We start from the raw sequence: 68,225 nt of genomic DNA on the forward strand, positions 1-68,225 counted from the left end.
TGGGATTCCTGGTATTGAAGGAAAACAAATTCATGTTAAAACATTGTCTGTAGTCAGATAGCGTACAGAGTGTGTCTTGCAAACGGAGATAGAAGTATGGAGGCAAATTACTTTTACAGTGTCAGGGAACTAACTTAGGAAAAGAAACAGTTTCCTGTTGTATAAGCATAGAAAGCCAGGGAGAATTTTATTTATCTTACACATAGATTGTTCCAGCTTTCCTTTGGTGTTAATCCACTGTGTTTGCAATGGCACAGATTCTTACCAGTCAGCCAAAGAAAACTCAAGACTGTTCCATTATCCTTAACTCTGTGGGCTGAAGAACATCAACTAGTTTGAGATGGCTGCATAGATTGAAGTGGGTTCTTTATTATGATAGTCATTATGAAGGACAGTCATAGATGACCACGTGCAGCTAGAGGTGTCCCATCAGCTAACAGGTATAACTCCAGGTGTACTTGACAGTTCCAGGCTCTTTGAAAGGACCCATAGTACACTGGGGGAGTCGGGGAGGAAATACACTGGGATGGTCTTAACTAAGATTCCCACAGTCCTGGCTTAGAAGAGAAGAACCTGATTCCCTCATAGGATAAGAAGCCAGGAGCCTCTCGTAAGGTGTGGTTACATTTATTATTTCTGTAGGTGTTCCATATCTAGGTTATATCATGAAGAACACTTCCTGATTCTCAAGAATATTTGTATGTCTGTCTTTACAGCACAAGGAATTTTCTTTTCATAGTATTGTCCAAAAAGTGTATCATCATTGATAAAATTAATGTAATACAGTTTAGTACAATCCTCATTTTTTGTATGTCTAAGAAATTTTAACCTTTTATCATTTCATTAGGAATAACTCAAGGTTTCAAATGTCTGTTTGGAACTTAATTTGTAGTATTACTGCAAAGGAAATACCTCTGAACATTGATAAAGGGCTAGTCTGACTGAGGGTTGGAGTGATTCAAATGATTAGGTTGAATGACAGTATTTTATAATCTTGATCAAGTTTGGTCGATTCTTATCAACAAGACTTTCCAAAAGTATTTTTCCAGCAAACATTCCATGAATGTTTATTCATAGTGTCTTACTAATATTCCTAAAAGCTAGTAGTTGATCAGAGTATCATTTTTTTAAAACATTCTGATATTATATTTTTATTGGTTTTAACAAGATTTATAACCTACTCAAAAATGCAATAGAGTGGGCACCATAAAACAAATTTAAAAAAAATTATTCATTTATTTTTGGCTGCGTTGGGTCTTCGTTGCTGCGTGTGGGCTTTCTCTATTTGTGGCGAGCGAGGGCTACTCTTTGCTGTGGTGCACGGGCTTCTCATTGCGGTGGCTTCTCTTGTTGTGGAGCACGGGCTCTAGGTGCGTGGACTTCAGTAGTTGTGGCACATGGGCTCAGTAGGTGTGGCTCACGGGCTCTAGAGCGCAGGCTCAGTAGTTGTTGCACACGGGCTTAGTTGCTCTGCGGCATGTGGGATCTTCCCGGACCAGGCCTCAAACCCGTGTACCCTGCATTAGCAGGTGGATTCTTATCCACTGTGCCACCAGGGAAGTCCCACAAAACAAATTTGTTTGAAAGCACTAGCACCAGCACATGAATAGTCATGACATTCAGTGGCATGTCCCTTGTTTTTTTTTTTAAACATAGATTTTATTTATTTATTTATTTTTTGGCTGTGTTGGGTCTTTGTTGCTGCACGTGGGCTGTCTCTAATTGAGGTGAGTGGGGGCTACTCTTCCTTGTGGTGCGCAGGCTTCTCATTGCGGTGGCTTCTCTTGTTGCGGAGCACAGGCTCTAGGCAGGCGGGCTTCATTAGTTGCGGCAGGTGGGCTCCATAGTTGTGGCTTGCAGGCTCTAGAGCGCAGGCTCAGTAGTTGTGGCCCGCGGGCTTAGTTGCTCTGCAGCACGTGGGATCTTCCTGGACCAGGGGTCGAACCAGTGTCCCCTGCACTGGCAGGCAGATTCTTAACCACTGCACCACCAGGGAAGTCCAGCATGTCCCTTGTTGAAATATAGTTTTTATAATCTGCACTGGTGGATGCTTTACAAACAGGGTAAGCTGCATGTAGAATAAAATGTAGAGATTTTAAAAGTAGAGATTAAAGACATTAGAGATTAAAGATGAGAAGTTATTTTAATGAAACTTTCTTTTGTTGTCAACTTAAAGAATCTCTGCACATGGTGGCACCTTAAAAAAAATCTACAGGGGCTTCCCTGGTGGCGCAGTGGTTGAGAGTCCACCTGCCGATGCAGGGCACACGGGTTCGTGCCCCGGTCCGGGAGGATCCCGCGTGCCGCGGAGCGGCTGGGCCTGTGGGCCATGGCTGCTGAGCCTGCACGTCCGGAGCCTGTGCTCTGCAGCGGGAGAGGCCACAACAGTGAGAGGCCCACATACCGCAAAAAAAAAAAAAAAAAAAAAATCTACAAATAATGGACATATATGATACTCTGAGTATCATTGTTCAAAATCACATTTAAAAGCATCAGTTGAATATATATCCATTATTTGTGGATTTTTTAAGGCGCCACTATGTGTAGAGATTCTTTAAGTTGATTGAACCAGAAATAACTTGGAAGAAGTAAATTATAGAGTCAGGGGGGATTGTCCTTATAACCTAAACAAGTTATTATTTGCAGTGAAGGGAAACATATATACAATGGAATATTACTCAGCCATAAAAAGAAACGAAATTGAGTTATTTGTAGTGAGGTGGATGGACCTAGAGTCTGTCATACAGAGTGAAGTAAGTTAGAAAGAGAAAAACAAATACTGTATGCTAACACATATATATGGAATCTGAAAATTTTTTTAAAAATGGTTCTGAAAAACCTAGAGGCAGGACAGGAATAAAGATGCAGACATAGAAAACGGACTTGAGGACATGGGGAGGGGGAAGGGAAAGCTGGGACGAAGTGAGAGAGTAGCATTGACATATATATACCACCAAATGTAAAATAGATAGCTAGTGGGAAGCAGCCATGTAGCACAGGGAGATCAGCTCGGTGCTTTGTGACCACCTAGAGGGGTGGGATAGGGAGGGTGGGAGGGAGGGAGACACAAGAGGGAGGGGATATGGGGATATATGTATACGTATAGCTGATTCACTTTGTTATACAGCAGAAACTAACACAACATTGTAAAGCAATTATATTCCAATAAAGTTGTTAAAAAAAAAAAATAAGAATACCTACAAAGTCCCTTCCAGGGAGGCTCCAAAGAGGTCTTTCTCAGATTTCTTTTCCAGAATCACCTGCTTTTCGATCATGTAAGGATTGATCATGTAATTGATGAGGAAAGGCAGCCTGCTCCTATTGAAGGTAGCATTGAATGTACTAAACTAGTCTTTTTCAATATTTGCCTAGATCAGATTGTAAAATATTGGAATTTAGTATTGACGGAGCTATTTCCTGTGACATGGGCCTGCCAACGAGCTGATCATACCCATATAGGATGGGACATAATGGGATAGTACTCAGCAATAAAATGAATGAAATACCAACACACACAACATGGCTTAAGTCTCATAGATGTGTGGTGAATGGAAAATCCAGGCATAAAAGAGTATTCAATATATGATGCTAATTTTACAGAGTTCAAGAACCTGAAAAATTAATCACTAAAGAGATCTTAACTAGCCCTTGCCTCTGGTAGGGCTGTAGATTGGCAAAGGGTATGAAAGAATTTTTAGACGTGACAAAATTGCTCTATTTTTTGAAAAGAATGCAGGTTTCCTGAGCGTAAGTAAGCTTGTTTCAACCCCACAGGACTACTCTCTCTCTCATTTTCAAAGAGAGAGAGAGATTCTCTGTGTATTAAACCTGTTGCGTTGTTGTATGTCCAAACACTTCTTTAATTTGTCCTTTTAATTAGATACTATTTTGCCTGTCTCTATGATTGTAGGTTTAAGACCTTTCAGAGAAATTTGATGGCATCACTTCTCTGTTTGCTAAGTATCTGGGGCTGTCAAGGAGAAGTCTGAAGTCAGTAAGATTCTTATTCTTCTTATCAAAACCCCTCAGTTTATCCCCTCTCTCTGGAACCTTGTATGATCTTGTCTTCATCTTTGGTGCTCAGAAAGTTTTTTCTGGCGGTACGTGGGCCTCTCACTGCTGTGGTCTCTCCCGTTGCGGAGCACAGGCTCCGGACGCACAGGCTCAGCGGCCATGGCTCACGGGCCCAGCCGCTCTGCGGCATGTGGGATCTTCCCGGACCGGGACACGAACCCGCGTCCCCTGCATCGGCAGACGGACTCTCAACCACTCCACCACCAGGAGAGCCCTGGTGCTCAGAAATTTGACAGTAATATATCTAATGAGTTCTTTTCACGCTCAGTCTGAAGTAAGTTATTTCAATCTTAAATCATTCCTCACTTTTGGAAAATCTGCTTCTTCTGGTGCTTCTGCCATGTCTTCTTTTTCTTCCTTTTACATTATTTTCATCATTCCATTTGCTCTGTTCTCAGTTTTTGGAAGGCCATTTAGATGGATCCTTAAACTTGTCAATGTTGTTCAGTTCCCTTATATTTTCTTTCATATTTTCCATCCCATTTTCATTCTATGTGATATTCTGAGATATACCGTCTACCAGAACTTCTTAGCTTTCTAATTATCTTTCAACCGTGTCCATTTTGCTACTCAGTCCATCCGTTGAGATTTTTATTCAAAGTTCCAGTATTTAATTTCCGAAATCTCTAGTGGATTCCTTTTTAAGAATGTAACATAAAATATCAACAACTATACTTTTCTAAAGTCTCCTAATTGCTCTATTTCTCTTTCAGCAGGTGTGAATTCATCCACAGGTCAAGTTTGATGCCTTTCTTTCCTTGTCAATTCTTTGGTCATTCCTGGTTTTCTTTTTATCTTTGAGTTTGAGGGTTCCTAGTCACAATTTTAAAAGAGCTACTGCTCCACGTCCCTGGTATTTTGGAGGATGGGCCTGGAACTTTACAAGTTGTGGTGGTAATTTGCCCTCTCTGTGTGAGGCCCACCCCTCTTCCAAGGGTCAGAGCTCTCTGTAGCTTCCAGTCCCCAAAGCCCCTCCCCTACCCCCCACTGCCTTCTCCTCTGGTAACACTCATATTTGCAAAATGCTTAGCAAAAATCAGGATGGAATCAAAGGCCAACAGCCACGCTTGCATAATCTAGCTCTGACCAATAACAGGCCTGAGTTAGGTTTACCCTAGTTTGTTCTTCTGTTGACTGGGGGCCGATCTGCCTTGCATGGTCTTCTAGTGGACATTTCACACATGTATTATAGGTGCCAGTTTCTTACACTTTTATTTCACCATAGTCTTACTCCTTTTCATTCTCCAGCTTATAGGAATTACCCAGCACACCTGGAGCATCAATAAATTCTTTTTTCTCTTCCCTGACTCCTATTGACATTAATTCAATCACTTGATGAGAATTCAGCAAATGATAACTGGGCTCCATCTGCAATCTTGAGCCAATTCTCTAATTTGCATTTATGCAATCCTTTTCATATCTAGTTTTACAAGTGCATGTATTTTTATCTGCATTTTTAAAAAATGGGAAAACAAAATCTACAGTGTTGATGGGATTTGCCCAGTATCATACACTGAGTGGCTGAACCATACTCGTAATTCAGATACATTCCTGACCCCAATCCCATGTTTTTACCCCATTACCCAGGGTACTAGATTTAGGCATATTAAAGCAATATTCTGTAACTATACAACATGTAGCAGTTGTAAAGCACTTTCACATGCATTGTGTTATCTTTTCCTCATGAAAGCCCTTGATATAGCATTATTATTTATCCTAGACAGGAAATCCTGCAATTAAAACAAATAAGAAAGTTACCAAGACAATTGAGCAATGACACTCGGGGTCTGGAGACTTCAAGTCTCTAGACAGGCACGGGCATAAACCTTGGGGTATCCCAGATATTTCTTTGCCACCTACCTCAAACAATAAGGCAATCAACACGTTAAAAGGATATCCAAATAAACCCACCAAAGGCTGGGAAGTCTTGTTTCCCATAAAATATCTTCTCTTCATCTTTAAGGACACTGGATTGCTCCTTTTCATTCCTTTTTTTTTTTCTTTTTTTCTGTTCAGTGGCAGTAATTTCCACTACTCTGTCTTCCGGCTCACTGATCCATTCTTCTACCTCATTTAGTCTACTACGGATTCCTTCCAGTGTATTTTTCATTTCAGTTATTATATTCTTCATCTCTCTTTGGTTGTTCTTTATATTTTCTAACTCTTTGTTAAAATTTTCTACAGTAAGTCCCCTACGTATGAACTTTCAAGTTTCGAACTTTCAAAAGATGCAAACATATGGTCCCATGTCTAATCACGTAAGTTAGGTCACATGTCTGGCGTACATTGTCACGTGTGTGCATCCTCTACAAGTGGCTGTGCTTTTGTGTACTGTACAGGACTGTATAGAGTACAGTAGTACAGTATCTTTTTTCAAGCCCAGGAGGTCTGGAAGCAAGTATAAAAGCAGCGGTGACGTAGCCCGTACTGCTAACAAGCGCCAAGCAATAACAATGGAAACAAAAGTGAAAACAATTGAGAGACTGGAGTGAGGGGAAAAGACACCTCGCCCTCCATCTCCTATTTCTGATGATCCTTCAGCTCTACCATCTCCTCCCTCCTCTCCCTCCTCCAGTCAGTAACTCTTCTCGCCTCTTCCCTCAATGCCAGCCCCTGCATGCCAGCTGTTGTACTGTACTATTGAACTTTTCAAGGTACTTCACTGTAAGATTAAAAATGTTGTCTTTATTTTTGTGTCTGTTTGTTTTTTATGCATTATTTGTGTGAAAAGTATTATAAACCTATTACAGTCCAGTACTATATAGCTGATTGTGTTGGCTGGGTGCCTAGGCTCACTTTGTTGGACTTAACGAACAAATTGGACTTACAAACACACTCTTGGAATGGAACTCGTTCATATGTAGGGGACTTACTATAACGTCTTGCTCTGCGTATCCACTATCCTCCCAAGTTCCTTGACCACCTTTGTGATCACTACTCGGAACTCTTTCTCAGGTAGGTTGCCTGTCCCCACTTCACTTGGTTCTTCTGGGGTTTTACCTTGTTCCTTCACCTGAAACATATTCCTCTGCTGCCTCATTTTCTCTGAGTTGCTATTTGTATGTTTATGTGTGTGGTAGGTTAGTTACATTTCTTGGCCTTGGGGAAGTGGCCCTCTGTAGGGGGCATCCTGTGCCCCAGCAGGTGCACTCCCCTCTCGACATCCAAGCTATGTGCTCTAGGCGTTCCCCCTAAGAACGCTACGTGGGCTTCTCTGTTGGGCTGGGCTAAGTGTGTGGGCAGCCAGGTAGGCCCCTAGCTGGTCGGTTGCCAGGCCCTGCCTTGTGTGGACGTAGCTGGCTGCTATATAGTGGGGTCTGGTCCTGAGGTGACTAGTTGCAGAATCCTAGGGGGTCCCTGGAGCTAGTGCTGGCTCACTGGTGGGCGGAGTCAGGGTCCCAAAGACTCTGGGATTGTTGCCCACCCACTGGCTGGTTAAGTCAGATCTTGGGGTTAGTGCCAGACTACTGGTAGGCATAGCTGGTTCCTAGAGTCTGGCTCTGGAATCCCAGAGCTCATTTAATATTATTGGTGGGGGTGGTTCTTGACTCAGTTGGGTATGGGGTCCAGGGTGTCCTAAAGGTTGCGTTGGCCAGCTAGTGGGCTGGGCCAGGGCCCAGCCAGTGCCAGTGTGGGATCTGGCCTGCAGTGTGGGATTGTAGTTTTCTAGCTTCTTGTGTCTGCCCTCTGGTGGGCGAGGCTGGTCTAGAGGCATGGTCTAGCTTCCTGGTGGGAAGGGCCGGTCCACTGGTGGGCAGAGCTGGGTCTTGGCCCTCTGGTGGGCTAGGTCGTGTCTAGAGGCAAGCCCAGAGGTGGCTGTGGGCTCTTTAGTCTTTAGGCAGCCTGTCTGCAGATGGGGGTGGATGTGTTCCTTGCCTAGTTAGTTGTTTGGCCTGAGGTGTTCCAGCACTGGAGCCTACAGGCTGTTGGGGGGCCAGGTCTTGGAGCTAATGAGGCAAGATGTTAGCTATCAACAACGTCCCGCTATACGCTGCCACCAGGGTGTTTTCCTTTACCAAAGCCTGAATTCCTTCTCCCTGTTTCAGAACCACAAAGCCTCTCTCTCCCTGACGACTACAGGGAATTCTTGGAGGGGAGTATCAACCTGTACTCATACAGAAAGGAAAGTAGTGTGGCAACAGAATTTTCATCGATAGTCTAGGGAATAAGATATATTCTATTATTTCACTAAACCAGTGGTTCTCAAAGCATGGTCCCTGGGCCAGCAGCATCAACATCACCTGGAAACTTGCTAGACATGTGAATTCTGGAACTCTCCCCAAGATCTACTGAATCAGAAAATCTAGGGGTGAGGCCCTGCAACCTGTTTGAACAAGCCTGCTAAGTGATTCTGATGCAGGCTCAACTTTGAGAACCACTAAACTAAATGTCAACCAGAGGTGACTTTGCCTCCAGGGGACATTTACTAATATCTGGAGACATTTTTAGTTGTCATAATTGGGATGGAGGGTGCTAATGACATCTAGTGGGTAGAGGTGGGGGATTCTGCTAAACATTCTACAAATGCACAGGACAGACCTACAGCAAAGAATTGTCCAGTCTAAAATGTCTGTTGCGCCAAAGTCGAGAAACCTGCTCTAAACTGAGCCTTCACTCTCTCAACTGGCGAAGAAATTAAACCTCAGTTGAGTGTGTCTGTGTGTGTGTGTGTGTGTGTGCGCGCGTGTGTGTCTGTGTGTGTGCGCGCGTGCATGTATATTTGTGGGGGTCTTCATCCCCAATTCCGCAGCTTAATTTCAGGCTTAGGTGGACCAGAGGGAATGAGTTCTTAATCCAGGTGATCACCTTCATTCAGATGCTCTGTTTGCTGCCCGGTACTGGTGTTTAGTGCTGTTTCTCTCGAAGGGCTGGGGCAGGAAACTCTCCCACCTAATCTGTCCCAACCAGGAAGAATATCTTTCCACACCAGCAACCAGATTCTCCCATGAGACAATGGTCTGAACCACACAGAATTCTGGCATCTTGAAGTAATATGCCAAGGTCAAGCGGAACAGTAGGCATCCATGCTATAACCCCCACCCCCTCAACTTCCATCTCTTCTCAATAAATCCCCACCTTCCTGGGGCTGGGTGTTCCCACTTTCCTCTCCCCGTTAACTCACATCATGTTTCCTCATCACGAACCACTTAGCTTCAGCTTATACAATCAAACACAAAATCTCTTTATTGTTTGAGGGTTTCAGGTGACTTTAGGAAGCTCAGCTTTTAGGAACAATATTGAATCATTTTCCCCAGAGTGGAAGGGTTGGGGGGGGACAGGCTAACATAAGTTAGTCTTTCTTTTTCTTTTTTCTTTTTTTTTTTTTTGCAATACGTGGGCCTCTCACTGCTGTGGCCTCTCCCGCTGCAGAACACAGGCTCCGGACGCGCAGGCTCAGCGGCCATGGCTCACGGGCCCAGCCACTCCATGGCATGTGGGATCTTCCCGGACTGGGGCACAAACCCGTGTCCCCTGCATCAGCAGGCGGACTCTCAACCACTATGCCACCAGGGAAGCCCTAGTCTTTTTCTTAATAACTCTACCTGCTATATCATGCATAACGTATTTAACATAATATACCATATATATTTGTATATAACATATTGAATATACCTATAAAGCAGCAATCAGAGGAGAGGATAATGTCTACAGACCTAAAGAGTAGACTCCACTTGCTCCTTACTAAGGGAAAAGCCATAGAAAGAGAGGAATAAGTTGTAATGCCCAGGAAGTGTTAGCCCTCCCTGGAAAAACTGGCAAGTGTCTACCAGCCCATGCCCTAAGAGTCCCAGGGGAAGCCATTTGGGGCAACATGTAGCAGATGAAGAAGCATGGCGGAGATACTGGAAGCATGGGGACCAGAAGTATGAAACCACTGCAGGAGGACCGGATGCTGCTTATGCTGAGATATCTAAGGCAAGCCCATCGACGGTGGTGGTCTTGTCGACCATTCACACTGCTGCCCCAGGACCCACACGATGTCCACTCCTTTACCTATGATTACAGTTACAATTGGTTCTTTCCCTCCACCCACCCGTCGGCTCCTCCAGCTGCATCCTCAGGCCCATCCCGTGCTGTCTTGGATTCAGGGCTGCTTCACAGAGGCACACAGTTCCACTGGTTCCAGTCGCAGGGCGCAGGGATATGATTCAGACTGCGACTCATTTTCTGCATAATTTTGTTATTCTTGTCTACATGAGAATACACGGGGAAGCCACGTTTGATCAGAGCCTGGGTCTGGTAATAGATGACGTAGGTGACGAGACCATGGCCCCGGTACTCAGGCAGGGTGCCCCCCATCCGCATCTCTCCTGTCTGGTCCATCAGAGACCAGGACACAGGGGTCCCCTCGGGCCCCAGCAGGCAGAAGGTGGGGAAGGTCCGGATACAGCGCTCGATGAATCTCTGGCTCCACTCATTGCCACCGAAATGCCAGAATTTATTCACCACGGCAGCGTGGGTAGGATCCAACGATGAGAGTTTAAACATCTCTTGGTCACTATGGATGTTCCAAGAGAAAAGCAAAGTCCATGAGTTTAGAGGTTTATATTTGTTCTTACCTCTAGTATCTTGAGAGACAGAGTAGGCAGAGGAAATAGCGAACGCAAAGTCTGGAGTATAAGTGAGCTTGTAATGGCAGAGGGACAGAAAGAAGGCCGATGTTGTCGGACTGAGTGAGCTAGAAGGACAAGACAGGTCAAAGAAGTTGACATAGGCCTGATGTACTCCAGGTGAGAAAAGAAATGGTGGGGTATTTTAAGCAGGGGAGAAACACGGTTTGAATTACGTTTTTAAAAAAGATTCTTCTGGGCGCTTTGAAGAAGATCGATTGTGGGCAGACAGTAAAAGCAGAAAGAGAAGTTGGGAGGCTGCTCTGTCAGTGAGAGGCGTAAGCAGCATAGGGTAGCTTTTATCAAACTCACATGGCCTTGGGTTTGCCATGGCTGAGTGATAAGTTCTTTACATCCAGCAGGGAAGGAGCCAGTTCCCTTATTGCCTCAATCGCCACATAGAGAATGTTTTGTGATTGCTTGACTTTGAAGGATTTAGTGGCTGCAAGACTTTGTATTACTTCATTCAGGCTGGACTGTGAACCTGGATGGGATTATAAGGAGAAATGCAATGATTTATGTCCATTCTAGGGAGAAGCTCTCCAGTGGAGTAGGAAGTGTCTGAGGATTTCTAGTCAGAGAATTTTGGTGATGGGCTCAGTGCTGCTACTGTATGACTGGGCTCATGTAATCAGGATTTGTGCAATTTTCCTTGTTTTGGAAAAGCAAAAGTGTGCCTAGAAATTCATTCAGCCATGGTCATGCCATTAGAGGCAATATCAGGACTGGAACTAAGTTTTCTGGGCTACATAATCATGCAGTTTTTTTGTTTGTTTGTTTGTTTTTTGTGGTACACGGGCCTCTCACTGTTGTGGCCTCTCCCGTTGCGGAGCACAGGCTCCGGACGCGCAGGCTCAGCGGCCACGGCTCACGGGCCCAGCCGCTCCGCGGCATGTGGGATCTTCCCAGATCGGGGCACGAACCCGTGTCCCCTGCATCGGCAGGCGGACTCTCAACCACTGCGCCACCAGGGAAGCCCAATCATGCAGTTCTGATGATCAAAGAAGGTGAGTTATAATAATTATAGTTGCCAGGACTTCCCTGGGGGAGCAGTGGTTGGGAATCCGCCTGCCAGTGCAGGGGACACGGGTTCAATCCCTGGTCTGGGAAGATCCCACATGCTGTGGAGCAACTAGGCCCGTGAGCCACAACTGCTGAGCCTGAGCTCTAGAGCCCGTGTGCCGCAGCTGCTGAGCCCACGAGCTGCAACTACTGGGGCCTGCGCACCTGGAGCCCCTGCTCTGCAATGGGAGAGGCCACCGCGATGGGGGACCTGCGTAACTGCAGCAAAGAGTGGCCCCCACTCACCGCAACAGGAGAAAGCCCACGCACAGCAACGAAGACCCAACGCAGCCAAAAATAAATAAAATTTTTAAAAATAATAATAATTATAGTTGCCAACATCTCTGGAGTACTTACTATGTTCCCAATGCGGTAGATTGTTGCAGTAATGGCCCACAGTTTGCCCACATCTCCTTGTACCCATTCCCTGGAATAGTCCCCTCCTGCACTGCATCTGACCTTGGCCATATGACTTGTGTTACCAATGGGAAAGAGTAAATTTGATGCAGAGAGAGGCTTAAAAATGCTTGCACATTGGAGCTCACCATGTCTTTGTGCTTCTGGTTAACTTGAGGCCAACACCACATGAAAAGGCCTCAGCTAGCCTGCTGAAGACATGTGCTCTTATCATGATGTCACCAGGGCCTAGCCAGCACTGACAGTCAGACCATCATTCAGACTTGTAAGTTAGGCCATCTTAGAGCAACCAGCACACAGTCACCCATCAACTGACTGTAGATGCATAGCTACACCCAGAGGAGACCAGCAGAACAACTGCCTTGCAAAGCCCAGTCCAATTGCTGATTCACAGAATTATGAGGTTTGCTATGCAGTGAAAGTTAACTGAAACATTCAGGTATTGCACTAAGCAATTCCTAGCTAAGATTTCATTTAATCTTTTCAACACTGCTGTGTTTTAGGTACCATCATTTATTTTTTTAGTAAATTCATTCATTTATTTATTTATTTTTGGCTGTTTTGGGTCTTCATTGCGGCGCACGGGCTTTCTCTAGTTGTGGCGTGTGAGGGTTACTCTTTGTTGCGGAGTACGGGCCTTAGAGCACGTGGGCTTCGGTAGTTGTGGCCCACAGGCTCAGTAGTTGTGGCATGCGGGCTCAGTAGTTGTGGCTCACGGGCTTAGCTGCTCCATGGCATGTGGGATCTTCCTGGACCAGGGCTCAAACCCGTGTCCCCTGCATCGGCAGGCGGATGCTTCACCACTGCACCACCCGGGAAGTCCTAGGTACAATTATTACCCTCATTTTTATATATGAAAGTCAGGATCTCAGATAGGACAAGTCCCTGGCTAGGATCACATGGCAAAGTAACAGGCAAATGCCATCCTAGGTAGTCTGACTCTGGAGACCACGCTCATAACCATATAAGTTGCTCTTTATGACCTAGGAGGTGTTCTGTGACATGAGTTGTCATTCCAATTCTGGGAATGAAAGTCCCTGGGGAAAGCTCTGCTCTGATACCCAACCACCCTAAGGCATCCTGGATATGTCCACAAAATATGCCATAAATCCTTAGCTCTCAGGGGATTACATTACAGTCCTCTATATGAAGCCCATTAGGTATAAGCTTTGAGGGTGTTTTTTCCCCCTTTACAGGTATAGCTGCAGCTGAGTAAAAAAACTGACAGCAGGCTGAGGGTCTGGGGCTTGGAGAAAGGAGATACATGTCCTAGGAGAAATTGTTCAGGATGGAGATGTGGTTCAGCACAGATTCCATTCCTTTTATACTTACTTTGGATCTGCAGATGCTGTTTCCAATTGATGACTTCTGGTAAGCTGAGGAATTCCTGACAGTTTTTGAGGTCTTTGGAGTAGATATGGTAAGTATTGGTGTAGTGATCAAGGTCATCTGTCATGTCCTGTTATCATTGAGAAAAGGGGGGCAAAACAAATGTCTTATTTTTCATGATTGTAATACTTTTTTCTAAATTCTACTATACTGTGGTATTTTTAAGTACTAAAATATTGGTATTTGTATTAGTGCTTTAGAATTTTTCTGACTCATTTAAATCATGAGATCAAGATGGGAGATTCAGGTGTTCAAATTATGATGAAAAACTACAGAACAATACTATTCTCTACCCATATATTGTGTTAAAATTTCAACTCAAGCAAAGACACAACTATTTAGAAAGGATTCTTCTATATTTTCATCTTCCTCAACAGGAAGAAGAGAAAAGCAATTGACAAGGAAAAGCTTCTGTTGCAAGAATAAATTTTTCTATATTTCAAACACTTGCAGAATACACAAGCTATGAAGATGACAGTATTAAATTTGGTTATTGACATTTCTGGATTGACATTTCCATCTATACTAAATTAAGACAAAGAAGATGAAAACCAATTAGGAATGCTTTCATAAAATAATTTACAAGAGTTGAACAAATTGTAATTACAGAAAAACAAAGAAACCACTTATTTAGAAAGATCCCCTCAAATTATTAAATAAGAGATGTGATTATGTGGAAGAAGGCACAGGAAAATATTATCTTGAGTGCAGAATTAGAAACCTTTTCAAAAATTGTTGGAATTGTTGCACAAAAATACACTCACAAGTCAGCAATGATACCACTAACACATTTTGTTTCTTAAGATCCCATTTAAGATAAAAGGTCAAATAATTTTATTGCAGTTCAGTTTTTATTATTAATATAAATTTCTTCATTTTATATACTGTTTAATTGCATGGATTTTAAATAACTTATTATTTGTAGGAAAGATATATTTGTATTTTTATAAAGTTATAGTTTTACTGGATGTTTTAAAATAAACTTAGGGTTTTTTGTCTTTGAAATGTATTAACTATTTAGTTTCACTAATTTCTAAATGTTTCCCCAAAATGTATATGGAAATTCTAATATTATAAAAAAATTTTTTATAATCAGCCAACGAACTGTCCTGTTTCATACCTTCCTATCTTTGTCCTTGTTACTTTCTCTGGTTAGACTGTCCTCCTTTCTTTGTCAGCCTAACAAAGATATATTTATCTACAAAACCCAGTTCAGATGAAACATCCACTAAGAAGTATATCTAATCTGATCCTGTAACCTCCATCTCCAAACTCCATAGTTTAATCAGCTTTTGCCTGTGCTATCTCCGTATATTGTACATTTTCTATTTTTGAACATTTTACACTAAGTTGTAATTTATTTACTTACCTGTATTCTCCTCCAGGCTGTGGGGTTCTTAAAGGCAAGGACTTGTTCACTATCACTGCAATTCATTTCTGTAGCCCCAGGGTCTACCACATTGCCGGGCACACGGTAGGCACATAGCAAATACAAACATAGTTGCAAATTCATTCCACATCTGGCACCTTACCTGCTCCTGAGGGCGGATAACCACTGTATTAAAATCAGGCCACCTGTCCACCAGGGCCTTTAGCTTGAAAGGGTTCCCCTGGTTCATGTGGAAGACGGTCCCATAAACCTGCAGTATCCGGACAAAGTGAGAGGGTCAGCTTATTAGGAAGGGATGGCAAAGTGCCTTGTTTGACGAGGACAGGTTTATGTCTATGAAATTGTGAAATTTTACAGCGGTAAAGGGACAAATAAGGCATCTGTGTCTAAAATCTCCACACGCTACTTTCTTTTTTTAACCTCAGATGAGAGCTTTTTCTTCCCATCTAATATAAATCAAACATGTATATGGTAAAATATTGGGACAAATAAAGTTAATGATCATAAGAACACCATTCTTTTTTTTGTAGGATTTAATATTATCTTTTCCCAGTCTTTCTTCTATTCATACTCGTAGAGATACACAATTTTACAAATGTAAAATGATCTGATACATGGTATTTTTCACCACTGAATAAATTGTGGATGTATCTCTATGTTCATTAATACAAAATTTTTCAATTATGTTCTAATGATAGGATTCCATTATATGGTTGTATCATGGTTCATTTGTGCATTTGTCTACTGAGGGTCATTTCAGTTGTTTCCAAATTTTCGTTTTAACAACTAAGTCTTTGCAGAGCATGCTTGCACAGAAATCTTTGCATGGACACCTGATATTTTCTTAGATTATCCATCAGGTAACTGCTGGTTCAAAGGATATGGACATGTGAGCTTATCTGAAATCATTGTTTTCAGCCATGAATGGAGGCTTGATATAGAAATTCCGTATAGTTTGGCAAAATATAGATGTTTCTTTTTACGCCTTTGCATTTGGGGGTGTGTAAAATTGCTTTAGATTAATACATTGTCCATTACAGGATCTGAAAATATGTGTGGCTCTTCCTCTTTCTTATTCCCCGGGCTGAATTAATTAAAACTCTTTTTTTTTTTTTTTTTTCTGCTGAACTCAGAACGTAGTGAGCCAGGCAGCTACTCTACATGGACTCAGCTGGAGTTGACACATGCAATAAATGGTACTTAATTTCCAACACTTAGAAGAACAGATGGACGTTTTGTCAACAAGACTCAAGCAAGTATTGAGTTCTAGGTTATACCTCCATTAAGGGTACCTGGCAAACAGCTATTCTAGATTTCAACTAGGGTAAAAATGTATATCTTTCATATACAACCAATGCTGTTTCTTCATGAAAGTTGTGGAACCAAGAGGGCTGCCTTATCTTACCACAGAGATGCTCCAAGTAAGGACACTTGGGAACCACCAAGAGTTTCCTCAAGATGTTTGGGGTCCACTTAACCCAAGGACCAAAGAGAAATTTAAATCACAAAATTCTATACTACAGAGCATGGAAGAAAAATGTTTAGGTTGAAGAATTTTCAAAAATAGCTACTTACCATAAAAATATCTTAGGCAAGCATTCATAACATGTATAACTGATGTAACCTCTAAGAAAAATTGACTGTCTCTTTGAGAGGTTGCCTGGATCTTAAGGATTATCAAGTGAAAGTAGTTAAATATTAGGCAACAGAGATTAATATTAGTGAGATCCACCAAAGTGGGTGACATTTTAGTATTAAATTAGTTGATTTGAAAGCATTTCGGGCAGTAATTAAAGAACAGGGAGAGTTGTTTCATTAGTCTATTTCTAATAAATGAAAATGAAGCCATATGATCTACAAATAAAATAATGCTAACATTTTTCTCCTTTATACAGAAAGATGGAGTAACATATCTATTGGGGGTGAGGCAGATGAATGCATTTATCTTATCTAAAATGTATGCATCTTATAGGAGTGTCTTATAAAACAGTAGAAATCTAGTTCTCTTTCTACAAAAAACTTTCAGGGAAACAAGTTGTTCTCCAAATACACACACACACACACATTCACACACACACGGTTGTACTTAAATTCCACTGGAATGGGCCCCATCCCTTTGGTTGCTAAAGAAAAACACAGGTGAGGACCCCAGACCATGATTAGAGTTGCTCTTGAACAGTTCTGGATGTGGGCATCTATGTATATGTTCTATTTAATCCTGAGATTTCTGATCAATTGTACTTGGTTAACAGAGGTCCTCAGAGTCAGGCACAAAATAACTTGATATGCCGTAAGTTCGGAGCAATTGGAAAATCTAAGTGAAATAGAAATTGACTTATCATTAATTTTAAAGAAGGCTCATGACGGTTAACCTCTCACCTGGCGAGTGTTCTTTTAGGAGAACAAATTTAAAAATTAACATGTAGTCTCAGCTAACTTTGTAGGAGAACTCTGGGCAAGTTTCCAGTGCTATTATGGAACGTTTCTTGGAAAGGAGCAAGGGAATACTTTTTGAGTCAGTTTGGAGCAAAAAGCAATGCTAAGTCTCAGGCATTCCTACGTCTATACCATAGCACTGCAGCTCACTATTTGTGGGGTATTGGGCGAAGCACTTCACTGAGCCTCCACCTTCACATCAGTGACATGGGCATAACAGCAAATGTCTTGTAGAGAGGTTATGCAAATTAAATGAGAGAAAATATGCACCAGTGCCTGGCACAGAACAGGTGCTCAATAAAGATTAGTCTCTTGGGCTTCCCTGGTGGCGCAGTGGTTGAGAGTCCGCCTGCCGATGCAGGGGACGCGGGTTCGTGCCCCGGTCCGGGAAGATCCCACATGCCGCGGAGCGGCTGGGCCCGTGAGCCATGGCCGCTGAGCCTGCACATCCAGAGCCTGTGCTCCGCGGCGGGAGAGGCCACAACAGTGAGAGGCCCGCGTACCGCAAAAAATAAATAAATAAATAAATATTAGTCTCTCTTTCCCTTCATCACAGGAACTTTCTATTCCTACTCCCCTCAGAATTTTCCATTGGTACCTTTAAGGATGTAGGAAGGCTCTTCCTCAAGGATTTCTCCAGCATCTGCAGCATCTGGGCACCTTGCAATGGGAACATCGTGCAAGACAGCCTGTTCTGGAGAGACAACCAGGAAATAGCCTGGAATGAGAAGAGCAGGAGGAGATTCAGAAACAAAAGCAGCAAGTTCTCTGCTAATTGCCGGAGCCCTCTTCCGTCTCTCTTTATTGGCGTCCTCTTCACTAAAGTCATCAGCCATTCCAAGGAAGGATGAGACTGGCAGAAAGTGCAGAGCCTGCCTTCTGAATTTTTCACCTCACCTTCTTAAAACTTTGATGAATTCTAGTCATTAACTTCACTTTACATTAACAAGCACATTCTAAAGTATATATAACATTTTTTTTGAAATTTAGTTGCTATCAGTGATTTTTCTGACTCTACCAGTAATAAGCTGTGCAACCTTGGAAAGTTACTTAGCTTCTCTGTACCTTGGTTTCTTCAAAGTAGATGGGATAATAGTATTACCTGACTCATAGAATTGTTGTGAAGATTAAATGAGCTAATTCTACCTTGGTTTCTTCAAAGTAGGTGGGATAATAGTATTACCTGACTCATAGAATTGTTGTGAGGATTAAATGAGCTAATACGTTAAAAGAGTAAATAAGTGCTTAAAGAGTATCTTGTCACATAGTAAACACTGAACATATTTTATGTTATTACTACTACCACTCCTCTTCCTTACTGTCTTTTCTTTCCCCTCCTCTTCTCCCCCCCTTCCTTCTCCCCACTTGAGTTAAAGTGCTGTATACTGCATGAATTTTTTTTTTTTTTTTTTTTTTTGCAGTATGCGGGCCTCTCACCGTTGTGGCCTCTCCCGTTGTGGAGCACAGGCTCCAGACGCGCAGGCTCAGCGGCCATGGCTCACGGGCCCAGCTGCTCCAGCGGCATGTGGGATCTTCCCGGACCGGGGCACGAACCCGCGTCCCCTGCATCGGCAGGCGGACTCTCAACCACTGCGCCACTAGGGAAGCCCCCAACTTACTTTTTAAGGAAGGCGCCGAAGAGGTATTCTGAGAAGATGTTGTATTAAAACCCACCATGCCTGAGATGACATGCGCCAGGCCAGAACTGGGTAAATTTGTGCTTTTAGAATAGCAAGGGCACTTCTGTTTTTGGCCAAGGTGGAATACAATAAGTCCCTTATATACGAAATTTCAAGTTTTGAACTTTAAGAGATGCGAACGTGCGTCGCTCATCCAACCTATGGATCAAGGAGTTATAATGACTTTTGTTTTTTAATATTTATTTGTTTATTTATTTATTTATTTGGCTGCGCTGGGTCTTAGTTGCGGCACACGGGATCTTCATTGCGGCATGTGGGATCTAGTTCCCCGACCAGGGATCGAAACTGGGCCCCCTGCATTAGGATGCAGAGTCTTAACCACTGGACCACCTGGGAAGTCTCAATTATAGTGACTTTTAAGAAATATTATTTATTTCACACTTTTCACCTGGCAGTAAAGGCGAGTGATGAATCAGGAACAATCTTGTGACAATTTTGGAAGGATGATAACATCTACAAGGCCATAAAAAACATTGATTTGCTTGTCGTGAGGTTACAGCCGTCACCATGAATGGGGTTGGGAAGAACCTTTACCTGCAGTTTTTGTGCACGACTTTTGTGGATTTGAGAAGGTGGATGAGGAGTCCAAAGAGGTCTCCAGCCACTTAGTGACCCTCAGCGAGAAGCTGGAGCTAGATCTGCAATAAGACGACTTCACTGAACTCCGTGCTGTGCCACATAAGGAGCTGACTGATGAAGACCTGACGGAATTGGAGGCCCAGAGAAAGGACGAAGAGACACAAGAGGAAGAAGAAGTAACTGGAGAACTGAAGAGATTCACGACGTAGGAAACGGCAAGGGGATTTTCTTTATTTGAGGGGGCACTGCTAGTTTTTGAGGCACGGGTCCCGAACGTAGAACGGTACACGAAAGTTGCAGCAGCCGTTCAGAATGCAATCCAGTGCTACCGTGCCATCTGTGATAAGAAAAAAAAGAGCTACTACCCAGACATCACTGGATTGTTTATTCAAGAGAGTAGATAGAATTGAATCCGGAGGATCTTAAGACTGTAAAAAGTATAGCATTCCTGAAGGCCAATCTTATCTTTTATCTAGAGGCAACTCACAAGGAGTACAAGATGCAACATAAAGATGAATGTCAAATCTGTGGGGTGGGACTTCCCTGGTGGCCCAGTGGTTGAGAGTCCACCTGCCAATGCAGGGCACACGGGTTCGTGCCCCGATCTGGGAAGATCCCACATGCCGCGGAGCGGCTGGGCCCGTGAGCCATGGCCGCTGAGCCTGCATGTCCGGAGCCTGTGCTCCGCAACGGAAGAGGCCACAACAGTGAGAGGCCCGTTTACCACAAAAAAAAAAAAAAAAAAAATCTGTGGGGTGAAGTCAGAACAGCCATCGTTAAAACATCTACAAATAATAAATGTTGGAGAGGGTGTGGAGAAAAAAGGGAACCATCCTACACTGTTGGTAAACTGGTGCAGCCACTATGGAAAACAGTATGGAGGTTCCCCAAAAAACTAAAAATAGAGTTGTCATATGATCCAGCAATCCCACTCCTGGGCACATACCCAGACAAAATTGTAATTTGAAAAGATACATGCACCCTTATATTCATAGCAGCACTATTTAAAATAGCCAAAATATGGAAACAACCTAAATGTCCATCGACAGATGAATGGATAAAGAAGATGTGACATATAGATATACATACATATATATGTATATATTATACAAAGGAATATTACTCAGTCATAAAAAAGAATGAAATAATACCATTTGCAGCAACATGGATGGACGTAGAAATTCTCATACTAAGTGAAGTAAGTCAGAAAGAGAAAGACAAATGCCATATGATATCGCCCACGTGTGCAATCTGAAATACGACACAAATGAACATATCTACGAAAGAGAAACAGACTCACAGACACAGAGAACAGATTTGTGGTTGCCAAGGCGGGAGGGGGGTAGTGGAGGGATAGAATGCAAGTTTGGAATTAGCAGATGCAAACTATTATATATAGGATGGATAAACAACAAGGTCTTACTGTATAGCACACAGAACTGTATTCAATATCCTGTGATAAACCATAATGGAAAAGAATATGAAAAGGAATATATATATATTTATAAAACATATATATATATGTATATATGACTGGATCATTTTGCTGTACAGTAGAAATTAACACAACATTGTAAATCAACTATACTTCAACAAAATTAAAATATCTGTGGGGTGTAATATTGCCATATTTCCTGAAAAGTATAGGGTTTGGAACCACCCTCCAAGGATGCACACACAAACCAACAACCAATCATGGTGTCTCATAAATAAGGTAGATTGAAAACAACTGAGACTGTGATTCTCCAGGACATTGGACACAGTCACTGTGAGCTGGCAGAACTGGGCAACAGACAGTGTCCTTGGGAGTGAAATTCAGAACTTTGGACCTAGTTATTCCCAGAAGAAGAAATTAATCCAAAGAAAACAATTCAAAAGAAGAAAAAAGCTCCCAGCAGAATCCAATAAAGCTACACAAAGATAAGCAAGGACTGAACAAAATCCCAGTGTTCAACAATAGGGAAAGGAAATATAAACTATGGTGCGACTCCATGATATTAGCACAATTCCTATACATATGGACACATGGGAAAGGGTTGGAATAAAATGAGAAAATGTAGGGCCTAAAACCGTTCACATACCACATACATAAGCATACATTTATAAGAGGACACAGACAAATAAAAAGATAGATTGTGGTGGTAGCAATATAGGCGAAAGCTTTCAAGTAAGTTTGTTTATTATACGATTTAAATAAACAATAGGTCTGGTCTGTATTCTTGTCCTTACTCAGCTACTCATTTCCTCTCTGACTTTACGCACAGCAACCTTCATGGAGACAAAAAACTGCCTACTTTAAAATATAACCAGGAGGATTCAGCAGGGTGCTGTTCAGAGTGTTTTCACGCATTAAGTGTTCCATTCAGCACCCCTAGTGCCAGAAAATGCCCAGATCTTTCCTCATTCCTGTATTAGTTCAGATCCAAAAACTGCAAGAATTTTTCGTAGTACCTAACGAGTTGCCTTTTACAGAACAGGTGCCGGATACACGTTTCTTACGTTGAAGTTATTCCTTTTCCTTAGGTGTATTTGTCATCGTATTCTGAGCAGAACAAAATACGAGCATTTTGATTTGTCTCATGTTAAGTGGAGAGGATGTCATAAAGCAATGATTATCTTTTTTTTTTTTTTTTTGGCATGAGTTCTCACCTGGAAAGCTGTCTTCACACCGAGCTTTGCAGGAACAAATGAAGGGGAGCGACCTTTAGATCATGAAATTTCCCTCTGGTGTAGACAGTTAAGCAGGTCTTGCAGAGCGCTTTTAGGTACGTTTTCTTCACAAATTGCCGAGCTGAGGCTTGTCATGTGGACCTTGCACTAGGCAAAAAGTTGGGTGTTAGCTCTCGTGAAATCTCTCCCTTGCTCTCTGGGTCTCATGTTGAGGGAGCTGGTTCTGCAAGGTTGGGAGGCTGCCAGTGCGCCATCTGAGCTTCTCATTCTGAACCACCGGGCTGCTCTTTGGCCCGCAGTCCCTGTCATTACTCTGATAACCAAGCTATGTGAAGCCAACGAGCCAGATACTGGAAGGGTCACGCTGTACAGGCAATGCCTTTCTCCTTCCCTTCCCATTCGCAAGTACCTGCAATAAAAGAAAGATATTAGGAAAGATATGGTTCAGGTCTGGTTTGCAGAATCTGACTTTTCTTCCTTCACGTATGCAGTACAGAAAATTGACTAAAGCTCCTAGGACCCTCGCTTTTTTAGGATAATCCGTGTCCTCTCCCCTGCCCGTTCTGAGGCTCCAGTTAAACATCCCCACAATGATTCAACTCGGGCACTTCTTAGTCTCACTTTTTTTTGCGGTACACGGGCCTCTCACTGTCACGGCCTCTCCCGTTGCGGAGCACAGGCTCCAGACGCGCAGGCTCAGCGGCCATGGCTCACGGACCCAGCCGCTCCGCGGCATGTGGGATCTTCCCGGACCGGGGCACGACCCCATGTCCCCTGCATCGGCAGGCGGACTCTCAACCACTGCGCCACCAGGGAAGCCCTTAGTCTCACTTTTATAGAGAAGGAAACTGAGGCTCAGTGTGGCTGAACTGGATAGAATTTAAACCCAGAGCCTTTCACTCCAAAGTGCCCAGTACCCCACATGAACACTTGTTCTACCATTCTCAGAAGAGAAAGGAGGGTTCATAGAAAAGAGAACCCACCCTGTGAAATGACCAGGGAGGGAAGGTTGACACTATCTGGGTTCTCGACCTCATCACTCTTGTCCTTGTTCAGCAGGTTAGTGGAGGGAAGGAGTCACTCTAATCAGAGGAGCAGGGACAGGGTTGCCTAGTGTCCAGAAAGTTGAAAAACCTTGTGTGCTCCTTCAGTCCATAAACCAGCACAGCACAAGTTTACACATGTTCACTTCTGTCCTCCTAGAATGTTAATTTTCCATCTTGTCTCCTGGAGTTGAAGTTGTTATAATTATTCATTACTCTTTCTCCAAGGCTAAAGGCCATTGAAACTGTTCTGTCTCAGAATGGCCATCATCAAAAAGTCTACAAATGATAAATGTTGGAGAGGGTGTGCAGAAAAAGGAACCTTCCTACAACGTTGGTGGGAATGTAAACTGGTACAGCCACTATGGAGAACAGTATGGAGGTTCCTTAAAAAAAACAAAAATAGAGTTACCATATGATCCTACAATCTCACTCCCTGGTATATATCTGGAAAAGACAAAAACTGTAATTTGAAAAGATACATGCACCCCAATGTTCATAGCAGCACTATTTACAGTAGGCAAGACATGGAAGCAACCTAAGTGTCCATCAACAGATGAATGGATGAAGAAGATGTGGTATGTATATACAAACATATACATATACGTATGTATATATAAAATAATATTCATAAAAAAGAATGAAATAATGCCATTTACAGCAACATGGATGGATCTAGAGATTATCATACTAAGTGAAGTAAGCCAGACAGAGAAAGACAAATATCAAATGATATTGCTTATATGTAGAATCTGAAAAAAACAAAGATACAAATGAACTTATTTACAAAACAAAACAAAAATAGACCCAGAGACATAGAAAACAAACTTATGGTTAACGAAGGGGAAAGTGGGTGGGGTGGGGGAGGGGTCAGCCTAGTGGACACCTTGGCCCCAGTAGAGTCCATATCCCACAAAGACTATCTACAACGCAAGAGTAGGGTCCTTCTCTCTCCCACCTGAACCCAGACCCCTGGTCCTCTGTCTCTTTCAGCCCTTGCACTCACTCACTCAGTCAGAAGATTCAAGAGTCTCTATTACCCTTTAACCTTAAACTACTCTCTTAACCTCTCTGGAATGTTTTCCCAGCTGGAAAAAAATAGTGCTGTCATGTCGGGTAACCAAGGGTTTTCTCTGCTCTTCTGTTACTAACCCTCTCCAGTGGGTCCCCAAGAAGGATTCTCCTGCGTGGCATTGCTCCCACCAAGAAAATGAGAACTAGTTCAGCTTAGAAGCAGAGGAAAGCTTTATTCTTCCATCAGGGAATGGAGAGGTGCAAGTTCTGGCTCTAGAGCACACGCTGTCCCTGACAGGTGGTGGGCAGGGCTGCCTTATAGGGTTCTCTCCTTGGCAGGGCGGGTGCGGAGTTCTCTGGGGTCTGGGGCAGGCGTATTGCTCAGGGTTCCAGATGACAGTGTCGGGTGCAGGGTCTGTGCACACGGCCCTCTGCTGCTGCCACCATCTTGAATCTTGGCGTTGTGGGCAGTGCTTCTGCACAAGGCCCTCAGAGCTGAAGCGTCCGTGCAGCCATTTACACCAGGAACTCTGGTCTGAAGCACCGGGTGTGAGGCCTCTGCACGAGGCACCCTGTGAGCAAATGAAACCAGATGAAGCACAAAAGAAAAGAGAAAGGTTAGCCTTTATTTTATTACCCAGGTTCTGTTTGTATTCCCCGGGAACTGGTTTTGATTTTTTTTTTAATTTTTATTTTATATTGGAGCATAGTTGATTAACAATGTTGTGTTAGTTTCAGGTGTGCAGCAAAGAATTTTCACTTATACACATACCCGTATCTACTCTTTTTCAAATTCCTTTCCCATATAGGTTATTACAGAATATTGAGTAGCGTTCCCTGTGCTATACAGTAGGTCCTTGTTGGTTATCTGTTTTAAATATAGCAGAAGGGTGGGAGGGGGCAGGGATAGATTGGGAGTTTAGGATGGACATGTACACACTCCCCGGGAATTTTTAATGGAATTTGCCGTTGACACTTCCTTGACTCTGTGGTTATTACCTTTGCTGTGTTACACAGGATAGCAGACATAAATCTTCTCACACACTTTGGGGTCAGGTACAAGGGAAAAGGTTCAGGAGCACTGGCGTCAGTTTTCGTGGAAGTGTTTCTCTGGGTGCTGGGTTAGGGCTGCCAATGACGACAGAAGCAGCACAGCAGAGGGGCTCAGATGAGTAAGATGGGGCCGAACTAACAGGGTTGAGATCCTGACCGCACCTCTTACCTCTTGTGACCTTGGACTGATTAGTTGATCTTTCCATGTCTCTGTGTCTGTATCTACAATAAGGAGTAAATAATAGTACTCTTATCTAATAGGGGAATTCAGGCAAGTGGGTTTCCCTGTCTCTACTGATCCCTAATGAGTTCCAGGAAATATATGATCTTGTAGTTTATCCAGCCTTTTCTCATCATTAGTGTGGGAACAAAGCTTTCTCCGCTTTCTAAATCCTAGGTAGAAGCAGAAATAAGATCATATCTTTTCTTAATTTAGATATGCATAGTTAAAATTGCTTAGACAATAATAACTTAAGTTCCTGGTACATGGTAAGCACATAGAAATGTTATATTAACTAAATGAAAAATTATCTAATACAATGCAATATGCATCTGCTAATGTGCATAAAAATGTTTAGGGGTTGGGGCTTCCCTGGTGGCGCAGTGGTTGAGAGTCCACCTGCCGATGTAGTGGACGCGGGTTCGTGCCCCGGTCCGGGAGGATCCCACATGCTGCAGAGCGGCTGGGCCCGTGAGCCATGGCCGCTGGGCCTGTGCGTCCGGAGCCTGTGCTCCGCAACGGGAGAGGCCACAACAGTGAGAGGCCCGCGTACCGAAAAAAAAAAAAATTTAGTGGCAATAATTCTTTCCTTAGGGCCCTAGGTCCAGTCATACTCATGAGGCCAGTGGAGTTCATGAATGTCTGATAATTTAGCTAATTCTGGTTCTAATATTCAAAATTCTGAATAAAATAAGGCTAGATCCCCAGTGACATGCGAGATTGTATCAAATTATCTAACAGATGTATAATTGTGTCCCAGAAGGAGAAAAAAGAGAGGAACTAAACATTTTTTAATGGCCCCCAAATTGCAAATTTGGTTTAAAATATCTACCTACACAACCAAGGATCTCAATAAACCCTAAGCATGATAAACACAGAGTAAAACAAGCCTAGAAACATAATAATTAAATTTCTGAAAGGCAAAGATAAAAGGAAAGTCATAAAAGCAGTCAGAGTCAGTAACATGACATAATAGGAAACCCCACACTCCCCAAAGCCTAGGCACGCCAATTTTAAAATAAGACACAGCTCAACTCCCCTTGTGAGAAATCCAGAGACCACTTGAGAGGCTCCTGCACACCAGGTGGGCATGAAACCAGCAGTACTGAAGCCACTAGGGAAATATGTGGTACCTTCTTACCGTACTCCCCCAAGCCCTGCAGCACAGCACTTCACGCTGGGAGGAAGACCCCAACTCCCAGCTTGTCCCAGGGAAGATGAGAGGACTGGACCGGACATGCAATGGTCTGACTTTTCAGGAGCAGCCTGAGGGACTTGTTTTTCCATCTTGCCTGAGTCTGAGTATTGAGTGGAAAGAGCCCCATGTTGGGAACCGCTGAGAACAAAGGTGATGGTTTGAACTAGTGCACGCTCATTGGTAATAGCCCCTCCCCCCCAGCTTAAGGCAGAGTGAGCAAAGGCAAAGCCCCCAAATTCCAGCTTTTCCCAAAAGCAAAAACTAAAACTTGTTCGCAAGGATGTAGAGAAATTCAGCCCCTTGTGCACTGTTGGTAGCAATGTAAAATGGTGCAGACGCTGTGAAAAACAGTATGACAGTTCCTCCAAAAATTAAAACTAGAACTACCATGTGATCTGGCAATTCCACTTGTGGGTATATAGACAAAGGAGTTGAACTCAGGATCTTGAATAGCTATCTGCACACCCATGTTCATTGAAACATTATTTACAGTAGCCAAGATGTGGAAGCCACCTAAGTGTCCATGGACAGACCAATGGATAAAGAAAATGTGGTACATACATAGAATGGAATATTATTCAGCCTTAAAAGAGACGGAAATGCTGCAATATACAACATGAATGAAACTTGAGGACCTTATGCTAAGTGAAATAAGCTAGTTACAGAAGGACAAATAGTGCATGATTCCACTTATATGAGGTACCTAAAGTAATGATACGCATACAAGCAAAAAGTGGAGTGGTAGCTACCAGGAGCTGGGGAGAGGGAAAGATGATGAGTTGCTTATCAATGAGTATAAAGTATCCATTTAAGATGAAAAAGTTCTAGACGTCTGCTGTGCTCATAGAGAACAATACTGTGCTGTACACAGTTAAGATCTCATATTTTTCAACCACAATAAAATACATAAAATTAAAAAGTGGGGGGGACAAAGCAGGCAGAGACATAAAAGACACACGTCCTTCAGGGAATAAGAATTGCAGTTGACTTCTCGTCACTACAAAGTTCGAGTGCACTGGAACAGTATCGCAAAAAGTGCTTCAGGAAAAACAGTGATAAAATTCTACATCCCAGTGAAAATACCCTTCAAAATTTAAATAAAATAAAGCCCTTTTCAGGTAAAAAATAAGCAGCTAATATAATTTATTACTAGAATCTGTGCTGTTTTATGTTGTCAGTATTCAGAAAATTCCAGTGATGCAATGTTGGTTGCAGATGTCATACAGAAGCGCTGTCTTAGACCAACAGAATTTCAGGTCATCTCCCGAAATAAGGAAGGGCTTCTTCCTTGATGTATCAGCTTGGAGAACTCTTATTTTTTTTCTACCACTGGTACATCCTCAGTGTCTTTCTTCTCTGATAATCATACCTATGATTACACTAATTCATTAGAGATGTGAGAATTTTGTTGTTTCATGGCTTTATTGAGATGTGAGAATTTTTTAAAATTCCTGTGTCTTGGAGGAAAAAACTATATATACATAAATATATAGATGCATACCACTAGAGACTAGTACCTAATGCACTATTCTATTCTCAAATTCCTTTTTGAGGAAGACAAAAAATTCATTATCTTAAAAATATATTTGATGACAATGCAACATTTTTTCAGTTTCCTTTCTGAACTCTTTGAAGGGTGGCTTGTACTACAAGAGAAAGTTGAGAGTAAAGTCATCTTCCTGAACATTTTCGAAGCTTTAATTTTCTGAAACCGCACAGCACACTAGTGCATAACATACAATGTTAGTTGGAGGGTTTTCAGTATGTAAAGTCCTTTATTAAATTGTATAAAATGTCCTACAGCTTGGTATGAGAATAATGGCTGATATTAATTGTAAAACTCCTCTTTACACACGAAAGAACATTACATTTGAAGTATCCCTTTCTACCTAGAGTAGTCTTGTCTTGATACAAGTAATTCATATTCATCCTGCAACTTGAAACAAGTTGATAACATGCCAATTTTTTTATCTTGTCAATTTAGAAAAAAAAAGTCATATTCAATATTTACAGATTTAACCTAGTTCACAGAATGTACAAATGTTATGTGTGATAAAATCCCACAAATTCGATCCAATTTTATAGATTTTTCCTGATTTACCTCAAATTCAAAGTATCTCTGCCACATACGTTTTAACAGTTATTGTTAAATAACAATTTTCTTTTTGCATGTGTGTTGTTTCTGGAAAACAAGATGTTAAATTGTCCTGCTATTGTGATATGACAAGCTATAGTACTTAAGTTGTCTTACTCTGCATTCCATGTACATGTTCTAAGTAGAGATAGATATGATGGTGCTGGAAAGAAGAATAATGGCACCAGTAGAGCAGTGGGTTGCATTTATTCCTTATTGATTCCTCATTACTAGCCATATGTATTAGAAGAAAATTGTGAACCAGTAAAATAAACCAGACAGAAACAAATCCTGCATGATATCACTTATACGTGGGATCTTCAAAAACAAAAAGTTGAACTCACAGAATAGAATGGTGGTTGCCGCGGTTGGAATGTGGAGGAAGTAGGAAGGTCTGCTGGACCCAAAGGGAAATTCATGAGTGATTTGGGAGAAGGGACTCTGGTGGTTCTGTTGACCACTCATGCTGCTTCCCCAGAGCCCAAACAACACACACTGCTTTACTGCTGATTACAGTTTATTCTTTCTTTCTGTCCCCCCCACCCCGCCGCCAGCATCTCTTGCCATGTGACCAGCCCACCCAGCACTGTCTCGGGCTCGTGGCTGCTTCACAGAGGCACACAGTTCCACTGGTTCCAATCACAGGGCATGGGGACGTGTTGCAGATTGTGACTAATTTTCTGTACGATTTTGTTGGCTCTGTCTGTATGGTTATATACGGGGAAGCCGAGTTTGTCCAGAGCATGGCTGTGGACAAACAACATATGGGAGACAAGACCCTGGCCCCGGTACTCAGGCAGGGTGGCCCCCATCCGCACCTCTCCTGTCTGGTCCATCAGGGACCAGGACACAGGGGTCCCCTCAGGCCCCAGCAGGCAGAAGGTGGGGAAGGTCCGGATACAGCGCTCGATGAACCGCTGGCTCCTCTCATTGCCACCGAAATGCCAGAATTTATTCACCATGGCAGCGTGGATAGGATCCAGGGATGAGAGTTTAAACATCTCTTGGTTACTATGGAGAAGAAGGAAAAAGAACAGTCCATAAATCACACACACTGTGGAGTATCATATTTGTTTGCCCCCAAATTGTCTTCAGACAATGCAAATGAGAGCACAGGTAAAGGTACAGACTGTGCAACCAGACCGCCGGGATTCATAACCTGGCTAGTTGTGTGATCTCGAGCAGGCAATGTAATGTCTCTCTGCCTCCATTTCTTCTTTATAAAGCAGGGATATTAATAGTACCTTCCAAAAATACTGATATAAGAGCAATTACATCATGAGTACCTAGGACTTGTGCCCGTAAACAATAAGAAGCACATAAAAATTAAGTATCGGTCCTTTCAGCAATGCAGTGACTCTCCCCTTAATATGAGGGAATTGATATCACCCCCATTTAACAGATAAGAAAAATAGTAAACAGAAAATAGGCAAGTGCCCCAAAGCACATGCTAGCAAGCTGTATATAAAGCCAGAGCTTAGAATCACGGAATCTTAGAATGTTGGCGTCAGAGGGTCCTTGGCCACTGTGGGAACTGAATGAAGTCCAGAGAGGGGGAGTGATGTGGTATGCAGGCAGCCCCCGAAGTACAGAACACTGAATCTGAAGGCATCTGCAGGCTGTAAAGAGGCTTCGGGGGGGGGGGTGGTCCTAGAAAGAGCCCACCATGTGGAACTAGGAGATCTAGACTCAAGCCCATTATGCCCTTAACCATCCATGTGACCTGAACAAGCTGTTTCATTATCTGAGCCTATTTTCTGTCAGGAAACTAGGGATAATATCTCCTACCTTGTCTATCTCATGGGGTGGACAGGAGAATCAAATGAGATTATAGACGTGCAGGTGCTTTTCAGGTATCACGTGTGATACAATGTGAATAAAGCTTTTCCAGGTACATTAACACACAGAGGGTCCTAGGATGGGGCATCTCCAGCTCAAATCTCCACCATCAGTGTTCCGTTCTATTCAGTGTTAGACGGGACATCAATGGGGGAAAATATATAATTTGTTTAACTTCTCTTTACTGGAAAACTTTTGCTCTGTGAACTCATTAAATGCGTATTTTTCAAGCATCTGCTACGTGTTCAGTCTGGTATTGAGGATCTATCAGTGAACAACATAAAGAAGGTCGCTGCACTTGTGGAGTTTGAATCGTTGTAGGGGAGAGGGTCAAAGAACAAACAGGTCAGTACATACACAAACAGGCTGATTTCAGATAATGATAAATGCAATAAAGAATAAAAATTGGGTTTTGCAGTTGAAGACTTATGGGAGGCGGTGGTTTTAGACAGGGTTCTCTGAGAAGACCTCTCTGAGGAAATGACATTTGAGAGTATGAATGGCAGAAAGAGGCAAATATATGAAGATCACAGGGAAGGACACTGTAGGCAGACAAAGTGCAAATGCATGTGTGAATGTATGAGATCAAGCTGCAGAAAGATGGCCAGAGCTGCTGGTGGGAGTTAGCTAGAGGGACAGAATGAAGTCCAAAAGGTGATGGGTTCCAGGTCTTACGGGACCTTGAAAGTCCATAAAGGAGTTTGGTTTTATTAAAAGTATGCTGAGGGCTTCCCTGGTGGTGCAGTGGTTGAGAGTCCGCCTGCCGATGCAGGGGACACAGTTTCGTGCCCTGGTCCGGGAAGATCCCACATGCCGCGGAGCGGCTGGGCCCGTGAGCCATGGCCACTGAGCCTGCGTGTCCGGAGCCTGTGCTCCATAACGGGAGAGGCCACAGCAGTGAGAAGCCCGCGTACCACAAAAAAAAAAAAAAAGTATGCTGAGAAACCTCAATGGCTTCTTGGCAGGTGAATGGACATAATCCACATTCCCTACGAAAAGCGATCACCCTGGAAATGGATTCTAGGGAGACAAGAGGGGATATAAGGGGAGAAGTTGGGAGGCTACTCCAATAGTGAAAGATGTGAATAGTGCAGAGCATCTTTTTTCAAACTCACATGGCTTTGGGTCTGCCATATCCAGCAGGTAAGTTCTTTGTCTCCGGCAGGGAAGGAAGAAGTTTCCTCGCTGTCTCAGACATCACATAGAGAATGCATTGTGTTTGCTTGACCTTAACGAATTTAGTGGTTGCAAGATTCCGTATCACCTCATCCAGACTGGACTGTGAACCTAGAGAGGGATAAAGTCAGGAGAGAAGCAATTGTCCACTTAGATGCTTCATGAAGCTTCCCAACAGAAGCTATGCAGGACTTAAAGTCAGACGATGTTGCCTCTGCTGTTGCAAGTGACCATGGCCATGTAGCTACCTAAGCATGTTTTCTCTTCTGCAATACAGAGATAATACTAGAAATCCTGACTACAGTACTGTGAAATCAAGGAGAATTGGTATTTAGAAAACAGTAGGCAACCTTGCATGTTCACATACTACATGCCCAGGTATTGGTCTGATACCACATTTAATCCTTACATTAACCTTATGTGTTAGGTACTTTAATTATCTTCATTTTTTATATGTGAGGGAACTGAATAATAGTTAAGTTACATCACTTGCACAAGATCACAAAGCAAGTCACAGGCAGAGCAAGGATATCACCCAAGGGAGTCTGACTCCGACAATGACAGGTGTTCTTGTGACTGGGGTAGTGCTCTGTGGCACAAGGACTTATCATTCTAATTCTAGGAATGGAAGGCCAGAGGGGGAGCTCTGCTCTCACATCCAATCACCCTAAGGGATCCTGAATATGACTGAAAAATATATCATGAATCCTCCGGTAACGAGAACTTGCATCACTCACACGTTCTTAAAGGAACCTTAGAGTTTGTAATGCTTGAATTCAACTCCACTGAAGAGGTGGTGGCAGCTGATACAGGGAATGAACATCAAGCTGAGTGTCTGGAGTTTGGTAAAAGGAAATAAAGGTTGTAGGGGGATGTACTCAGGATAAAACGTGACCCTACGGGTACATAGATATGAGCAGTCCTAGCAGCCAGCACATATCCCAGATCCCTTACATACTTTGGATCTGCAAATGTTGTTTCCAGTTGATGACGTCTGATGTGCTAAGGGATTCTTGACAGTTCTTGAGGTCCTTAGAATAGATTTGGTAGCTGTTGGTGTAGTGATCAAAGTCATCTGCCATATCCTGTTTGGTTGGGTAATATAAATAAATCAAATTGACTCTACCCAGTGATTGGAATACTTCTGCTTGGTATTTCATTATACAGTGATGTTTTACAAACCTAAATATTGATATTCTTCTTGATGTACTATCATCATTCCTGAATCATGTACATCATAAGACTAAGTAAAGGATTTAATGAATTATTCCACTTATGAGTAAGAAAAACTTGATGAACTAGGTATTTATATGTTACATTACAATTTCAAATCAGCCAAACACGTACCAGTTTACAAAGCATTCTTCAGTAATTCTGTAATCCTCAGGAGAAGGAAGGAATTTTTGTCAAAGACAAGGTTCCATTGCAAGAGTAAATGTTACTCTGTTTCAAAGAGTCTCAGAACAAATGGATTATGAAAACAATATTGAAATTGACACAGGTAACTTTGTATTAGAATTCTCACATGTGATAAAGCTATACAGAGTGAAGACACGTGATGTCTTTAAAATGTAACCCACAATGCACTATTGTTTACAAAATACTTCATATTCCCAACAAAACTGAAATGCGAAACTTGCTCAATAAGATCTGCTCAAAATTAACAAATAAAGGGTCAGATTTATTTTGAAGGCAAAGGGAGGAGAGAACAACTACCCAACAAGGGTAGAATAGCTGGAAGGTGTTGCACAGAAATGCCCTCAGCATTGATACCACCAACAATCTCTGTTTTAAAGTTTCATAAAAAAGCGAATATTATTCCATTTTTAGATTTCAATAATTAAATTATCTTTATTTTTGTATTCTGTTTAATTTGCTTTTTTAAAGTCACTATACATTTAAATTTTACTTGTAAATAATTTATATCAAAATACTATGAGATGAATTTTTATTTTATATTTGCAATATGCTTCCAACATATTTATATTTGAAACAGATTAACCACTTAGTCTGAGTGATTTTTAAAAGTCTGGTACTGAAAATATATTCCCAGATACAAGCATTGTAATTTGTTCTTTATATTTCCTTAACATTATTCATGTTTAACTTCACATATTTTTGGGTGTTATTTTCTCTACTTAGAATGTAATCTCTGCTCTTGTCAACCTGTCAAAAATCTATTATTCTTCAAAATTCAGTTTTGGTGAAATGTCTGTTATGTAGGCTCTCTGATCCTCTCCCTGAATCCCCTGACATCTACAGTTTTAATCATCTCTTGGTCAGTGCTACTTCTGTATCTCGTATGTTTTTGTACATTTTCAAAGCATGTTGCAATTTATCTGCTTGTCTATGTTTCCCTCCAGGCTGTGAAGTTCTTGAGGACAGGGACTTGTTCACTATCACTGCAATTCATTTTGGTATCCCCAGGGTCTACCACATTGCAAGGTACATGGTAGGTTCATAGTGAATACAAACATAGATGCAAATTCATTCCACATCTGGCACCTTACCTGCTCCTGAGGGCGGATAACCACTGTATTAAAATCAGGCCACCTGTCCACCAGGGCCTTTAGCTTGAATGGGTTTCCCTGATTCATGTGGAAGACGGTCCCGTAAACCTGCAGTATCCGGACAAAGTGAGAGGGTCAGCTTATTAGGAAGGGTTGGCAAAGTGCCTTGCGTTTGATCAGTTCAGTTTGTTTCTATGAAATGAGGGTAAGTACCTAATAGGGCATTCAGTTCAATCTTCAGGTTCTACTAGGTTCTAGATTTTGGGGTCAAACAATGAGAATATTATATGAATATTTTTAAAAATCCAGATAAATAAAATGAATAAATTAAAAACCATCTACTATCACATTGCAGAATTTAGTTTTCCATTTTATTCCGTTTATTTACACATTGTTTTTAAAGATGAAATTACCTAATACATATTAATTTAACATCTATTCCCCCCCATACGTACACATACACACTATACTATGAGCATATTTCCATGTCAGTAAACACAAATCTACATAGTCTTTTTTTTTTTTTTTTTTTTTTTTTTGCTGTACACGGGCCTCTTGCTGCCATGGCCTCTCCTGTTGCAGAGCACAGGCTCCAGACGCGCAGGCTCAGCGGCCATGGCTCACGGGCCCAGCCGCTCCGCGGCATGTGGGATCTTCCTGGACCGGGGCACGAACCCACGTCCCCTGCATCAGCAGGCGGACTCCCAACCACTGCGCCACCAGGGAAGCCCCAAATGACTTTCGAGTTAGACTTTTGAGTTCATGTCGAGCACTTTGTGTAGTTCCTGACATTTGGTAAGTGTTCTAGAAGTGTTGGCTATAAATTTTATCATATTTTATTTAATCCTCCCAACAGCTCTGCAAGGTAATCATAACCCTCTTTAAGGTTGAGGAATGTCTACCGAGAGTATTTACTTTCCAGTTTTACTCATTTTACATGCAAGAGCACTGAGACTTAGAGATGTTTACTTTTTGCAGTGTTACCCAGAAAACAATGCATTTGTGGGGTCAGAGCAGTCTGACTCCTGACCTTGTTCCTCTCGACAGTTCCCTACCCTACCTCAGTCAGAAGGATCAGTGTCTCTGGGCTACACTCATGGCTGAGTCTACACATGATCCCTATACAAGGTGTCAGAGCACCAGAAAAAGGTAAAACAAGGTGTAATCTGATGCTATTCCTTCCAGGTTTCCCACCAGCAGGATCAGTGTAATTAACTATACTGAATTATACATCATATTCATGCTGCCCTGAGAAGTCCAGAGCTGCGATTCATCAACAAAAGAAAATGAGATTTATTTTAGAGACAAGCCTTGTAAATTAACAGTTTATACCTAAGGTTTTTTGTTGTTGTTGTCTCTTGGTTTTTTTTGGGGGGGGGGAGGTTGCTTATAAAGGTATTGATTTTTAATTTTTAATTCCAATTGTTCATTGCTAGCACATAGAAAAACAATTTTTGTATTATGTATATTCACCTTAAAGCCTTTGCTTAACTTAGTTATATATCTAGGAGCTTTTTATGGTTGCTTTTTGGTAGGTTCCGTAGGATTTTTTACATGACACAATCATACCATCTGTGAATAAACACTAATTTATTTCTTTCCAATACATATGTCTTTTATTTCTTTTTCCTGCCTTATTGTACTGGCTAGGATATCCAGTACCATGTTGAATAGAAGTGTGAGAATGAATATCCTTGCCTTGTTACCGATCTTAGGAGGAACATTCACTCTTTCACTATTTAGTATGATGATAGATGTAGATTTTTCCAGTATGCTTTTTTATCAGGTTGAAGGAATTCCTTCTATTCCTAGTTTGCTGAGAGTTTTATTTCTATGAGGAATATTACATTTTGTCAAATATTTTTTTCTGCATCTATTGAGAGAAGATCATATGGCTTTTCTTTTTCAGTCTGTTGATATGGTGAATTACATTGATTGATTTTTGAATGTTGAACCTGCCTTGCATTTCCAAGATAAACTCCCCTTGGTTATGATGTATCATCCTTTCGATATATTGATGGATTTGACTTGATAGTATTTTGTTGAGGGTAATCTCTGTTCACAAGGGATATTGTTCTGTAGTTTTCTTTTCTTGTAATACCCACTTCTGATTTTGGTATCAGGGTAATTCTGGGCTCATAAAATGATTTGAGAAGTGTTTTCTCCTCTGCTCTGTTCTGCAAGAGTTTGTGTAGAAGGGGTATTATTTTTTCCTTACATGTGTAGTAGAAATTGCCACTGACACCATCTGGACATGGAGTTTTCTTTGTTGGAATGTTTTAAATTACAAAATCAATTTCTCCAATAGATATAGGACAATATAGTTTGCATTTTTCTTCTTCAGTGACCTTTGGTAATTTGTGCTTTTCACAGAACATACATTGTGAAATTTATGAGCTCAGCATTGAAAACAGTGTATCCTAATATCTTTATAATGTCTATTGTGTTTGTAGTAATGCTCCCTGTTCTATTCCTGATATTTATAATTTGTGTCTTCTATTTCTTGGTCAGTTTGGTTAGAACTTTACCAACATTATTGATTTTTTTCACTGAACCAGAGTCTAGATTTATTGATTTTCTTAATTGTTTTTCTCCTCTCAAATTTACTGATTTCAGCTCTTATCTTTCATAATTTTCTTAATTGTGTTTGCTTTGAGGTTAATTTACTTTTTTTTCTAGTTTTTAAGGTAGAAACTTAAAGCATTGATTTGAGACCATTATTCTTTTTTATTATGAGTACTTAATGCTATCTATTTCCCAGTTATCACTGCTTTAGTTGCATCCCAAAACTTTTCAAAAGTTGTATTTTTATTTTCGTTCAGCTAAAATATTTTCTAATTTTCCTTGTGATTTTGAAGCATGATTTATTTAGACGTGTATAATTTCTAGAAATTCAGGTATTTCCCAGACACCTTTCAGGTTTTTTTAATTTTGAGTTTAATTCTATATTGTTCAAGGACATGCTTGGTATGATTTCAATTCTTCTAAACTTTTTAAAATTATGGTCTACTTTAGTAAATGTTCCATGTGCACTTGAAAATAATATGTACTCTGCTGTGGTTGTGGAAAGTATTCTATAAATGCCAGTTACTTCAGGCTGGTTCATTGTATTTCATATGTAATAAGTTCACATATATTTATAGGTTTTCTGTCTATTCTACAAATTGCTGAGAGAGGAATGTTGAAGTCTTTATACCTGTGTGTTTCCCTATTTCTTCTTTCAGTTCTATCAGTTTTTGTCTCAGGTAATTTGAGCCTTTGTTGTTGGGTGTATACATTTCAGCCTTTCTTATGTCTCCTTGATGAATTAATGCCTTTATCATAATGCAGTGGCACTCTTTAACAATAGCCTAGTCCCTTTGCAACATATATTATTGCAAGAAAAAACACTTCTCTGTGGTATAAGATCACTTCTTAAACACAAATTCTGTCTCACCCCAGGTTAAACATAATAATCCTTTGGGGTTTGACAAAACAGAAATTGACCAGTTATTAATTACAAAGAAGAATCACAATGGTTAACTTTTCATCAGGCACTTGATTGTTTGGGAAGAATAAATTACACATTAACTTTGCCAATTCTGGACAAACTTCCAGTGTTATATAACATAAGAGTTGAAAGGGCACAAGGGAAAGTTTTTGGGTCATCACACAGCAAAGAACATAGTGGATTCAAATCATAGCATTGCCACTCACTATTGCTGTGATCTTGGTCAAGTCATATAACTGAGCCTCCGTTTCCTCTTTGGTTCTACAGACATGATGTACCTGCCTTGCAGAGAGATGATGTGAACTAAATGAGATGCAAGATGAGTGAGTGTCTGGCACAGAGTAGGTGCTCAGTGAATGCTTGTTCTCTTTCCCACCTTTTTCTGAGGCTGTTGCTAGTCCTTTTTTCCCTAAGAATGTTCCACTCTCACCTTTAAGGACTCAGGGAGGCTCTTCCTCAAGGATTTCTCTAACATCTGCAGCAGTTGTGGGCCTTGTAAGTGGAACATCTTGGCAGGTACCTTAATCTAAAGAGAGGATCGAAAACCAAGGGATGAGAAGTGCTGCAAGACATACAAAGACACCTAAGCCCTGTTATCCTGGAAAACAGCAATTGCTAAAGAAACCTTTCCATCCCCTTTGTGTTTTTGAAATGTCTTCCTGCAAAGCACTGTCCTTTCTTCCGTTTGGCGTAGTAAGACTCACCATGTCCCCCTGTTACCTATGACAAGGCCAGCTACTAAGCCTTCAAATTCCCAATCTTCAACAAATGAACAGCTCATACAACTCAACATCAACCCCACCCCCAAACAACCCAATTAAAAAATGGGCAGAAGAACTGGGTTCTTTGTAGCCCTGTTTACTCTTCCTTCATAAATGGTTAGCTTGACCGTTTATCCCCACTGAACCATCAGAGCAAAGTGTTCTGATGTCTTAACAAAAGTTATGGGCTTGAGCGCACATTAGTCAAGTTTCTCTCCTCCACACAGGGCTCTGCACTGTGACCTACGCTCAGCCAGAGCCACCACTGGCATTCAGAATGATCCCCCATGAACCTTGCTTACTCCTTTCCGTAAAAGAATAACCATTTCCTGCCTGACCTTTCAGGTGTTTGCAGATGTTATGGTCTAAGAGTTCTCCTGTTGAAATAATACCCTCTTTCTGTTACAGCACTCCTTTTCCCCACTCTTGAAATAATCCTTTCAAATAAAGGCTCTCCTTCCCAAAGTCTGGCCTTGATTTTTATTCAACGGTATCTTAGTATGGCTTCATTACCATTGAAATAGACGTTTGTGACTAGCCTGGAAACCTAAGTATTGATTTATTCATCCATGCAGTCTTTCACTTATGCAATCGCTCAATAAATATTTATTGAGAACTCACTGTCATCTCAACAACTGTGGTGAGTGTCACCTCAGCTAGGTTGAACTACATTTCTCAGAATTCCCTTCTCTGCACATTTCCAGTTAGGGTGGGCCACAGAGAGATTCCTAAGGAGGACCTGGAGGGCAGGGTCGAAGCAGCAGGCGTTTTGCAGCTAAACTCACGACCCAAGGTAGGGGCTGGGTTGGCAAGTGCTTCACTCTCCCCAGGTCTGCTTTCAGCTTGTCTGTCACCTGGGCCAGGTGTGGGTGTTTAGCTCCTTACCAAAGGAACCTGGTTTCTGCGGGACACCCATTCTACCAAGGTCAGGGTCAGTAGGACCGACAAAGTTTCTCCGGCCCCGTGAGCCCCAGCTTATAACTGTGGGTTTCAGCTTGTTCCTTTTCCCTCTCACGTTCCTTTCCCAGCTACCTTCCCTGTGTACTTCAGTCTTCAGCACCAGGTGGGAAGAAACAGCCTTACAGAAACTGCTGAACTAGTCCACACAATTGCATACGGTCGATTCCCTGTAACAAATCTACTTTTCGGCTTGGACCCTGACTGATACACTTAATTTTGATCAACTAACTCTCTGAGCAACTGTGAGCTTAGATTTCCTGTTGTTTAAGCACTCATAATCTAATAAGGAAAATAAAACACGTACACAACAAACATATGCCCCATAGAAAGAGCTAACATCCCATAAATATGCAATCACAATGCTATAGAATTCATGACATTTTGAAGCAGCCATTTTGATGTGCTTTAAAATATAAATTATTCTCATTTTTATTACCAAATGATATTGAAAACGAATTCAATCACCCTATCCCCAATCCTCACCTCTTCTTGAGCCTTCGCCCATCCCTAAACCTAAGAGTCTGATGTGTATAGTGTATATTACTATGTAATATAAAGCAGCATTTCTGCATTTTGACTCACTGTAGGAAATTAGGATGATCAGAAGAATTGGATCATAACATGCTGACTAAAAATGCAGACAGAAGACTGTGGCAAATCAAATGTTCTGCCTAAGGCCTACGAGATTCACAAAAGACAGAGAATACTTCTCAGTGGAAGCTTATAGCGTTCTTAAAGGAGATTGCACTAGAACTGGCCATTGAAGAGAGGATGGTGTTAGATGTCAGCTGTCATATCCCTGGGAATGACTGGCTAACTCTTCCTGACAAGAACTATGGAGAAAGTTCTTGTTAGACTCAAAAGGGCATTAAACTTGGAATATGCAAAACCCTGTAGATATTAGGAGAAAGTCACTGTTGTTTAAACTCATTTATTTACCTAAGTTCCTGACTGTTCTTTTAAAGGTCATCCCCGGTCTGTTTTTGGTATCCATGAATTTAGCTCATCAATGCTAGGAAACTGACCTCAGCTGGCTTCTTCTCTACTTACTTTGGCTTCCCAGCTCTCTGGTCACTGTGTTCAGGGCCTGCTCCTCTTCAGCTCAACCCTTGGGGAACACTGGTCCTTTGGGATGAGCAGGTAGACTCTGTACTTGGAGAAATGGAACTAGTATTAGTTTGCGTCTATTGGCAGTCATGCTCCAGTTACCAAAGACTTCTTTTCATGTTTTGATCCTGCTGTTTTAACATGTTGGAGAATCTTGGACAAATTAATGTTTTGATTCTGCACATGTGTTCCCTTTTACCTGGACTTTTTGTCAGTTATCTGGGGAGAAAAAATAGTCCCTTCATTTAACCGGGAGGTCCCTTCATGATTTGAGGGGAGGAGAGTCTAGACCAGAACCACTAAGGAGGTGGTTATCTCTCTTTTTTCCCCACCTTTATTGAGATATGATTGACATATAATGTTGTGTAAGTTTAAGGTGTACAATGCGATGAGTTGATACATATGTACATTGCAAAATGATCACCACAATAAGGTTAGTTATCACCTCCATCACGTCACGTATTTCTTTTTGCATTGTTGTGAGAGCATTTAAGATCTACTCCTTAGCAACTTTCAAGTACATAATACAGCACTGTTAATTATAGTCCCCATGCTACACACCAGATCTCCAGAAATTATCTCATAAGTGGAAGTTTGTACCCTTTGACCAACATCTTTGCATCTCCTCCAACCCCTGGTCGCTTGCAACCACTATTCTTCTCTGTTTCTATCAGTTTGTTTTTTTTCAGATTCCACATGTAACTGAGATCATAGCGTATTTGTCTTACTCTATCTGACTTTTTTCACTTAGCATAATGCTCTCAAGTTATCCATGTCACAAAAGGCAGAATTTTCTTCTTTCTCATGACTGAATAATATTCCAGTGTATAGATATACCACAACTTATTTATCCATTCATCCATCTATGGACACTTAGATTGTTTCCATGTCTTGGCTATTGTGAATAATCCTGCAATGAACATGGGGGTGCAGGTGTCTCCTCAAGATAGTGATTTAATTTCCTTCAGATATGTACCCAGAAGTGGGGTTACTGGATCATATGGTAGTTCTATTTATAATTTTTATAGGAACCTCCATACTATTTCCATAGTGGCTGCACCAACTCATAATCCCACCAACAGTACATTAGGGTTCCCTGTTCTCCACATCTTTGACAACACTTATCTCTTGTCTGCTTGATAATAGCCATTTAAACAGGTGTGAGATATTATTGTGATTTTGTTTTGAGCATCTTTTCATGTACTTATTGGCCATTTGTATGTCTTCTTTGGAAAAATGTCTTTTCAGGGCTTCTTTGCTCATTTTTAAACAGGATTAAATATATATACAATATATATTTTTTGCTCTTGACTTGTATGGGTTCTTTACATGTTTTGGATATTAACCCCTTATTGGTTTGCAAATATTTTCTCCCATTCCATAGGTTGTTCATTTTGTTGACTGTTTTTTTCTCTCCATAAGCATTTTTTTTTTTTTTTGGCGGTACACGGGCCTCTCACTGCTGTGGCCTCTCCCGTTGCAGAGCACAGGCTCCGGATGCACAGGCTCAGTGCCCATGGCTCACGGGCCTAGCTGCTCCGGGGCATGTGGGATCTTCCCGGAACGGGGCATGAACCCGTGTCCCCTGCATCGGCAGGTGGACTCTCAACCACCAGGGAAGCCCTCCATAAGCTTTTTAGTTTGATATAGTCCCACTTTATTTTTTGCTTTCGTTGCTTGTGCTTCTGTTGTCATATCCAAAAACTCATTGCCAAGACCAAGGCCAAGTTTTTTCCCCCATGTTTTCTTCTAGGAGTTTTACGAATTCAAGTCTTAGTACATTTAAGTCTTTAACCCATTTTAAGTTAATTTTTAAAGTGTTGTTTGTATCTTGACTGTAGCTGCTGTGGGCAGTCACTGGGACTGGTAAGACTTACTTAAGTCCTGTAAATGAGGTTTTTTTTTTTTTACTATCAAGGTAAAGTCTATTAGTCTCCTCTGTCGTCCTTCTATTCCCCAGAAGACCACAGAATATTTCTTTAACTCAGTATCTGATTTAACAACTCCTGCCTTTCTTCATTTTATTTATGCTCTACTTCCAGAAGACCTTCTAAATCCAGCTTTTGCTCCCGTTTCAAAGTCTTACTCAAATTTCAGGTTTTCCCCTATTGACTCCCTCTATTTCCTCAATCCAAACAATACAAATCACTCTCTTTTCTGCACTCCCCTAAGGTTATGTACATATTTCAATCACACAACTTGTTACAGTAAATTGCATTTTGTCTTCTAGATTATCAGTCCTCTGGGCAGGGCCTCAAATGATTTATTTTATTATTCTCAATGTTTATTACACACAGTAAGGACTCGATGTCTGTTTAGTGATTGAATGTACTATGTATTTGTATCAACATAATCGATTTAGTCACTCTGCTTACCAAGGGGGAAAAGACTCCTTCATTCATTCAACAAGTACTTGCAGAAGGCCAACTATGTTCTGGGCGTGGGAATTTCTACTAGTTGCTCCTCTGAAAAAAGGCTCAGACCAGAATAGAAGTACCTGTGCCATATCTTGGAAAGTATCAAGACAGTAGTAGACATGTATCATTTCTAAAGACTAATCAGACATTAGCGAGGAGCATTTCACAAAAAGATTACCTGAAAATATGAAAAATTCAATTTGATGCCAGACTACTGGGGATATTAAAGTATCAACAAGTACATTTGGGAGAACTTTCTGTACGTGTGTGCACACACACACTGAAAACACAAATATGGTGTTCAGTAAATGCAGTTGACTAAAACTGAGGAGATTCATTTTAGTGGGTTGCCAGCATTGATAGTGGGCAAAGTCCTATAGAGCACACTTTGAAACCTTTGACAAAGCCATTCCAGAACTGGGAATTTATTCAAAGAAAACAATTCAGATGAAGAAAAATACTCTGAAAAAGTTTGTAAAGCAATACAATATTAAGTAACAGGGAAGTATTGGACACAATCTCAGTGTCTCTCTATAATTTACATAAACTATGATCTATCATTATTTTACTACTCTAGAACCCATTAACATAAAAGTTATGATATATATGTGATCATATGAGAGAGTCTTGAAGATGAACATGAAAAGGATTAAAATGACAGTGCAAAACTTCTAACTAGCTATAACGTATTTTTCTGTTCATATTTACATAAATCATGTAAAGATAAAAAATTAGAAGGAAACACCAAATATAGGGGCATTACAGCTGAGATTTTTAAAATTACATTCTTTTTTATGGTTTTAAATTCATATTTAATATCATCTGTATTGTAATTCTTTTACTAGAATCTACCTTGTCTCTTTGACACTTTAAGCAGGGCACTTAATTTCCCTGGGCATCATTTATCCAAGGGGGAAAAAAGTCTGACTATGTAACTTAGTACGTTACTAGAGGATTAAATAAGATCATATTTGCATAGTATGTCAACAATCTCTGTTATATACTGAGACCTGAACCAGCCTATTCCTTCCCAGATGCTATTACATTTTCTATCACCCATCTACCAATGGCAAGCTCCCAAATTGCTCCAAATTTATCAATTCAGAATAAAAGCCTGTCTTTATCTAGTGAAAAACTTCTCACAGAATTAGGATACTGCCGTACACACAGTAGATGCCTGATACGGGTTTCTCAAAGGGAATAGCTTCTGTTTCATCTGGCATAATTCCGTTTCATCTGGCATAATTCTCAACACAGATGAGAAATTCTTATCCATATCCAACAGTAGCATTTTTATTCATTCCACTTCAGTGCGGAAACAGAAAGAGATGAGGAGTCTCAGAGCAATGATCCTTTGTTCTCACCTGCAAAGCTGTCTTCTCATTCAGTCTCTGCAGAGGTCCTCAGAAAAAAAAGAGGCGGCCGATTTTTCTAGAAGATGAAATATGTCTTCTGGGTATAGTGGTCTTGAAAAGTGTACTTTAACCTGTTTGATCCAAAAACTGCTGAGCTGAGGTTCGTAATAGAATTCATGCACCAAGCTGCATGCCTGGCAGTGGAGTGCGAGATGGACTTCCTCCCTCCGGGTCCCATGTTCAGGGACATGGCTCTGTAACATTGAGACATTGGCAGAGTGCCTCCTGAGGCTCTTTTTCCAGAAGGCTGAGCTGCTTTCTGGTCCTAAAGGTCCTGTCAACACTCAGCAACTCTGATCTGTGAAACCAGCTGGCTAAGAACTGGGAGGCAGGTGGATCACTACAAGAAATACCTATTTCCTTCTCTCCCCTTTCATAAATACCTGCAGCAAAAGCAAGGGACAACTATTGTTTAGACTTGATGTATAAATCAGAGCTCTATTTTTTTTTTACCATAAGTAAAGAAATTACTTGGAAAGACTAAAGGGTTTAGAATTCTCCCCCTTAGAATAAGCTCAGTAAACCTCAAACAGAATAAACAGAAGGAACACCACACCCGGGCATATATTTAAACTACTGAGAACCCCATTTAAAGAGATAACCTTAAAAGTAGCCAGAGAAAAAACATTTTCTACATAAGGGAATAAAAATACAAATAATGGCTGACTTTCAGAAGTTATAGAGTAAGGTCTAGAAGATAATGATACCATGTCCAAGCTCGTATCGCTCACAGCAAGATAGGGCAATAAATTGAGAGACAAGTTGTTGGAATCACAGTTCCCCACTGTCAGTGTCCATATTCCACAATCTTGTGGGGAAAGGGATGAAGACCACTCTGGCTACTTTCTGCTGAATGGGGGTGATGAATCTTCCTTAGAATCTTTAGTCAGTAGTAAAATCCTCTTTCCTTTTTTATCTACAACTATTTGAATCTGATGAAACCCCTTAGCATTTTGTTGTCTAATTTGTAATTGAACTTGGAGTTTTTGTTCCAGTTCCCAATACATATACTAAATTCCTATGCTATTTATTTGGACAAAAATAAACAAATAGGTCGATGCTTCTCCAGCTACAATGAAATTACCATTTACTTCCGTTGCATAGGCAGACCTCATGAACAGAGTTTAGTGCTCAATATTCTACCATATTTGGCAAGCTATTTCTTTTAGAGCATTTATGGATTCTCCCACTGAGGCAGACACCTGGAATGGCCTATCATACAATATTTCAAAGGGGCTTAATTTAAGCCTGCTTCTGGGAGCCACTGATCCATAGCAGGGCAGCTGACAAGGCTGTATCCCAAGTTAAATTAATATTCATTTTCTCAGTTTTTCCTGTTGATTGCGGTCTCCAGGATGAATGTTGTTCCAATGCCTTAATCCAAATCAGGGGACAATTTCCTTCAGGAGGGCTTTAACCAATTAAAAAGTACTGATTTTTTATTTATGTGTGTGTTTTTCTAAAGTGCTGATTTTAAAAACTACTACACACAAAACAAGTGGTCCACAAAGCATTCTCCTTTCCTTTTGCAGGTTTTATCATGCATTGTTAATCCTTCACCAGTCTTTTACTATTAAATTTTAATGGCTAATTGAGGCAAACAGTTCTGAGACCGTTCTTCCACCACTGATTAAGACTGGGGTGGCAGATACTGGGGATAATATTCATTTAGCCCTCTGAGCTTTCGGGGCAGACTTGGTGACCTTGCCAACTCCAGCTGCCTTCTTGTCCACTGCTTTGATGATAGCCACAGCAACCATCTGTCTCATGTCACAAACACCAAAATGACCAGAGGAGGATAGAGAAGGTCTCAACACACATGGGCTTGCCAATCACCATATCAACAATAGCAGCATCACCAGATTTCAAGAATTTGGGGCTATCTTCCAGCTTTTTCCCAGAACGATGATCAACCTTCTCCTTCAGCTCAGCAAACTTGCAAGCAATGTGAGCTGTGTGACAATCCAGCACAGGTGAATATCCAGCACTGATATGGTTCAAGAAAATCACTTGAGCTGGAAGCCACCTGCTTCCATCAGTGGGTCATTTTTGCTGTCACCAACCACATTGCCATGATGAACATCTTTGACAGACACGTTCTTGACGGCGAAGCCCACACTGTCACCAGGAAGGGCTTTACTCAAAGCTTCATGGTGCATTTCAACAGACTTTACTTTAGTTGGAATGTTGACTGGAGCAAAGGTGACCACCATGACAGGTTGGAGAACACCAGTCTCCCCTCGACCCAGAGGGACAGTACCAGTACTAATTTTGTAGATGTCCAGGAGTGGCAGACACAAGGACTTGTCAGTTGGATGAATTGGTGGTAGGATGCAATCCAGAGCTTCAAGCAGCATGACACTACTGGCATTGCCATCTCCAGGGCTGACTGTCCATCCCTTGAACCAAGGCATGCTAGCACTTGGCTCCAGCATGTTTTCACTGTTCCAGCCAGAAATTGGTACAAAAGCTACTATGTCAGGGTTGTAGCCAATTTTCTTAATGTAGGTGCTGACTTACTTAGCAACCTCCTCATAGCTCTTCTGGCTGTAGGGTGGCTCAGTGGAATCTGTTGTTTTAGCTCCAACAACTAGCTGTTTCACGCCCAGAGTATAAGCCAGAAGGGCATGCTCATGGGTCTGCCCATTCTTGGAGATAACTGCTTCAAATTCACCAACACCAGCAGCAACAATCAGGATAGCATAGTCAGCCTGGGTCAGCATGTTTTTGATAAAGTCTCTGTGTCCTGGAGCATCAGTGATGGTCACATAGTACTTGCTGGTCTCGAATTTCCACAGGGAGATATCAATGGTGATACCACACTCACGTTCAGCTTTCAGTTTGTTCAAGACCCAGGCATCCTCTTCAGAGACTTTCTGTCCAGGTGGGATATGCTTCCACCCATCCTGAAAAAGTATCCACAAATACTGGCAGGTATCTGAAATTTCCTGCAGCTCAAGGCATTTGAGTCCAGTCCTCAGTGGCACGGGTTCCTATGTTGGGTCCTCATCTGGGGACGTCCAACAGCAGTCTTTGGGTTTATTTTTAGCACAAATCATGCAATTCTGATTGGCTCGCTGGATGGTGTTGTGTAGGTAAGGCCCCATTATATACTTTTGAATCCGTTGTAATTTGGCATCTCCCCCATAATGGGCACTATTTTGAATGTGCTACAGCACAGTGTCCAAGAGCGCCTCAGGGATCAAAACAGCTGTGCACTACATTTCCAGCCAGATGAGGTGTGATCCAAGTGAAACCCCACTCTTTGGCCCTCTCTGTCCTTTTCTGAATACACTGGTTTGTATTTTGACAAGTCAATCTGTGGGAGAAGTGATCCTCTTGCCTAGAGTATATATTGTATAGAGTATATATTGTTTTAGATTAGGTGTCCCAGCATCCCTTTTTAATGGTTTTCATACTGGCCACGTGTTTTCGGCCTTCCCTGGGGTGCTGACAGCACACACTTCTGGTCTTATCTTTTTGTAGACCTGGGGGCAGGGGGTGGGGGGAGAGCTCCGTCTCCTTTCCTGGGATTTTCATGAGCGCCATCTGTAGGCTTAAAGTGTGGTCTGGTGAAACTCTGATGTCAAGCTGTTCTGGTGAAAAACTTCAGGGTGAGGTCTATCAGAAAGTTCATCAGCTCATTCCCCACTGTCAATTTCACTGGGGCCTCCTGTGGGGAATTAGATGCCTCAAGTCCAAGGGAGCCTCTGGGCTTCTTCATTCATCACTGGGTTCCTCTCTTTCTACCATATGAGAAGCTCTCATCTTTTATCATCTTTCTTCTGTTTTCCAATGGTCTTCCTTACAGTAAGTGCATTATTCCTTCCCCAATAGTGGCTTACCTCTCTTTGGGTTACTTGCCTTTTAGGTATTCAATGCCGCTGCCAGGAAAGTGGCGTTCTGTTGTTCCCTGTTGCACACGTTAAAAGCAACACCTACCAGTTGAGAAGGGTTCATTCTAAATGCACCATCTAATCTTTGCAAACTTCTCTTCATATCTTAGGTACTTAGCTCAAAAAAGGTCAAGTTTACCATTCTAATATTTTCAGGGGCTTTGGGGTCTGTATTAGTATGGCATCTGTAGTCCTGATAAATCCTTTCCAAAAGTTCAGAGAGGTCTTCCTTTGTTTTGCTGAATTTCTTGAACATTGTTTAAACTCATTTGCTTTGGTTTCCATTTTCAAAGCCCTGCCAAGATGCACTAATAAATAATGCTCTAATAAGTGCATTCTTCCTTTATCATGGTCCCAGTTTGGTTCATTACTGCCAAATGGGCTTCGGGTATAGAAGACCCTCCCTGTAAGAAGGGTTGTGATCTTTCCAGTTAAAGAAGTCTGAGAAACCCAACTGTCTGGTCAGTTGCATTTAGCCCCCTACGTGTGATAACAGCAATGGAAATTGCCCTGCCCTGGGAGTGGCTCCTGGCCCAAACTGGCTGCCCTGCTGGGTCTTAGAAGATGATACCAGACCAAGTCCCTGTGCCCCAGAAACTAACATAGGATTTTCTAACTGATCCCTAGAAGGAGGGGAAGTCCTGGGCCCCAGTGTCAGGAATTGGAGCTGGATAGGAACGGAAGGTGGTGGAAGGGGTGGATGTATTGGTAGAACAGGCAGAGCGGCTGGGACAGCTAGCTCAGTTGGAGGAGTTAAGATTTTAAGATTTGAAGGAACATATCCTCACTCTTTTTCTCTTCCTTTTCTTATTTTCCCTGATATAATAGCACAAATGCTTACACATAAAGGATTTCATCATTCTTCCCTGCTTCTTCACAAAATAGCTATAGAATCATTCAAAAAGCCACTGTGAAACCATAAATAGGATTTGATCATCTCTAACCATTAAAAGGATGACTTTTTGCCTTGGCATCAAGCAACTGGGCTGAATTCTGGGCTGGGGCTTTTGGTGATTTTAGAAACCAAGTTGAACCTTTCTCTTCTCCCGGGGAATGTCCCACAGACAGGTCTATTTTTTCCCTTTCTATTCCTTTCCTCCATTTGACACCAGTAAAAGTTTTAAATATCACAAAGTTGATTTGGCTGTAAATGGAGAAACAGTGCCAAACAAAATGAAACGAAAAACCCCAAAAGACAAAGAGAAAATCCTAGATAAACCCCCAAGTTTGGTCTTGGGGTTTTACATATACCAACAACACAGGAGGCCACAAGCTATGTAATTAACACAGCAAGGCTGACAGTACATGGTACACAGGGTCCCAAGATTACCCTGCCTAAACCCCTTGTGGAGATCCTAACGGGTACTGTGGCCACACATTGTTACTATAAAATATCATTTTCCTCTCAGTCATGGGTTCATGGCTGTAATCAGATCACTTATCCAAAATGTGCCCCAGAGGATTTTCTTTATAGATAGTGGATTAAAATCCACTTTTAAAGACAGAAATTCGGGCTCCCCTGGTGGCGCAGTGGTTAAGAGTCCGCCTGCCGATGCAGGGGACACGGGTTCATGCCCCGGTCTGAGAAGATCCCACATGCCGTGGAGCGGCTGGGCCCGTGAGCCATGGCCGCTGAGCCTGCGCGTCCGGAGCCTGTGCTCCACGGAGGGAGGGGCCACAACAGTAAGAGGCCCACGTACTGCAAAAAAAAAAAAAAAGACAGAAATTCAAGACAAACAAAACACAAATGGCACACACAAATGCTAGCATCCAAAGAAACAGACAAACCGGTTCACAAATTGGGTAAAAGTCCAACAACTCTTTTCTCTCTCCAATAGGGCCTCCCTCTCAAATACAAAATAAATTAGCTTATTCCAGAGAAAAAGTCCCAAATAGAGTTTCCAGGTATCCACACCAGAGCGACTTACCCTACTGTATGGAGCCCATCATCTCCCAGATGTCAATTCCTTGCTCCAACTGCCGAGCGCTGCTTTGGGGAATTTTGAAGGGCAGATCCTCAGGACAAGTGGTCTCAGCAGCTGCTAGGGCCTTACCAGAAAAGTCCCCCAATGGGGGTGGGGGGGTGGGGCATGGTGTGTGGGGCAGCTGGCCACAAGCAGCAAGGCCCCTGGCTGGCTCCCCCAAATTTGTTACCAAGTCCAAGCTTGTACTGTTTGCGACACAATAGGCCAATAAATGGAGAGACAAGCCGGTGGGGCAAGGAACAGCAGCTATTCAGAAAGCCAGCAGACCAAAAAGATGGTGGACTCGTGTCCCAAAGAACCATCTTGCCTGAGTTAGAATTCAAGTTTCTTTTATCCTAAAAGGGGAGGGAGTAATGTCATACACTTCCTGGTTCCCATCAGCCTCTGGAGGGGATGTGTTCATTTCTTCCTCCCTGCAGTCATTCACAGGTGGGCCTGGTCAGGATGTTTCTTGTGAGCTTAACAAAGGTATTTTAGCTTAATGTTCATTACCTGAGAAGCAGGGTTCCCAGAGATGGGCCATTATGTGTAACTTAAGCTTATAGGCAACATCCCTTTAGTGATTAACTTGTAATAGAATACAAAGATTCTTTCCTATTACAATAAAATAACATTTTAAAAATGCTGGAAGAAAAATGACTCTCAACCTAAAATTCCGTATCAAGCAAAACATCCTTTCGAAATGGAGGCAGAATATAAACATTTTCAGATAAACAAGGCACATCTGCCCTACAAGAAACAAAGTCGGTAGGCCAAAAGGGAATTAAATTCAATGACATTTTTGGAACTGCAGTTAGAAAGGGAGACCATTGAAAATATTAAGTGGTTTAAACCTATGTTTCTTTTCTTAAATTCCTTCAAAACAATTGACTATTTTAAATCCAAATATAATAACTGGATACCTCAGAGTTATAGCAAATGTAGCAGAAAATTATTTAACGATAGCACAAAGGGGGGAGGCAAAGGAAATTATGTTGTTATTACATTGTATGTGAAATGGAGTCATATTAATTCAAGATAAAATATGGTAATTTAAGAATTCATATTCGTAATTATTAGGGAACCACTGGTCTGAGCCATCAGAGCGTGACGTTCTCCTGGAAAGTGTAAGTCTGGTTGGAACTTCTCTCTGTGTATCTCTTGCATGTGAACAAGACCCTGTACTGGCAGCCAAGTCAATCATAAAGAGAACCAACCTTAGAAGGAAACCAATGGTGATCACAGAAGGAAAAAGAACCTGGTTCCTTGAGGACATCAAGGGCTTGCTGATAGGCACCAACCTCAAGCCTGGTCCACATTTGGGCTCTCCATTTGATGAGATACCAAATTTCCTTATTACTACAGCCACTTTGAATCAGGGCTTTTTTTTTTTTCTTACTTTAAGCCAAAAGCACCCAAACTAATATACCATGTGACTATATCATGGAATCATTTAAATTGTGTTTATCAAAAGACTTTAATAGTATGGGAGGGCTTCCCTGGTGGCGCAGAGGTTAAGAATCTGCCTGCCAATGCAGGGGACAAGGGTTTGTGCCCTGGTCTGGGAAGATCCCACATGCCGCGGAGCAACTAAGCCCGTGAGCCACAACTACTGAGCCCATGTGCCACAACTACTGAAGCCCGCGTGCCTAGAGCCCGTGCTCCACAACAAGAGAAGCCACCACAGTGAGAAGCCCGTGCATCGCAATAAAGAGTGGCCCCCGCTCGCCACAACTAGAGAAAGCCCAGGTGCAGCAACAAAGACCCAACACAACCAAAAATAAATAAAAATTTTAAAAAATAATAAATTAATTAAGTTAAAAAATAATATGGGAAATATTTATGTCATAACAGTAAGTATAAAAACATTGAATACAAAATGTTAATGCTTTTCCTTCAAGCGTTAGCTACCAAGGGATCTAATATTATTTCATAAGCTTCTAATATACACCAGACACTGTGCATGTTAGGATGTATTCTTTTTTTACTTTATCTTCACAACTACTCTATGAAGTTTCATTCATTCATTTATTATTTATTTATTCATTATTTACATTCATTCGTTATTCATCCATCAAGTGGGTATTGACTGATAAGCCCCTAGCTAGGGACTACCATTTCAATATGTTCTTTGACTTCATGGAATCTACTTTCCAGTGTCGAGGAGGAGGCATGCATCTTACAAATAACTGTACAAATATTTATCTGCATTTGGGATGAGTTATGTGAAGGAGATATACAGAGTTTTAAGAGAACATGCATCAGAAGAAATGGATCTAGCTAGGGTATTAGTGGTGGATGAGTCATGGAAAATTTCCCTTTGGGAGTCATTCTTAAGTTCATAACTGAATGCTGCAGGAATGGAGGTGTAGTGAGGTGTTTTCAGGGATGGGGTAAGAGTAGGTGTAGAGAACCAGTGGAAAACCTGAGGAAATTAGACTGGATAGCTTCTGAGGTCTGTTGAGTTCAAACATCTAAAGATGTCTTAATAACTTCTAAGCTTTGACCTTCACATAATAAGTCTCATTAACTTATCAGACAAAAGAAAGGGGCAGGTATGACAGAAGATGTGTGACAAATATCCCTTGACTCCAGCAGGCTAGGATGATTTGGGGTCACTGATGGGGCTAAGCTGAGTAGGAGTACCTCACCACTGATGCCGGCCGCAGGAAGCAACTCGGAAACCTGAGTGTTTGTTGATTTTTCAGGGTTTGTTCATTTTGCTCTGCCACGTGTCCATAAAATGAAATGCCTTTGCTCAGCGAAGGATTTCGCCATGTGTCCTGTGACCTGCTCTTGCGAAACCATAGTGGTGGAGATCAGGGTGGGTAAAAGGCATTCTCCCTTCTCAGGGCTGCTCCGTCACACTCCAGAAAATGGAGTGGGCACAGTAGGTCAGCAAATGCTGGATGCAGCTTTGGACATGACTCAGAGTCCATCATTCAGACCAAATTTCCAGTTACTGTTCACCAGCCCTTCATGGGAGACCTCTAGCAAAGACGTTTTGCAACCCATATTTTCTCTGCAAAGAAAAGTTCCCAACCAAGAACCATATGATATAGAGATGAAGAATTTTTTGATTCTAGATCATTCTGCCATATATCTTGCACAGGTTTTCCCTCCTATCTTAGCTCAGTCATCCTATACCCAAATTCAACCACAGTCCCTCAAATCATATCCCAAAGTAGCCACTCATAGGTGTGACACCCCAAACCAATCTATCCCAAGATGTCCCTCCTCTCCAACACACCCCAAGCAACTCTACCCTCTGCTATTTTAACTCCTTGGGCTACCGAGCAAGATAGTTCAGTAGACAGAAGTGCCCAAAATCTATTCTCACCCTCTTCTCCATCATTTGGACTGGATGCCTTAGACAAGGTTCCAATCTGATTTTTTTTTTTTTGAATCCCTGAGTTGGTTTCGATCTCACCCAAAAAGAGGTAGGTTTCTTGTAGAGTCCATTTGTATTAACTTTGAAGCTACACTCCTTATCACCTGATCCAAACTCCCCTGACAACCCTGACAGATAAAAATAAATAACAACATGGAATATTTATAGAAAGTTCACGTTCTGGGCACTGTAAGAAGCATGTCTCAGGCATTATCTGTTTTAGTCATCATTATAATTCTGTAAAGAAAGTTCCATTATTGTCCATTTTAAGATGTGATAACTCAGGCTTAAAGAAGAACCAGAATTCTAAATAAAGGCTACCTGATTCTAAAACCTGGCTGTTAACCCTTGCTTCTATAACCCTCAAAATTAGAAGAAATGCAACCTAGGCACTAACTTAAGGCCCTTCTCTGTTGCCCACCCCACATATCCCTGCAACTATTTTATGGGCCAAGAGTTTAATTTTAGCAGATCTGGAAACTTTAAACAATAAAGTCCAACCCAGTTTAGCCAGTTTACCATAACTGCTTACCACTGCCTGCTCCTTCCTCAAACATACATCTGTTTTGTCCTTCCTTTTTCCTTGTTTTAATACTTAAAGACAAAGTTAAGTATGTGTGTACTTACTTACGCATCCTTAATGTGGAAAGGTGTTCAGTGAACTGAGAAAGGACAGGTACCTGGCAAAATTTCAAAATACCTTATTTTTCTGTGTTATTTACCCTTTCAATGCTATTCTCCTAAGTCATCCTTTGGGAAACAATCCTTTCCCTTTCTTCTACTACTTTCTCAGAAATATTTCCGTGTCCTCTGATTATCACATCATGGTCCGCCGTGTCCATATTCCAAACATTTCCTAGTTCCCCAAATCCCTCTTTTGCGCTAGGCACTGGGGGTGCAGAGTAATTATGTTACACTATTATAACAGACTGATAATACAACTGCTTGTATCCCATTAGTTGGCCCACGCACACACACCCATTCCTTCTGTTTTCACCAGCTGACACTTCTAACTATGGCTTTAAATGCCCTTTCAAGTAGATTTTGTTTGTTCAGTCTTTTTACTCGACTTCTATTATTTGAAAGAAAGATTATCTGACACAATAAACTCTGGGCATCTGTCCATTTTAATTTTCTTCCTTAGCTCCTATTATCTGTCATTCCGTGCTTTTGGATTTTGGGTCCTACCTAGCCAGCTTGCAAAATAGAATTAGTAAGGAAGAGAAGACAGCTAGTATGATTTCTTAGGGGGCCTCAACTTCTTCCATCTTGTAGCATACACTTTTTTTAAAGCTTGGCTTATAAATGCTCAATCTGTGTACCCTGAGATAATACTTATTATTTTCATGTGAACAAATGAACATTTATGCTAAATTATCGTGAAATTTATGGAGCAATACACATACTTTAAGATGTGTGTCATATTCTTTTGTTGCAGACTTATTTTCAACACGAAACTCCACATAATGTCAGTTGGATTTATACAATACCATTATAACTTGAATTTTTTGTGATTTCTGATTTTCTACTTCTGTGTTTGAGAACTGTTCATCTGTTTGTCTGTTCATCATAGCTGACCTACAGGGACCCTGGGGGAGGCGAGGGCTGTGCATCCACATGGGGGGCACTGGAAACTTGTCTCTAAGTCTTAATTCTGGTCCCTGCTTGTGCTCATCAACTACCTATTGGGTAAGATTTGTATCTCTAGCTTTGTGCTGACACTCATCACTTTTGCCTGTGGATAAATGTTGCTTAGGAAAAACAGAGATGTGAGGATGGAGGAGAGACAGGGATTGACTAGATATCCTAGGCCATCTCCCACCCAACTTCCATCATGCCCAAACTTCAAGTTTTTTTTACAGTTCCTATCTTCACAGCAGTCTGCTCCCATAAGTGTTTCAATTTGGTGTTCATCTGTCTGCTCAAAATTTCAGGCTCCATGACAGTACCTTATTGGGGCAGATTTATTCTGTTTTTGTTTCTTTTTATTTTTTCCATTATTTCATATAGTTATTGGTTTGAAGAAGACAGACACGTGTTTGGTTCACCCTCTCCACCTAACTTTCTCCCTTTCCACTCTTTCTCCCAGGCTGGTCCCACCCTCCACGTCATATCAGTTCCTTCATATTTGCCTTATACTGTTGCCCTTGCAGTCAGATGAACCTGGGCCAATCCTACTTTACCGTGGATACAAACTCCCCTGAAACAGTACCTGAGTCTTGGGCTTTACATATGAATCTTCCCATGACCCAGTGAACAGTCTTTTCTTTTACCTTCAGGGAAAGCCTCAGCTCAGGAGTATGGGAAGCACTAAAGTTGATCCCAGTGGACTGTCTCTGCTGTGCTCTTTTAGAGTCCTTTGAACAGGGAGAGGGAGTAGGTTACTAGGGACCTTCCCACCTCCCTTCCTTACCCTGAAGAAGCACCTGTTCTCACAAAGAAAAATTAGGGACAGTCCAACAGAAGCTCTTGGCAACCAAGCCTTGCCTTGTCACCATGGGAATAGTAGCCTGTGCGAGATATTTTTAAAAATTGAATGATGATGCCCAGGAGTAATAATAAAAATATTTTAAAATGGTAAGGGCACCAACTTTTTAGAAGAGTCTGTCTTCCCAAGGACCTACTCCAGGACCTGGAGATCATGGTACCTCACTAGCAGCCTAACGGCTACCCACCTGTCCCTATATGAACACACACACACACACACCTCTGCTAGCCTCTTTGGCTCCTGATCTCATCTAAACTTAGTCCAAATCTTTAGCTTTCTGTGTCCCAAACTCATGTATTATAGAAGCTTGTGAATCCCTTTTTGAGCATACTCACTGACCACCTAAAAAACTATTCATGAGAAATATATCTAAGGTAAAATTTTCATTTCCTGCCAGATCAGGCAGTCTTCTTATGCATGAACACTGAACTGCTCAGCTTCTGTGAAATATGTTGAAAAGGAGTTATTATGCTTGTATAGTCATCAATTATCCCAGGAAAGGTAGTGTCTTGAGAAGGGGGTGAAAATTAATTTATTTCCCCTGTATATGCTTTTTCTCTTTTGAAGATTGTACCCTGTGTCTATTGAAAAGATAAGGGCTGTTTTTTACTGGGGATATTGCCTCCACTATGGAATCTTATGAATTCACTTATCCATCATATTCCCTTATTAGCTTTTTATTTAATCAATAGTATTTTTCTTCCTTTGTCTTAGATTAATTGACCATGAGTGTGTGGGTTTATTTCTGGGCTCTCTATTCCATTTCATTAATCTATATGTCTATTTTTTTGTGCCAGTACCATACTGTTTTGATTACTGTAGGCTTGTAGTGTAGTCTGAAGTCAGAGAGTGTGATATTTCCGGTTTTGTTCTTTTTTTTCCTCAAGATTTTCTTGGTGATTCCAGGTCTTTTGTGGTTCCATACAAATTTTAGGATTATTTGTTCTGGTTTTGTGAAAAATGTCCTGGGTATTTTCATAGGGGTTGCATTTTAAATCTGTAGATTGCTTTGGGTAGTATGGACATTTTAACAATATTAATTCTTCCAATCCAAGAATACATGATAGATTTCCATGTCTTCATATCATCTTCAGTGTCCTTCATAAATGTTTTATAGTTTTCAGAGTATAAGTCTTTCAGCTCCTTGGTTAAGTTTATTCTTAGGTATTTTATTTTTTTGGATGCAATTTTAAATGGGATTGTTTTATTGTTTTCCCTTTCTCATGGTTCATTATTAGTGTATAGAAAAGCAACAGATATTACCTCCACTAAGGAATCTTATGATTTGCTTATTCATCACATTCTCTTATTAGCTTTTTATTCAGTCAATAGTATTTTTCCTAGTGCTCAGAGCTGAACAAAAATTCACTTCTATTATAAATGGGCAAAGTACCAGTTACTCTCCCTCTGCTTCCACTTGCATCCCAATAAGATGACATCTCTCCAAAAGATTCATTTCCCCATTCATCTCCCTCCCCACATCCAGAAGAGTATGACGCGTGAGACAAAATGCGCTACTCCTCTACCTGTGGCCCCCCTGAGCCAAACCCTGAATGGTTCAGCTCCAGATATTATAGAATTTCCCTTGCAGTGAGTCACTTCCACTTAAAGAATGCTTTTTTAAAACTTTTATTACACATTCCCCGAGTGTCTATCACTGTCCGTTTAGATTTAACTATATAGATAAAATTTGCCAGACTCTTTTGCTCACCACTGTTTGCTCTCCTTTTTTTCTGCTCCTAACTGAGGTCTCTGCTCCTATTTATTTGATGTTTGGTTAGAATTCTTACTCTAGTATTTTCTATGTATGAGTATGTTAGTGATATAATTTCTGAAGTCTTCCAAATCCACAATATCTTTCTTTGACCCTGTGACCCCATTGGTTTTAGAATAACCAATTTATTTTTCCATTCTAAACGAAAGGAAATTGAGGCTCAAAAAAGAAGGTAACCTGTTCAGATCACGTAGCTAGTAAGAAGCGGGTGACTAGTAATTGAGGGGGGGGGCTCAGATAGGGAGTAACAATCAAAATCATAGGATAAAATAGAGTTTAACCCAACTTCAAGTTGATAAAATGGTGTAAGAGTGCAAAGAGCTGGCCAGAGGTGAGGCTGGCGTGGGTGTGCACCATGTCAGTACAGGGAACCTAGTGCATGTCGGTGCACTCCACTTTATACCGTGCTGTCCTCCCTGGATCTTCAGGGGTGTGTGACTGCTTCTCATCCTTGGTGCAGCTGGGACCCAATGATTATAAATCATAATAAAAATCTCTACACTTTGTGTAGGTTTCTCACCATGTTCTCCTTACATTACACAGAAACAGTCAACCATGCAGGATTCCTCATTTCTCATTAGTTCAGGACACAGTTTGGGTAAGAAGCTCAATCCAAGATCAACTCCTAGGTGTCCTTGGCTCCTGTGTATGGGATGGAAGTCAGGTAGTGTGGGAATAGGGTGTTCAACCATCCCCTTTACTCTTTTCTTCAGGGGCAAATCCAGTTACAGAGATGAGGTCTTCTGGCTCCTAGGCCAGAACACTTTCTACAACCACAAACGTCTTAAGTGAGAAGATGCTGAGAGAAACAAACAGCAGAGTCTTTGTCTATCAGACCTTTACCTTTGCTACCTGTGGGGGGTGAGGACTGAAAAGGTGCAATTCCTCACTAAAAATCAGAGAGAAGAAGGGGAGACTATAGATAACTGGGGGAGAGGGAAGGGCTGGGTGATACTGGCCCTGAGCATTGCAAGAATGCAGCAATCAGGAGAGGCGTGAATAAACAGTCCGCATATTCCCTCTACTCCTACCCAGCCCAGGGGGGTTTCAGGATGCACTGGGTAAGGCTTTCTCCCTCTATCCCCAACCTTCTGGCTTTGTTGCTTTTTTCTCAAAGCCCCCAGTGTTCAGGACTCCTTCCTGCCCCTCTTGAAGCTTTCATTATTTTTTTTTAATTTTATTGAAGTATAGTTGATTTACAATGTTGTGTTAATTTCCACTGTACAGCAAAGTGACTCAGTTATACATATATATATTCTTTTTCATATTCTTATTCATTATGGTTTATCACAGGATATTGAATATAGTTCCCTGTGCTATACAGTAGGACCCTGTTGTTCTTTGAAGCTTACATTCTAGTGCAAGGAGACAAAAACTAAACTAACAAAAAATAATGATATTTACTATACAGTGAAACGTAGTATATGAAATATTGGGATAAGGGGACAGGAGATGACAGAGGAGGAGAGGGAGTGGTCAGGGAAGGCCTCTCTGGAAACCTGGCATTTAACAGAGATCTAAAGAAAGAAGGGAGAGAGTCAGGCATGTACCAGGCCTGGGGGTTCCGGATGAAGGAAGCTCTCCAGGAAGCGCCCAAGATGCTCCACTGGAGTGAATGAAAAAAATGCTTCCACCTCCATTTATAATTTTACCCCCAAAATAAGAAATTAAGTGAGCTAACATTTAATGTATCAATTACAAAAGAATATATACATGTATAACATAAATAATATATATGGAGTGGATGCTCAGTTAGTTAAAAATTGTAGGGGTGGGAAATTAAAAGTTCAGGGATTACTCCTGCCTAAGGCCTCCTGAAAGGCAAGGGTAGATTTTATCCATGTCTTTGTCTTCAGACACCATCATATTATCTGGAACAAAATAGGTATCACTATTCCGTGTATATATTTTTTTAACTCTCCTGTATATATCTTTTTTATCTCCTCTACTTCATAGCAGAGTTCTTTTTTTTTCTTTTCTTTTTTTTTTTTTTGTATTTTTAATAGCAACTAGGCCTATGCCTTGCGGGTGGGTCCCTAATAAATGAATAGATGGTCGGAAGGGTGAATCTATGTGGGGAGAGGTGATTTACCGGAACTGCATGCACTGAAACGCTGCAAAGGCAGCCTTGGCACAATAAAAAGCCCTTGGGCGTTGGCGGCTGACAGGAGTCAAGATCATCCAAGGACTGCCCACGGACAATTTATTCACCTTGTTCCCTCATCTGTGAAACAGGAAATGGATTAAAGACAAAGATGAAATGAGACAATCCTGTGGCAAACACAATGCCTGGCATTTAGGGGGTGGTTCCCACCTTTCATCCCTCACTCTGCTCCCCTCACCCCCACCCGCCAAGCAGCCCGCTCTGCACTGTCAGTGCGGGAAACAGCCGCTAAGACAATGACAGGTAGCGGAGGAATCAGACTCCCTGACTTCAGACTATACTACAAAGCGACAGTAATAATGCCTTTTACCAAAACTACAAGGACCCAGAGTGATGGAGACACGAGTTTGCCAGAGACTGGTAAGATGTGCCTCAGTGAACTGAGAGGAAGATAAGTTGGAGGGGGGGGGGGAGGTTGAGCCCCCATGAGCTATTGCATCCTTGGACTAACAGGGGTACACTCAGGGACCACGTGACGCAGCAGGCGGTACCTCCACCTCTCTCCGTTCCCTGCCACAATTGCAGCCCCCTAAAGCGGTGGGAAGCTCTTGGGGGCCAGAGCACGGAAGTTGGGCAAACCACACCATGCTGCTATTGGCCGTCATGACTGTCAATTCTCACCCACCTCCGCTTTCCTCCGCCTCCTTCCCCCTCCCCGTTCCCCAGGCTGATCCTCTGGCGCCATCTGCAGGCCTCACGCGGAACTCCATCCGCCCTGAAGAAGCTTTTGCCCGCAGCGAGTACTAGCTGCTCTAGGGCTGGGCGAGGTTCTTTCCGGCTCTGCTGGTGTGCCCGGGCGGACCTGGAAAGGGGCTGTCGGCGCTGATCAGGAGCTGTGAGGGAGGGTCACAAAGGGATAGGTTGGGGCATCGGGGAGCGGGACTGGAGTGGAGCAGCCCCGGGAAGTGCTGAGATGGACTGGGGTAGTGGAAGCTGATTAGAACAATAGCGGAGAAGCAATGTCGGGGCGGGGGGGCGGAGGGGAGGGGAGTCACGTGCCAACTGCTTGGTGGGTCATCCGGGCTCTGCTAAGAGCTGTGTGTCTTGAGGTCAGTTGCTTGATGTCTCTGTGGAGACAGTTTCCTTTGAAATGGGGATGACTGTAGCTGCCTCCTATGGCTGTTATAAGGATAAAATTAGTTAATATTTGTAAAGTCCTTAGAGTAGTTTTGTTCAATGAAGAAATATGGTCACCAGCAGCATTGGCATCAGCTCTTGAGAAATGCACCTGGCCACACTCTAGCCTTACGGAATCAGGATCTCACAGGAGCTCAAGAATGTGTTTCAGCAAGCTCCCCAGAGGATCCTGATGCAGCGTAAACTTGGCGAAGCTCTGGTCTGAGTTTCTCAGGCAGATCTGTTGATGCCTCTACTTGTTAAAAGATGCAGGTTATGGAGACTCACCCCAGACCTATTGAACTTACACTGGGATTGAGTCCCAGAATCTGTGGTTTTTAAATGCTACTCAAGTGATGAGTTTGAACAGGAATGGATGGAGAATCACAAATGGGCAATCACTTTAATTTACAAATAGGGAAATAAGAACACCCACTCCCACACCAAGAGGCAAGGGAGCTTGCCTAAGGTCTCCCCGCAGGGTCCTAAGAAGCTGTGAGGCTCTAAGGTTAAACTCCTCCTGGACACCCCTACACCCACCGCAACTAGACCCGTAGCCTCCAACAAACTATCCTGTTTCGTAACCTGTGAAATGGGGCAAAAGTCACACCTAGATCAAGGGGTGACTGTGAAGATCAAATGCGACCCAGATAAGTCCCCACTGGGGATATAGATTGGACTGAAGTGTCCAATACAGTATTGGAGTATAATTGCTTTACAATGGTGTGTTAGTTTCTGCTTTATATCACAGTGGATCAGTTATACATATACATATGTTCCCATATCTCTTCCCTCTTGCATCTCCCTCCCTCCCACCCTCTAGGTGGTCACAGAGCACCAAGCTGATCTCCCTGTGCTATGCGGCTGCTTCCCACTAGCTATCTATTTTACGTTTGGTAGTGTATATATGTCCATGCCTCTCTCACACTTTTTCCCAGCTTACCCTTCCCCCTCCCCATATCCTCAAGTCCACTCTCTAGTAGGTCTGTGTCTTTATTCCCGTCTTACCCCTAGGTTCTTCATGACATTTTATTTTCTTAGATTCCATATATATGTGTTAGCATACGGTATTTGTCTTTCTCTTTCTGACTTACTTCACTCTGTACGACAGACCCTTGTATTTCTTTTACTGGAGAGAGAAAAATTCTGGCTTGCTGGCGGCCTCCTTCCTGGAGCCTCTGGTGTCCCGGGAGGGAGGGCTTTACCCTTCCATGAGTGCACTGTCTTCCTAGGATAGGAGGGACCAGGGGTCTCTGTAGACAGTTTAGCTGCTAGGCCTTCAGGGCTGACCCTATGTGGCTTCTGGAAATTTAGAGACCCCACTCCTGTCCTCTTTTAAAAAGGAGGACAACTTCTAAGCCAAAGGGAGGTGAGCCCACTGTGAACTCATAGGAGAGGAGGAATAGACCATCCCTTCTGTGCTTTTGCGCATCTCAGGGCCAGTTCTGGAAGAGGATATCCAGGCCTTCCTCCCCAGCTCCTCCCCAGAGGCCAACGCTCTAGCCCTCCATGCTGCTTTTGCCTTTGTACATCCGATGACAGTCCCCTTCATCCCTCACCTATCAAGTGCAAATCTACATCCCTCTCTCCCTCTTCTGCCACCCGCATAGTGTCCTCAGGTAGAGGCAATAGTCTCTTCTCTTTTCCCAGAACATGTTGTTTGCAACTAAATACAGAAATCAGCCCTCTCTGTTAGGATATTTTGAGTGTTGGTGGGGGGAGAGACATCTGTCAGGATTCATGGAATAGTCACTATTCCAAAGCACTGGCCTTGCCCCCTGACTCTCTCAGGCTTGGCTTTAGTATTTGATGAATTCCCGTCTCTCCAGAACATGTGAGTGGTCTTTACCTCATTATGGGATTGACGACAGTTAAATAACCCAACCACCTACGACGTGGCCAGACGTATTCTTGTCACATTTATAATGAAATGCAGACTACTTATTACATACGGCCAACAAGGTGCTGAGTCCAAGGGACTGTGCAGTGTGCGGTCTTATCAAAGGCAAACACCTGTTCTCAAGGATGTCAAACTATTTCAACAGCATCATCTCAGCATCAGCTGAAAGTGAAGTCTCCTTGGTGACTCAGCAGATTCCTTGAGCAATTCCTACTCTGTCACTGTTGCCAAGTTGAGGTGGGTTTGCATCGAAGCTTTCAGAGCACAGCCTCGAAAGGGAAAGCAGTGCTGGGGCTCTGCCACGGACCTACAGGTCCTGATTCAGCCAGCTCTAGGCTGTTAGTTTTCTGGTGAGGGTCAGTTTTACACTTAAGACAGAAATGGAAGACTGCCACCTAAAATGACATCAGGCCAATTATTCCAAGCATATGGTTCAGTTGCTATTCCAGTGACCAGTAAACAGACAAGGAGTGAAGCATCAGCTATTAGCTAGGCTCAAGGAGCCAGGATGCTCTGGGATTGGCAGGAACTATGTGCTGGTTGAGATGCCATTACAAATGGGCAAAAGTCCATTGGGAGGTAAAAATATAAATGTCACCTAAGAAACAGAGGATCTGGGGAAACAAGGCAAGCTTTTTCTTTATCTTCTGATGAGCTATCTCCCTTGGAATTCTTTTTTCCTTTTCCTTTTCACTGCATCTCAAATTTAGTTTTCAGTTAATGGCCAACCTCATTACCATCATAAAGTCCAAGCTTTTCTGTCTCTCTCTGTGTGTCTCTCTCTGTCTCTCTCTCTCTTTCACTTTGGTCTATGTTATTCCTTCCCATGTCCAGTCCTATGTCCCTTCCTGACCCTCCCTGGATATTCACTGTCACTTATTGAATGTGAATCCTTTCACTTCACTCCTTGTCATTCAGTTGGAGTGGATTAGTATCTCTAAGTCAACATGTCAAAAGTAGAATTCACACACACACACACACACACACACACACACACACACACACACACCCCGCTCCTTCCTTGGATTTCCCATACCCGTCAAGGAAGACTTTATCCTTGCTCAAGTCGCTCAAGTCAAAAGCCCAGGAGTCCTCGCTGAGCCCTCTTTTTCTCTTGTTTCTTGAACTCCCCATCCGTAAACAAAGCTCGTGGGCGTGCCTTTCAAAATAAATGCAGGGGCTTCCCTGGTGGCGCAGTGGTTGGGGGTCCGCCTGCCGATACCGGGTTCGTGCCCCGGTCCGGGAGGATCCCACGTGCCGCGGAGCGGCTGGGCCCGTGAGCCATGGCCGCTGAGCCTGCGCGTCCCGAGCCTGTGCTCTGCAACTGGAGAGGCCACAACAGTGAGAGGCCCGCGTACCGCAAAAAAAAAAAGAAAGAAAAAAAAAAGGAAAAGATGTAAGAATGGTGAAAAAAATGTGACAGTAATCATTCATCCAAAAAAGTTTATATTCCTATTACCTTAAGCCAAAATGTATTTTATTTAAAATATATTTAAGGTTTAAGAATTACTTACTTTACACCCTTTTCCCAATAAACCAACACCTAATTTACCAAGCCAGAAATGTTTTTTATATATAGATTATTTAAATTGTACAAAATTACATAAAGATTTAGGAAAAAATTATAGATATCTCACTACATAGTAGGTTTAGTAGCATAGATATTAGAGGAACAAATTTTATAACCTCTGTAATCGTAACGTTTTACTATCTTCTTGTGCACTGTTTCAGTGAACAAAATTTATGAGTATGTTGAATTCTTAACATCCATGCCTTAGAAAGTGTTAAAGCCTATTGTCTATTAAATCACTTTGTTTATACTTTGAAGTATACAAAAGGCAAAAGGCAAAAAAAAAAAAAAAAAAAAAAGAAGGGAGGGAGGGAAAAACCACAGAAAATGATTCACATCTGCACAAACACATTCTCAGTGGACTCAGTTGTATTTATTACCATCATAGTTCTTCTCACTGTACATGTAGTGGCTTCAACAATACCTGTGTTTATTCCAAAAAGGATGACTTCACTCTTCTTTATAGGTTTCTGAGATCCGTGTGTTAATTTTCAGGCAATGTCTCAAAAGCCTATCAGATATTAATAAGTCAGATCGAATGGCAGGATGCTGTTCAGTGTCTGGAAGCCACCAGGATAGCTCAGAGTTTTCGGCAATTTCAACCCTAGTGTTCTTTACTCCTTGTACTTGTCACGGAAATGTTTGCTGCTTGAGAATCCACAATGAAAAAAAAAAATCAGCCAGATACTAATTCTCTGGTGATAACTGCAGAGATGTAGAAACCTACAAGGATTCAGAGAATGATAGTAAGTGGTGAAACTTTTGTACACGCTGGGTTTTTTGTTGTTGTTGTTGCCTTTTTTTTTTTTTTTTTTTTTTTTGCTTTTTAAAGGTTCCTCTATCCAAACAGCAGAGAACCCACAGAAGAGGAAGCAGGAACTTTAGCCACTTCAGGTGTATCGTATGCGCATAAAGGCCAGTTCTCCCAAATCACCACACGTATTGAAATTACCAACACACTTTTCAACCCTGTACCTTTATATACATCGTATATTCCTCTGTCAAACTGCATAGAAGTAGTGACTGTTGCGACGCTGATCCCTTCCCGAGCACAGCCTGGAACACTTGCATGCCTGCTCTCCACGGAGACTCTTAAAACAGCAGGCTGCCTCTGCAAGCCCTTTCCGATCGAGATCTTTGTCAGCTTTGAGATGCCCCGTCCTGGAGTTCATAATGTCTCCCTCCTCCGGTTGGTAAACTTCTGCACGTATGGAGGAGGCACGTTTGGAGAATCGGTTTGTCCCACGAGGCTGTTCACTCCGCCTGCATTCGCGGCTTCTTCCTAATTGTCCTTGTCGTGGGTCCTGTCCCAGCTGCTGGGAATGACACCCCTGGAAAGTGCTCGAGTCTCCCTAGGCCCCGCCTCCCCACCCACGCGCTGTGTCCTCTGTGCGCCCGCGCAGCTGGAGCTGTGCGCTGCAGACGCCAGGCTAGTGTCTCCTCGCCTCGTCCCGCGCCGCGATCTCCAGGCGGGGCCTGCCGGGCACCCGGGAGCCCCTTTTCCGCCCGCCCACTCTGCCTTCTGCAGCCGAGTCTGGCTCTTGGGGCTAGGGCCTCCCCAGGGGCCCCTCCTCCCGCGATCAGGGCCTCCCGCTCCCGAGTCCTCTCTAGCCGCATCCCCGGCTCTCCTCCCCGCCCCCGGACCCCTCTTCCTTCCCGGACTCTTTCCCCTGTTCAGGACTTAGAGAGCTGAAGCAGGCCCTGTTGGCAGTGAACAGCGGAGTAGCGGAGCACGAACTTAACCAAGAGAAAGAGCTCTTGGGAGGGAGGTGGACCAGCCCACACTCATCTTTTCTCTCGCTCCACACCTAGGCTAGAGCTCAGCCAATCGGCTTCCTCAGTAGCAGAGTTGTTACCCAATGAGAGCAGGACTCCAAGATCTCTCTGTCCACTGGCAAGAGGCGCAGTTCCCCAGATCTCGGAATTAGGGAGGTTCCCGCCTCGTTACCTGAGCAGACGAGTGGGAGCTTGGTTGGGGAAAGACACTTCTTCCTTTACGTGAGTTACACCTTTGATCCTGGGGCTGATCTGGAGTTTGGGGGAAATTCACTGGCTGGGGCACAATTCGAAAAAACCCTCAGGTTTGGTGGAGGAGCCGGAACGTAGTCCTGGCTACAGCTGTTTCTGAAAGGGGAAATAAGGTCTGTCCCTGGAAACGTAAAAAGAACAGAATAAAGTAAAAGGATGTGTATTTCTTTTGCGGTGCCCAAGGGGGGGCGGGGGTAGCACGTTCTAATTTTTAAAACGGATGGGTCTTCTAAGACCCAACATTAACTTCATAAAAAATGTTTCCTAAGATCACTCTCTCTCTGAATTCTGTATGTAACAAGCAAATCATGGCAAATGTGTTTTCCTGAGTGAACTTCTTTCCAGGATAAAATACTCTAAGTGACAAATGTTGATTACGTTCTCACAGGCAGGTTCACCATTGAGAGAACTGAAGCCATCTACATTCACATAGATCTATAAGTGACTACGTTTATATGACCTATTCACTCTTTTTCATCAACGTAATTCCGCAAGCTTTTGCCCAGGGACATGAAAGCTGCAAATATCTTCATTGTTTATTTCAGTAACTTTCCTCAAACACCCAACCATTCTTCAACAGAAAAGTTCAAAGTACAGTTTACATCCCAAGACTTCTTGAACCCTTGCCTCAACGTCCTCGCCTTGTTATATCCACATCCGAAACTGTTACCCAACCCTTACCTTATCCTAATCAATCCTCTACGTTAAAGACACAACTTAAACCAGACTTCAAAACCTTAATAAATAACCCAATCTTGCTCTCCTCCCTCGGAGACACAAACAAAATTCTGTCAAGTTATTGCTCTCCATGACTTCTAGAAGCAAATGACGTAGCTTTGTCGTAGCAACAGGTTGCTTTGCGGATCTTTCTAGGAGCCGACAGTTGACATTCTTGGAGGTCCCGGCAAGACCTAGTCAGTTTCTGTTGCCGCAGCCCAACACCTCCGACTCAGAACCCTTGTGTTCCTCTGAGGTCCCTTGAACTTTCTCTCCGGGCACTCTGCCCTCAAAGGTAGGGAAAGTGAATCATATATTAAGTTGAACTCCAGTTTCTCTTTGTTGAATTCCCCAAGTGATGAGTTTATTTTGCCCGTGGGAGCAAAGAAACGTCTTTAGGGATCGTTTTGCTTATCTGATCAAAAGATTTAAAGTCAACTTCGCGCTTCCCCGGTTGTCCAAAGAACAGAAGAACCCAGAGAAGGCCGGAAGAAGTCGGGAGGAAAGGAAGGCGAAAGCCTTTGAAGTCCCGAAAGTCAGGCAGTCTTAGTC

General features: G+C 42.2%; 2 protein-coding genes and 1 pseudogene across 7 annotated transcripts; all 3 read right to left on the reverse strand.

The window, feature by feature from the left end:
- Positions 1–9,261: 9,261 nt before the first annotated feature.
- On the reverse strand, positions 9,262–22,649 carry LOC309965827 (glycine N-acyltransferase-like). 2 transcript variants are annotated; one of them, XM_082845608.1, is made up of 7 exons: positions 22,308–22,649; positions 19,614–19,717; positions 17,978–18,097; positions 15,086–15,193; positions 13,497–13,623; positions 10,998–11,169; positions 9,262–10,573 (listed from the first exon to the last, which is right to left on the reverse strand). In XM_082845608.1, the coding sequence occupies exons 3-7, from the start codon at positions 18,053–18,055 to the stop codon at positions 10,171–10,173; spliced, it is 888 nt and encodes a 295-aa protein (XP_082701734.1). In that variant the 5' UTR covers positions 18,056–18,097; positions 19,614–19,717; positions 22,308–22,649; the 3' UTR covers positions 9,262–10,170. The 2 variants fall into 2 exon arrangements, with proteins under 2 accessions (XP_082701734.1, XP_082701733.1); XM_082845607.1 differs by lacking the exon at positions 19,614–19,717 and having other exon boundaries at positions 22,308–22,648.
- Positions 22,650–29,041: 6,392 nt separating this feature from the next.
- Positions 29,042–44,845, reverse strand: LOC309965826 (glycine N-phenylacetyltransferase). Of its 4 annotated transcripts, none has more exons than XM_082845605.1 (7): positions 44,615–44,845; positions 40,752–40,873; positions 38,436–38,531; positions 34,516–34,623; positions 32,964–33,090; positions 31,945–32,116; positions 29,042–30,001 (listed from the first exon to the last, which is right to left on the reverse strand). In XM_082845605.1, exons 3-7 carry the CDS (start codon positions 38,511–38,513, stop codon positions 29,599–29,601), a joined length of 888 nt encoding a protein of 295 aa, XP_082701731.1. In that variant the 5' UTR covers positions 38,514–38,531; positions 40,752–40,873; positions 44,615–44,845; the 3' UTR covers positions 29,042–29,598. The 4 variants fall into 4 exon arrangements, with proteins under 4 accessions (XP_082701731.1, XP_082701732.1, XP_082701729.1 ...); XM_082845604.1 differs by having other exon boundaries at positions 29,043–30,001; positions 40,777–40,873; XM_082845606.1 differs by lacking the exons at positions 40,752–40,873; positions 44,615–44,845 and adding an exon at positions 40,666–40,747.
- Positions 44,846–46,326: 1,481 nt separating this feature from the next.
- Positions 46,327–60,947, reverse strand: LOC309965503 (elongation factor 1-alpha 1-like; annotated as a pseudogene). The gene is made up of 2 exons: positions 60,834–60,947; positions 46,327–47,571 (listed from the first exon to the last, which is right to left on the reverse strand). The product of its transcript is annotated as an elongation factor 1-alpha 1-like (transcript).
- Between the last annotated feature and the right edge of the window lie 7,278 nt (positions 60,948–68,225).

This window comes from Leucopleurus acutus, assembly GCF_964270905.1.
Source record: "Leucopleurus acutus genome assembly, chromosome: 8".
In the NCBI taxonomy this organism is placed as follows: Eukaryota; Metazoa; Chordata; class Mammalia; order Artiodactyla; family Delphinidae; genus Leucopleurus; species Leucopleurus acutus.

Coding starts and splice junctions, on each gene's coding strand:
- LOC309965827 (XM_082845608.1), bottom strand. CDS start 18,055: ATGTTCCCATTGCAAGGTGCCCAGATGCTGCAGATGCTGGAGAAATCC. Junction 11,170..13,496: donor ACAGCATCTGCAGATCCAAA/GTAAGTATAAAA, acceptor AATCCCATCCAG/GTTCACAGTCCAGCCTGAAT. Junction 10,574..10,997: donor CATGGCAAACCCAAGGCCAT/GTGAGTTTGATA, acceptor GAACATCCATAG/TGACCAAGAGATGTTTAAAC.
- LOC309965826 (XM_082845603.1), bottom strand. Junction 34,624..38,435: donor GCCTCCCTGAGTCCTTAAAG/GTGAGAGTGGAA, acceptor CGGATACTGCAG/GTTTACGGGACCGTCTTCCA. Junction 32,117..32,963: donor ACAACATTTGCAGATCCAAA/GTATGTAAGGGA, acceptor ATCCCTCTCTAG/GTTCACAGTCCAGTCTGGAT.